Raw genomic sequence first — 72,089 nt, forward strand, 5'->3', positions numbered from 1 at the left:
TTTGTTCTTAACTGACTTGCCTAGTTAAATAAAGGTAACTAAAAATGTAAGAATGCTGTTCATTGTCTACAGCTCAGCATTTAACACCATAGTATCCTCCAAACTCACCATTAAGCTCTAGACCTAGGGTCTCGACCCCGCCCTGTGCAACTGGGTCCTGGACTTTCTGACAAGGCGCCCCCGGGTGGTGAAGGTAGGAAACAACATCTCCACCCCGCTTATCCTCAACACTAGGGCCCCACAAGGGTGTGTTCTCAGCCCTCTCCTGTACTCCCTGTCCACCAATGACTGCGTGGCCATACATGTTTACAACTCAATCATCAACTTTGCAGATGACACTACAGTGGTAGGCCTGATTATCAACAGTGATGAGATGGATCATGGATCATCAAGGACAACAACCACCCGAGCCACTGCCTGTTCACCTCGCTATCATCCAGAAGACGAGGTCAGTACAGGTGCATCAAAGCTAGGGCCGAGAGACTGAAAAACAGCTTCTATCTCAAGGCCATCACTAGTCACTTTAAATAAAGCCACTTTAATAATGTTTATTCTACATTACTCATCTCATATGTATATACTGTTCTATACCATCTACTGCATCTTGCCATCGCTCATACATATATTTATTTGTACATATTCTATTCATCCCTTTGCATTTCTGTGTATTTGTGTGTGTGTATAAGGTAGTTGTTGTGAATTTGTTAGATTACTGTTAGCTATTACTGCATAGACGGACATAGAAGCACAAGCAATTTGCTACACTCGCATTAACATCTGCTAACCATGTGTGTGTGACCAATACAATTTGATTTGATTTTATTGATTTTATTAAGTGAAACATTCCAAATTTAACATGACATACTAAAACTCCCCTTAGCCTTCAAGTAAAACAACTCCATATTGTGAAAAAAATCCAATCATCTTTTAAAACAGAACTGAAGTATTGCCACTGAGAAATGTCCGGAATCAACAGCTGGCCAGAAGACATCATGATTGATTTCTATTAGTTTTCATCTGTGAATTTGGATTTATTACAAAGACTCTCCAGTGTCCACTTTTAAGAAAATTTTGAGTGCAGTGGTGGTCACAGGTCAATAATTATGGCCAAATACTATTCTGGCTCTAGCATATGCCCTGGAAGCAGATTTGTCGAGTCAGTAGGAGTCTCCATTTTTAAATACATCTGTAAAATGGTATTGGAGAGCAAAATTTGCCTTAGGATCATATTGATTTTCAGCCCAAAATGAGCTTCCAAAGTGATTTGATGGGCGGAATGAGTCCATTCCATGTTGTGGTGTAATTTAAATGAGATTCCAGGAAACAGAAGTACAAGTGCAGAATGCTACCCAGAACATACTGCACTATAGGATTTTAAGTACTCAAAAGCTCTAGGTCAGAAGTTGTCAAAATGTAAATTTCATCGACTTTTCATCGACATCAACTTGGGACAAAATAAAAATTATGTTGCATGCTATATCTCAGATGGCTTACTAAATAACATAGATCAGGTATTCCCAAACTGGGAGTTTCTCGCAAGACAGGCCTATCTGGGTGATGTTTTTTCTCGCCTGAATGATCTGAATCTAGGAATACAGGGACTCTCCGAAACTATATTCAATGTGCGGGCCAAAATTGAGGCTATGATTAAGAAGTTGGAGCTCTTCTCTGTCTGCATTAAGGACAGAGGTCTTTACAACATTGTATGATTTTTTGTGTGCAAATGAACTCAAGGTTATGGACAATGTCAAATGTGATAAAGCGAAGCACCTGAGTGAGTTGGGTACGCAATTACGCAGGTACTTTCCCAAATCGGATGATACAAACAACTGTATTCGTTATCTCTTTCATGCCCTGCCTCCAGTCCACATACCAATATCTGAACAAGAGAGCCTCATTGAAATTGCCACAAGTGGTTCTGTGAAAATTGAATTTAATCAGAAGCCACTATCCTGCCTTGGCAAATCGCACTGTTAAGACAATGATGCCCTTTGCAACCACGTACCTACTGTATGTGGTAGTGGATTCTCGGCCCTCACTAGCATGCTAACTAAATACAGGCACAGACTGTGTGTAGAAAATGATTAAAGACTGAGACTCTCTCTAATACAACCCAACAGTGCAGAGTTATGTGCATCCTTTCAGGCACACCTTTCTCATTAACCTGTGGGAGTTATTCACAATTTTCGATGAACAGGTTTTATATGGTTAAATAAAGAGCTACATTTATTGATTATTATTCCACAACGCGTTAGTGGAGTGGGACTAACCTTCCACAGAGTTGTATTATCTTCCAGAGAACGCATAGACCTCTGAGTTTTTTAATTAACCAGGTAAATTGAGTGAAAACACATTCTCATTTACAGCAATGGCCTGGGGAGTAGTTACAGGGGAGAGGAATGAACCAATTGGAAGCTGGGGATAATTAGGTGCCGATGATGGTATGAGGGCCATACTGGAAATTTAGCCAGGACACCGGGGCTAACACCCCTACTCTTACGATAAGTGCCAAGGGATCTTTAATGACCACAGAGGGTCAGGACACCCATTTAACATCCCATCCAAAAGACATCAGCATACACAGGGAAATGTCCCCAATTAGACCAGAGAAAAGAGTGCCTCCTACTGGCCCTCCAGCAGCATCTGGTCTCCCATCCAAGGACTGGCCAGTACCAACCCTGCTTAGTTTCAGAGGAAAGCTAGCAGTGGGATGCAGGTTGGTATGCTACTGGCATGCTGAGCTGATCATCCCTTTTATAACAAATTTGTCCCTATAAATGTGTTCATTTGCAGGTAGAAATGTGTTCAACATCCACTGAAGTAGCTAGCAAGTTATTAGATAGCATCAGTAGTTGCCTTTTTAACCAAACAAACAAACTTGCTAGTTTACCTAACCAAACCATCAGTCCAAGCTTGTTATTATGAAAATCGAATTCAACAATGCCAATAATGTTTTGCAAACAGAACATGTAAGAATGAACTATAGAGGGCCTGCAGTTGCATCACAAATAACCTAGCAACCACACCAGGCACCATGTTGGAAGACCAGAGTCATGGTGGAAGTCCTCCAATCGTCCACATGGCTGGCTGTGTTTTGCTACCACTGGGAAGATTGCCCATTTTTTTGTTTTTCTAAGGACCCATAAAACAGAGGCAGTGGGATAACCTATTCAAGTAAGTAAATATATTTTGAAAATTATATATTTTTTTAAATTATTATTAGCTAAATAGCTATCTTCCTACAGGAACTTAGTGTTCAGGCTAACTCAAATGAGATGCTAAAGTCATGTAATTTAGCTAGCTAACTTAACATACTGTAGAGCTAAGTGAATTAAATATCCAGTTTGTTAACTTCTTATTAGCTAGTTAGCTAGCTATCTTGATGCATTTACTGGTGCAACTCGAAATACATTTGTAGCTGGGTACTGTAGCTAGCTAACAGCCATGGTAGAGGGTGAAATGATCAGCTAGCAGTTCCAGCTGTCAGATAACGGAGAGTAGGCTACTCTAGATAAGGCAGGTACATTTGTGGGAGGACATTGTGTACAGATTCTCCAGTTCCAGTCCCTAGCGAGAAAAACTGAGGACGGAGAGGTATAGCAGCATAATATTCAGTGCTGTCTAATTTGTCTAATTTGAGTATAATGAAGCCTGTTTCTTTGTGATGTTTTCTGTCCTCAGATACAGAGAGCTGTGAAACACTGCCTGCAGAAGAAGAGGTCCCAATAAATGTCATAAGAGAATAAGGGCACATCCTTGTAGGATACCATGGGTTATATGTGTACCTATGTTAGCATATTTTGTAAGCAAAAATACAGTTTTAAAGTCACACACAATGTATAAACCTATTATAACTGGAGCAGGCCAACCCTGTTGGGTGTAATAACAAACCTAATTCAATTTTTCAAACCTAATGAGTTGATAATTAAGTGTGCCATTGCTGGGCTGAAGTAGAAGTCTGTTCACCCAGTAGATCAGGGATGAGCAGAGCAAGATTGGCCACCTCTGGTAAGGACCTTAAAAAAAACTTTATTTGCCACATACGCAGAACACAACAAGTGTAGACTTTTCCGTGAAATGCTTACTTACAAGCCTTTAACCAACAGTGCAGTTCAAGAAGAAGAAAATATTTACCAAGCAGGCTAAAATAAAAAATAATACTAAAAAGTAACACAATAAGAATAACAATAACGAGGCTATATACAGGGGGCACCGGTACAGAGTCAGTGTGGAGGCTATATACAGGGGGCACCAGTACTGAGTCAGTGTGGAGGCTATATACAGGGGGCACCAGTACTGAGCCAGTGTGGAGGCTATATACAGGGGCACCGGTACCGAGTCAGTGTGGAGGCTATATACAGGGGGCACCGGTACCGAGTCAGTGTGGAGGCTATATACAGGGGGCACCAGTACTGAGTCAGTGTGGAGGCTATATACATGGGGCACCGGTACAGAGTCAGTGTGCGGGGGTACAGGCTAGTTGAGGTAATCTGTATATGTAGGTGGGTGCAAAGTGACTATGCATAGGTAACAAACAAACAGCGAGTAGCAGCAGTGTACGAGGGGGGTGGGGGTGTCAATGTAAATAGTCCGGTGGTGATTTTTATGAATTGTTCAGCAGTCTAATGGCTTGGGGGTAGAAGCTGTTGAGGAGCCTTTTGGTCCTAGACTTGGCGCCCCGGTACCGCTTGCTGTGCGGTACCAGAGAAAACAGTGGGGTTGGGTGACTGGAGTCTCTGACAATTTTCTGGGCTTTCCTCTGACATTTATTATATAGGTCCTGGATGGCAGGAAGCTTGGCCCCAGTGATGTACTGGGCCGTTCACACTACCCTCTGTAGCAGCTTACGGTCAGATGCCAAGCAGTTGCCATGCCAGGCGGTGATGCAACCGGTCAGGATGCTCTCGATGGTGCAGCTGTAGAACCTTTTGAGGATCTGGGGACCCATGCCAAATCTTTTCAGTCTCCTGAGGGGGAAAAGGTTTTGTCGTGCCCTCTTCACGAATGTCTTGGTGTGTTTGGAACATGATAGTTTGTTGGTGATGTGGACACCAAGGAACTTGAAATTCTCGACCCACTCCGTCTGCAGTATAATGGCATTTGCCTTATGGGCATTTGCAACTCACCCTTTGAAATTGTGCATATTGTTTTAACATATTGTTGAGCTATGTTCTCAATTTAAAAACTATACCAGTAAACAGTGAATATGACGCTAATCATTACACTAGACTTAGTACATGCCTTGTGCCGACATTAAATTGTTTAATGCAAATCCAACCATTGTATTCTAGGTAGTGAAATGTCTGGAAACAGGATGATGGGGTTAGCTTAAAACATACATACAACCATTACTACCAAGTTCATTGTCAGATATTTTTCTCCCAGGTCTGAATGGCACTTAGAGTTGCCACTGTGATAATGAAGATGGTTTGCCTAAGACTACCACAACAATGACATTGTCTATGCTAAAATGTGTTTAAATTGTAAAGTAAATCATAGTTAGGCTCTAAGAAATACATTTTATTCAATGGGGCAAGGCAAAGCAGAGATGACACACAAAACACTTTTAATTTCACCCATACAACAATATAGCCTATTACTGAAGTATAGTCTGTTTACAATAAACAACAGGATTTGACATGTTTTTCCAAATTACATTTTATATATTCATATGATTTAAGGGGGTACTTTTGTCATGACAACAAGGTGAAAGTGCCCTCTACTCAAATGGCACAACATAATCATTCAGATTGACCAAAGCACAGCATATGTCACCCATCTTGTATAACTGAGGGATGTCTCCTTTCATATCTGAAAAAGTAAAACATAGTGAATGAGAACTGATGCAGCATTGCTCATCTTCACAGTAGGAATCCAGTCGACATGGGTGTCTTGATAGAGGTCAGCCGGAGAACCTACATGTAGAGTACACCTGATGTTAGAATATCACTTCTTCAGCTCACCTATTCCATCAGGGCTCCTGACTGTTCGGTTGAGTTTACTTCATTCAGTGTCTTATAAAGATTACATCTACTGTTGGTCTGTAACAACCAATAGTCAACACAATCTGCTCATCACATTAGGCATAGTAAGCTTACATTAGTTTGCAAATGCAGCGATCGATGCATGCAATCCTTTGTTGTAAAGGTGCATTTTTATGATGAGAAATGATGATGCTTCCCCAAAGCTTGAAAATCACTGTCGCCGCCTATGTAAGGGACATGGTAATAGCTTGACTACAAGCTATCTAGCTAGCTAATGTTGGCTAACTTAGTCTTGTTGTTAACACCTGGTTAGCATAATAGCTAAGCTAAACTGGAAACCAGTGGGTTCAGGTCTTGACGTGAGAAAATGCTTCTTCACTTTTCTGACAGCTCTTGAGTCTTATCTAATTGGTGTTTCATGACCGTGGGTAATCTGTAAAAATAAAAATAAAGTAAAATCCTGTTGTCTTTCCTGCCTTGTTAGAGCAGCCAAATACTGCACAGAAATTGACCGTCTTGATGAATAAACTAGTTTTAGGCACTGTTTTAATGTACTTGGGGTAGCCACTCAGCTGTTGTTGTTGAAAGAATTGATGCAGTGATCTTCCAACATGGCCGCCAGGAGGCATCATACCTTGACTGGCAACCCTCTATAGCCATTGAATTATACCGTGCTGATATACTGTGCATTAATGGGAAATAATGGACACTCTAGAATGCCCTTCAAGCCTATCAGAAACAAATATTCAACAATGTCATGGTATAAATCAATACACCAGTAAAGAATCAGGAAACTAATGATAAGGCCCCACTTATTCTAATAATATAACATGTAAATCATAAAGTCTTTCATCCAATGACTTGAAAGATGTCACCTATCACACTATTTTGATATATGTCACTGTGAACCCCATTTCACCTCATGCAATTTTTGGAGGCCCCCACTCTGACGGATAGTAAATAATACATGTTTATTTCATATATCATCTATCAAGAAAACCGTCCTTGTTGAAATGTGAAACCAATTTGCTGTCATCCAGAGAACGGTGCTTCAACCCACTGAGGTATCATACAATGCAGTTCTCACACATTCTATTCTTGGAATACTGCCCATGTGAAGTCGGACAGCCTTAAAAAAAAACACCTGAATGACAACTTGATAAAATAGAACGACTGCCATTTAACATTTTGCTGAAGGCTAAGGGGGAAAACAATGCAATGACTCCCAGTGAGTGAACTGTGTAGAGCCATGTACTGTATAACATAGTGATATACTGCAGGAAACCTGTCATTCTGTTTGAGTGGTTTTATGATGTCTCAGGAGTGTTGGTGTCTGATACTAACTGGGCTATCTGGGTCAGGGTTGCGGGGACAACAGGTCTATGCGCTGTGGTCTGACTGTGAGCGGCACTGTTGGACACTCTCTTTCTTTCTCTCTGTGTGTGTGTGTGTGTGTGTGTGTGTGTGTGTGTGTGTGTGTGTGTGTGTGTGTGTGTGTGTGTGTGTGTGTGTGTGTGTGTGTGTCCAGCGTGCATGCGTGCGTGAGTAGCTGTATGGTCATACATGTGTGAGAGCTCTTGGCGGACCAGACGGTAACTCTGCTGAGGTGAGTCTGCTGTGGTTCGACTTCACAGAGATATATGAAACAGATTGTCTACTGTTACAAACAGTAAAGTGTCCATGGTCCGTCAGCGCTGTCCTACGCTATCTGTGATGTAGACAGTGTTCTATGACAGAATGTGTCTATATTTACCTATACTGGGCTGTGTTTGGGATTGATATTGTCTGCCTGTTTCTATGACTGTCTGCTCTGCTCTGCTCTCTGGTGCACTCTTCACAGTGTGTCTGTGATACAGAGGTCAGTTAGTGCTTGGAGATGGGGTGGGGTGATGTAACACTGCAGCCAATTGGAGGTATTTTTAGCAGAAGCAAAAGGACAACAAAGGAGAAAATACTCTATAATTACATTTCTCTCCTTGTGTCTGTGTTGATGTGACATACAGTCACCGGACAGTTTATTGGGTACACCACCCCGTTCACGAAAATGGATCGCTCCTACAGACAGTGAGTCATGTGGCCGTGGATTGATATGTAAAGCAGACAGACAGGCATCGAGGCATTCAGTTACTGTTCGATTTAACGATAGAATGGGAAAATCAAGTGACCCGAGCAACTTTGAACATGGTATGATAGTTGGTGCCAGGCATGCCGGATCCAGTACCTCAGAATCGTCCGCCCTCCTGGGCTTTTCATACACGACAGTGTCTATGGTTTCCCAAGAATGGTGCGACAAACAAAAAAACATCCAGTCAGAGGCGGTCCTGAGAAAAGTAAGCTCGTTGATGAGAGAGGTTGAAGGAGAATGGCAAGAATTGTGCAAGCTAACAGTTGGGCCACAAACAGATAAATAATGTCGCATTACAACAGCGGTGTGCAGAATGGCATCTCGGAACGCACAACTCATCAATCCTTGTCACAGATTGGCTATTGCAGCAGACGACCACACCGGGTTCCACTCCTATCAGCTAAAAACAAGAAGAAGCAGCTCCAGTGGGCATGTGATCACCAACACTGGACAACTGAGGAATGGAAAAACATTGCCTGGTCTGACGAATCCTGTTTCCTGTTGCATCATGGTTATGGCAGAGTCAGGATTTGGCAGAAGCTTTGTTACAGGTAAACGTCAAGGACATTTTATTACTTCTTCACAGAGAGAGCCCTGGTGTCCACTGTTCAGTAAAGGACACCTTTCTCCCCATTAAAACCACTCTATTTCTCCTCTTTTTGAAAAGCCATGCCTCTGGATTTCCATCTCCGGCCCGTAATGAACACATTGTGGAGCAGATTAAATAATAACGCAGAGAGGATATGCGCTTAGCAGAATGCTTTACATCATTACTTATCTAATAAGCTGTACGAGGCAACTGTCATTAACACTGGCGCTGATGCTAATATTCACCTCCCATCATGCCGAGCGGCGAGCGGTGAAGGTAATCTGCTGTACACTGCCAGTATGCAAATCTAAAACTGTTACTGTCGGGATGCAGCCTAATTCCACATTATTCTCCGGGTAGCTGGGCCAATCAGGTTGACTTTGAAATGGATTGTGGGTGATTAGCCGGGAATGCTGGGAGAATGCCGAGGTGCTCTCCGGTGAACCCGCAGCTGGTGCTTGGAGTCAGTCGAGCACCGATCCAGGTAATTAATTCTTTGACAAGCACCAGTGATTTGGAAAATCAGTAAGAATGGCAGACGCTGATCAAAAGAGAAACACAGGGAGAGATGTCTAAACACCAGGCTTTAGAGATGTCAGTCACAAGGGCTGCTCTAAGCTGGCCCAGACACAAGCCTTGACTACAACTGACAATGGGAAAGGACCAGACTGCAGAATAGCAGTGCATTGATACAAACAACAAACACAGATCACAACAAAGATTGTGTATGCACTCAATGCAGACACACACCACATTCATATTACATACACACAAGTCAAGACAGACTATATAGACACAAAAAATATATAATAGACAAGCCGTAGTCCACACAGACAGGCTGTGCTTGAAACCAACCTCATTTGCAGTACAGCACTTACATATACATAACAAGTATTGTCAACCAAACCATGAACAGATCCCACATATAGGCTGCCTGGAAAAACAGTGTAATTATATAAAAACAGTGTATACACATGTAATCATATAAAAACAGTGTAATCATATAAAAACATCCACACATACATAACAATACATGCACACATATTGCTCATCCTAAATACACAGGGGGTCGGGGGTGATGTTATATCCTTGATTCAATCATGTGTACAGTGTATTCTTTTTTTGATTGTATAGAGAAAAGAATGGAGCGGAAAACAGTAATGAAACATCATCCATACAGCTATTAGGGAAACACTGTCCAGAATACAAATTCCCCATGAAGCTAGGTGTTTGTTTTCATCCATCAGCATTCATTATGCGAGCAAATGTATCATTCGAGTGTACCTATCGATCACATATTAAATCTCCTTGTTGTATTCCTCTTCAGCGTGTCGCTCGGTGAGAAACAGAAGGGTGACTAAATGTCACGGCGACAATATGCACCATTGTCAAAGGTAGCTTTATTGATTGGGAGAGGGGGTATTTTCTGAAAACCCGTCGCCTGACATTTTTGAAAAGGTGTTCCTGTGTGTTACTGTCCCCCATTGTTGAACACAAAGAGCACAGACACTTAGCCAGAAGGATTCATACTCTATAGTCTCCATAAGCAGCAGATGTAGATTGTGACGTAGCTAAATGTATATCTTGTTCATTTTATTTATCAATCTGCATGTATTTTTTCATTTTTTACAGTCCATATTTTTCACTACAAGTGGACTAAACCCTGGGGTGCTGGTATCGCGTGTGTGCTGCCAGCTGCTAATCAATGGCTATACACGTCATATGGGATCTCTGGGATGGTAAATGTCCAATTAACTTACCAGAGATGTGCAGCGTTCTTCAGACAACTCAGAAATGTCTCCCTGTGGGACTTCCCTTCTCCTTCAGAGCCAAATGAAAGAGAACACAGAACACAGAACACAGAAAAGGATATAAAATCAAAGTGTACATGTCACATGCACAGAATACAACAAGTGTAAACCATCCAGCAAAATGGATCCATACAAACAATGCAGTTCAATATGTAAGGGAATACCCCCCTGATTTGTACAAAAATGAATGTCAAAATATTGGCATTGGACAAACCATGTACACGATGTCCAATACCACCCAAAGCGGCGTTGATTCGTGCAAAGTATATGGCAAATGCCATATGGCAATTGCCAATTGTAACACCTCAAAAATCCAACAGGGGGCGAGTGCGCTCCACCTGGGTTTTTCATATTGGAAATGCAACCCAAGTCAACATCCAAAAGAAAAATTTTGAAAAAATGATATTTTTTTCAAAAACTTTTTACCCCTTAAAAAAGTGCTTTCTGGGCCTTTTTTCGAATTTCTTTCGCTTTTTTTGTCAATTACACATGTGTAAGAACTGTATGAATATACTTTTGTCCAATTTTGATATCAAATTTTATTTTTTTTAATTACATGCGCGCGCATAAGGCATATGTTTTGTCCATTTGCAATATGATTTCATAGGAAGTCAAAAGTCAAAAGTCAAAAATGTCAAAATTTGGTAAAAAACTTCACACATCCTTAAAAAAGTGCTTTCTGGACCGTTTTTCAAAATTCTTTCAATTTTTATGTCAATTACACATGTATAAGAACTTTATCAACATACTTTAGTCATACTTTATTATCTTTTTTTTTTTTTTTTTACTAGTGCATAAGGCATATGTTTTCTCCATTTGGAATATGATTTCATAGGAAGTCAAAAGTCAAAGTCAAAAGTAACGATTTTCCTCCGTGCAACTGGTGATCTGAAATGTGCAACTGGTGATCTGAAATGTGCAACTGGTGATCTGAAATGTGCAACTGGTAACCCAAAAAAAAATAATTTGATTCTATGTTTCCTTACTTTTTCAAAGTCACTGTGCATTTGCAATATGTTTTAATGGGCAGGTACCATCACGAATTTGTCATGCTATAAAAATCCTGCAGGAATGTGAAATTGACTGGCCCGATGAACTCGGGATGGCTTTGCAGTGATTCTGGGTCATCTCAATCGCTCGTTTGGGTTGATTTCAGAATGTCGCTTTTGGTGATGTTTTTTCACTATAGAATCATATTGCAAATGCACGTGCAACTGCTCACCCAAAAAAAAAATGTTTAGATTTTTTTTGTTTATGTTTCCTTACTTTTTCAAAGTCACTGTGCATTTGCAATATGTTTTTTCACTATAGAATCATATTGCAAATGCACATGCAACTGGTCATCCCCCCAAAAAAAATTTAGATTTTTTTTGTTTATGTTTCCTTACTTTTTCAAAGTCACTGTGCATTTGCAATATGTTTTTTCACTATAGAATCATATTGCAAATGCACGTGCAACTGGTCATCCAGTTTTTATTTTTCCTTACTTTTTCAAAGTCACTGTGCATTTGCAATATGTTTTTTCACTATAGAATCATATTGCAAATGCACGTGCAACTGGTCACCCAAAAATAAAAATTTTGGATTTTTTTTGTTTATGTTTCCTTACTTTTTCAAAGTCACTGTGCATTTGCAATATGTTTTTTCACTATAGAATCATATTGCAAATGCACATGCAACTGGTCATCCCCCCCAAAAAAATTTAGATTTTTTTTGTTTATGTTTCCTTACTTTTTCAAAGTCACTGTGCATTTGCAATATGTTTTTTCACTATAGAATCATATTGCAAATGCACGTGCAACTGGTCATCCCCCAAATAAAATTTTAGATTTTTTTTGTTTATTTTTCCTTACTTTTTCAAAGTCACTGTGCATTTGCAATATGTTTTTTCACTATAGAATCATATTGCAAATGCACATGCAACTGGTCATCCCCCCCAAAAAAATTTAGATTTTTTTTGTTTATGTTTCCTTACTTTTTCAAAGTCACTGTGCATTTGCAATATGTTTTTTCACTATAGAATCATATTGCAAATGCACGTGCAACTGGTCATCCCCAAAAAAAAATTTTAGATTTTTTTTGTTTATTTTTCCTTACTTTTTCAAAGTCACTGTGCATTTGCAATATGTTTTTTCACTATAGAATCATATTGCAAATGCACATGCAACTGGTCATCCCCCCAAAAAAAATTTAGATTTTTTTTGTTTATGTTTCCTTACTTTTTCAAAGTCACTGTGCATTTGCAATATGTTTTTTCACTATAGAATCATATTGCAAATGCACATGCAACTGGTCATCCCCCCCCAAAAAATTTAGATTTTTTTTGTTTATGTTTCCTTACTTTTTCAAAGTCACTGTGCATTTGCAATATGTTTTTTCACTATAGAATCATATTGCAAATGCACGTGCAACTGGTCACCCAAAAAAAAAAATTTGGATTTTTTTTGTTTATGTTTCCTTACTTTTTCAAAGTCGCTGTGCATTTGCAATATGTTTTTTCACTATAGAATCATATTGCAAATGCACATGCAACTGGTCATCCCCCCAAAAAAATTTTAGATTTTTTTTGTTTATGTTTCCTTACTTTTTCAAAGTCACTGTGCATTTGCAATATGTTTTTTCACTATAGAATCATATTGCAAATGCACGTGCAACTGGTCATCCCCCCAAAAAAAATTTAGATTTTTTTTGTTTATTTTTCCTTACTTTTTCAAAGTCACTGTGCATTTGCAATATGTTTTTTCACTATAGAATCATATTGCAAATGCACGTGCAACTGGTCATCCCCCAAATAAAATTTTAGATTTTTTTTGTTTATTTTTCCTTACTTTTTCAAAGTCACTGTGCATTTGCAATATGTTTTTTCACTATAGAATCATATTGCAAATGCACATGCAACTGGTCATCCCCCCCAAAAAAATTTAGATTTTTTTTGTTTATGTTTCCTTACTTTTTCAAAGTCACTGTGCATTTGCAATATGTTTTTTCACTATAGAATCATATTGCAAATGCACGTGCAACTGGTCATCCCCAAAAAAAAAATTTTGATTTTTTTTGTTTATTTTTCCTTACTTTTTCAAAGTCACTGTGCATTTGCAATATGTTTTTTCACTATAGAATCATATTGCAAATGCACATGCAACTGGTCATCCCCCCCAAAAAAAATTAGATTTTTTTTGTTTATGTTTCCTTACATTTTCAAAGTCACTGTGCATTTGCAATATGTTTTTTCACTATAGAATCATATTGCAAATGCACATGCAACTGGTCATCCCCCCCAAAAAAAATTAGATTTTTTTTGTTTATGTTTCCTTACTTTTTCAAAGTCACTGTGCATTTGCAATATGTTTTTTCACTATAGAATCATATTGCAAATGCACGTGCAACTGGTCACCCAAAAAAAAAAATTTGGATTTTTTTTGTTTATGTTTCCTTACTTTTTCAAAGTCACTGTGCATTTGCAATATGTTTTTTCACTATAGAATCATATTGCAAATGCACGTGCAACTGGTCATCCCCCCAAAAAAAATTTAGATTTTTTTTGTTTATTTTTCCTTACTTTTTCAAAGTCACTGTGCATTTGCAATATGTTTTTTCACTATAGAATCATATTGCAAATGCACATGCAACTGGTCATCCCCCCCAAAAAATTTTAGATTTTTTTTGTTTATGTTTCCTTACTTTTTCAAAGTCACTGTGCATTTGCAATATGTTTTTTCACTATAGAATCATATTGCAAATGCACGTGCAACTGGTCACCCAAAAATAAAAATTTTGGATTTTTTTTGTTTATGTTTCCTTACTTTTTCAAAGTCACTGTGCATTTGCAATATGTTTCAATGGGCAGGTACCATCACGAATTTGTCATGCTCAAAATTTTTTAGATGTATTTTTTTTTGTTTCTTACTTTTTCAAAGTCACTGTGCATTTGCAATATGTTTTAAAGGGCAGGTACCATCACGAATTTGTCATGCTATAAAAATCTTGCAGGAATGTGAAATTGACTGGCCCGATGAACTCGGGATGGCTTTGCAGTGATTCTGGGTCATCTCAATCGCTCGTTTGGGTTGATTTCAGAATGTCGCTTTTGGTGATGTTTTTTCACTATAGGATCATATTGCAAATGTACAAGAGTCAAGTGGACAAGAGTCCATCAGTCAATTAGATATCATTCTGACCACCAAACTGATACAAACTGACACCAAACCCACTTTTTCCAACTCGTTTAGTAGCCAACTATTACATACTTCAGAGCTGGCCCAAAATTCACAACCCCTTCGGTTCAAACCATAAAAAAACCATAAAACACGTAGTTACGTTCTAGCTGCGGGTCCATTTCTTATGTTATGTGTTGGCCTAGCTGAGGCGACCCCGAATCCCAAGTTTCGGCTCGATAGGTCATTTGGTGTCCGAGAAAAACCCTAATTGGTGCTGAAAATCCACTATTTTCCATGACTTGCTACGGGGTCCTTGAATGAGCTATTGGACAGCAACGTTGGGGTCTGTCTATATGGGCCGAGACGTTTGCAATGCACCTAGTCTTGCGACTCTGGGACATTTCTAAATGTCGTCATTTTCGTGATGCAAAAATGAATTGAAGTTATTTCAAATGTACGAGGCTGTTTCTCGGTCCGAGAACCGTCTAGAGCCACGTAACTCACCACGCACCATCTACGGGAGGTCTAGAACAGGTTTCTAAAGTTTCGGAACTCTAGGTCCGACGGTTCTTTTTTAGCTCCAACAAAGCTAACTATTGGAGCCACTGTCTGTCTCTACGCACCCCAATACGTCCCTCCATTCAAGTTGTGTTTTAGTGTGATTTTTTTTTCCTTTGAATTTTTTTGGGAAAAATGACTGATTTACAGTTCATGGGGGTTGCCTAATCACACATATGAAGTTTTGGACAGATCAGACTTTTTTAACCCTTTGAAACAGCCCCTGAGACACCAATTATGGCACTTCCGGTTGGCACAGGAAGTTATAAATCAACACATATCCTCATTGGGGTATGCTGTTACAGAATCCTGAGTTTTAAGTCCTTACGTTAAGAATTGACTGATCTACACAGGGTTGAATGCACTATGTCTATCAAACTGCATGCAGTGTATGGGTAAACACTTTTAGGGGCATTTTAACCACTTCCGGTTGGTCCAGGAAGCTTAGAATCAACACAGGTAGACCTCATAGTGGCCTGATGGACTGGTACCGAAGACAGGTTCATACGGCATTCATAACCCACATAGGCCTCAGGTTGAAATTAGGGGTGCAGGCAATGTATTCCTATGGGGAGAGATGACACTGTAATCTGTGAGATCAAAAAACACTGTTTTACTGTTAAGGGTTAATGCCACACGGTCAAGGTTAGGCTTGTTCAGATCGGGAGGACCTTAGGAACATTCATGTGGTGCAATTTTTCTTCTCACTCTAACGGTTCTCTCACTGTCACCCAAAAGCAAATGACATTGTGGTGCAGGCTTCATTTTGGGCCTACTATTCTAATGCTCGCTGCGCCTAGACCGAGCGAGCTACGGTCAAGCGGGATATCTCGCTGAACTCGGTACGGCCTAGGGATTATGGTAATGCCATTTCCTGCTCTCTGTGTCTTTAAGCACCGCACTTTATCACTCCATCCTTCCTGTGTGTGTGTGAGGGAGCTTTTCTTTGACATCTGTTGGGATTAATGACTGATTTACAGTTCAGAAGGGTTACCTAGTCACACATATGAAGTTTTGGAGAGATGTGACTTTTTTAACCCTTCGAAACAGAGAGTGTGACCCAATTAAAGGCACTTCCGGTTGGCACAGGAAGCTATAAGTAAACACATGTCTTGATTTACACAGCCACTTACAGAATCCCGAGTTTTAAGTCTTTACGTTAAGAATTGACTGATCTACACAGGGTTGAATGCACTATGTCTATCAAACTGCAGGCAGTGTATGGGTAAACACTTTTAGGGGCATTTTAACCACTTCCGGTTGCTCCAGGAAGCTTAGATTCGACACAGGTAGATCTCATAGTGGCCTGATGGACTGGTACCGAAGACAGGTTCATACGGCATTCATAACCCATATAGGCTTCAGGTTGAATTTTGTGGTGCAGGCTATGTATTCCTATGGGGAGAGATGTCACTGTAATCTGTGAGATCAAAAAACCCTGTTTTACTGTGAAGGGTTAATGCCACACGGTCAAGGTTAGGCTTGTTCAGATCGGGAGGACCTTAGGAACATTCATGTGGTGGAATTGTGCTTCTCACCCTAACGGTTCTCTCACTGCCACCCAAAATCAAATGACATTGTGGTGCAGGCTTCATTTTGGGCCTTCTTTTTTTCAAGTTTGCTGCACTCAGAACGAGCTACGGTCAAGCGGGGCGTCTCCTTGAACTCGGCACAGTCTGGAGACTATGGTGATGCCATTTTTTGTGTTGATTTCAGAATGCCATTTTGGTGATGGTCCCTCTCCGTTTAAACATATTGCAAATGTACAAAAGTCAACTAGCAAGTCAGTGTCCATCAGTCAATTAGATGTCATTATGACACCAAATGGATATCAATTGACACCAAACCCACTTTTTCCTACTCATTTAGTAGCCAACTATCACATATGTCAGAGCAGTCCCATAATTCACAGCGCCTTCGGTTTAAAACATAATAAAAAGGTAAAACACATAGTTACGTTCTAGCTGCGGGTCCAGTTCGGACATTATGTGAAGGCCTATGTGAGGCGACCCCGAATCCCGAGTTTCGGCTCGATAGGTCATTTGGTGTCCGAGAAAAACCCTAATTGGTGCTGAAAATCCACTTTTTTCCATGCCTTGCTACGGGGTCCTTGAACGAGCTATCGGACAGACACGTCGGAGTCCGTCTCTATGGGCCGAGCCGGTTTCAATGCACCTAGCCTTGCGTCTCTGAGACTTTTCTAAACGTCGTCATTTTCGTAATGGTCAAAATGAATTGAAGGTATTGCAAATGTACGAGGCTGTTTCTCGGTCCGAGAACCGTCTAGAGCCACGTAACTCACCACGCACCATCAACCGGAGGTCTAGAACAGGTTTCTAAAGTTTCGGAACTCTAGGTCTGACGGTTCTTTTTTAGCTCCAACAAAGCTAACTATTGCAGCCACTGTCTGTCTCTACGCACCCCAATACGTCCCTCCATCCAAGGTGTGTTTTAGTGTGATTTTTTTTTCCTTTGATTTTTTTTGGGAAAAATGACTGATTTACAGTTCATGGGGGTTGCCTAATCACACATATGAAGTTTTGGAAAGATCAGACTTTTTTAACCCCTCGAAACAGCCCCTGAGACACCAGTTATGGCACTTCCGGTTGGCACAGGAAGCTATAAATCAACACATATCCCCATTGGGGTATGCTGTTACAGAATCCTGAGTTTTAAGTCCTTACGTTAAGAACTGACTGATTTACACAGGGTTGAATGCACTATGTCTGTCAAACTGCAGGCAGGGTATGGGTAAACACTTTTAGGGGCATTTTAACCACTTCCGGTTGGTCCAGGAAGCTCAGAATCAACACAGGTAGACCTCATAGTGGCCTGATGGACTGGTACCGAAGACAGGTTCATACGGCATTCATAACCCATATAGACTTCAGGTTGAAATTAGGGGTGCAGGCAATGTATTCCTATGGGGAGAGATGACACTGTAATCTGTGAGATCAAAAAACACTGTTTTACTCTTAAGGGTTAATGCCACACGGTCAAGGTTAGGCTTGTTCAGATCGGGAGGACCTTAGGAACATTCATGTGGTGGAATTTTTCTTCTCACCCTAACGGTTCTCTCACTGTCACTCAAAAGCAAATGACATTGTGGGGCAGGCTTCATTTTGGGCCTACTTTTCTAATGGTCGTTGCGCTTAGACCGAGCGAGCTACGGTCAAGCGGGATAGCTCGTTGAACTCAGCACAGTCTGGAGACTATGGTGATGCCATTTTTTGTGTTGATTTCAGAATGCCATTTTGGTGATGGTCCCTCTCCGTTTAAACATATTGCAAATGCACAAAAGTCAACTAGCAAGTCAGTGTCCATCAGTCAATTAGATGTCATTATGACACCAAACCCACTTTTTACTACTCATTTAGAAGCCAACTATCACATATGTCAGAGCAGTCCCATAATTCACAGCGCCTTTAGTTTAAAACATAATAAAAAGGTAAAACACATAGTTACGTTCTAGCTACGGGTCCAGTTCGGACATTATGTGAAGTCCTATGTGAGGCGACCCCGAATCCCGAGTTTCGGCTCGATAGGTCATTTGGTGTCCGAGAAAAACCCTAATTGGTGCTGAAAATCCACTTTTTTCCATGCCTTGCTACGGGGTCCTTGAACGAGCTATCGGACAGAAACGTTGGGGTCTGTCTCTATGGGCCGAGCCGGTTTCAATGCACCTAGCCTTGCGTCTCTGAGACTTTTCTAAACGTCGTCATTTTCGTAATGGTCAAAATGAATTGAAGGTATTGCAAATGTACGAGGCTGTTTCTCGGTCCGAGAACCGTCTAGAGCCACGTAACTCACCACGCACCATCGACCGGAGGTCTAGAACAGGTTTCTAAAGTTTCGGAACTCTAGGTCTGACGGTTCTTTTTTAGCTCGAACAAAGCTAACTATTGCAGCCACTGTCTGTCTCTACGCACCCCAATACGTCCCTCCATTCAAGTTGTGTTTTAGTGTGATTTTTTTTTCCTTTGAATTTTTTGGGGAAAAATGACTGATTTACAGTTCATGGGGGTTGCCTAATCACATATATGAAGTTTTGGACAGATCAGACTTTTTTAACCCTTTGAAACAGCCCCTGAGACACCAATTATGGCACTTCCGGTTGGCACAGGAAGCTATAAATCACCACATATCCTCATTGGGGTATGCTGTTACAGAATCCTGAGTTTTAAGTCTTTACGTTAACAACTGAGTTATTTACGAAGGGTTTAGTATGTGTGTGTTATTTCAGAAAATCATAGAAAATCACAGAAATCTCGCAGAGCTCCGCAGCACACTTTAAAAAGATTCGTATGAACACCCTGCAACTGGATCTGTAACCGTTGAAAAAAAAAAAACGCCTATTTGTGACCATTGCCAAGTTGTCATTGTTCCGTTTCTCTTAAATGACGATAGATAAATGGCTGGTTCTTTTTTTATTGACACCGGAGGCTCCTTGACTTTGACCTGAAGTGGAAAAATAATTTCTCTATTTCCATTTAGGACCTTTAATCCCAGAAAAACGGCCATAACTCAAAAACCGTCGAGGCCTAGACGCCATCTTGTTCGGGGCCAACTGCCCATTATGCCAAACCTACGCTCACCGAGTTTCGGCTTCGAAATATTTTCCGTTTTCGAGATAAGGCCCCGTCGTGATTCGTGATGTTTTGCCAAATTGCCATATGATTCCGTATGCCCTCTTGTGGGAAATTCCGGGATAGCGGAAAAACGCTCAAAAACTTGTTTATTTTATAAAACGGAAACCGAATGTCCGACAAAGTTCATTTGATGACTTCCCGGTAGGTCTGGCCCTACCGCACGGCCCGACGCCGACCGCGAATTTTACAAACGATTTCGGACGTCTAGTAAGGGACCGTACATTTGCAATATGGACTTTCTCACTGATCATACACGAAATGCCGAAATGTTCCCTTAAGGTATGAAAGGTACGGCAAAAACAAATGTGTCTTAAAAAAGAAAGCACAGAAACAACACTAAGTCAGATAAAATATTGTAACACATGAGAAATAAAACACTTAAGAATGTAAACTATATAGTATATAAGGCCAGTACCAGTACAAGTACCATATCAATGTGCAGGGATACAGTGGAAGATGAGCCCGGTATGAAAAGTGATAAAAAGTGACTGGGCAGCAGCATAAATAATCATAAATAGTAGCAGCATCGTAAATGGGGAGAGTGTGTTTACGTCTGATTGTGTGTGTATGTGTGAATGTGCAAGTGTGCGTGGCATCAATATGTGTGTGTGTGTGTGTGTGTGTGTGTGTGTGTGTGTGTGTGTGTGTGTGTGTGTGTGTGTGTGTGTGTGTGTGTGTGTGTGAGACTGACAGTGTAAGTGTGTGTGTGAGACTGACAGTGTAAGTCTGTGTGAGTGCATGTATAGAGACCCATGAATGTGCATAGAGTCAGTGCAGATAGAGTCAGTACAGATAAAGTCAGTACAGATAGTCAGTACAGATCGAGTGAGTGCATATACAGTGCATTGCGAAAGTATTCGGCCCCCTTGAACTTTGCGACCTTTTGCCACATTTCAGGCTTCAAACATAAAGATATAAAACTGTATTTTTTTGTGAAGAATCAAAAACAAGTGGGACACAATCATGAAGTGGAACGACATTTATTGGATATTTCAAACTTTTTTAACAAATCAAAAACTGAAAAATTGGGCATGCAGAATTATTCAGCCCCCTTAAGTTAATACTTTGTAGCGCCACCTTTTGCTGTGATTACAGCTGTAAGTTGCTTGGGGTATGTCTCTATCAGTTTTGCACATCGAGAGACTGAAATTTTTTCCCATTCCTCCTTGCAAAACAGCTCGAGCTCAGTGAGGTTGGATGGAGAGCATTTGTGAACAGCAGTTTTCAGTTCTTTCCATAGATTCTCGATTGGATTCAGGTCTGGACTTTGACTTGGCCATTCTAACACCTGGATATGTTTATTTTTGAACCATTCCATTGTAGATTTTGCTTTATGTTTTGGAACATTGTCTTGTTGGAAGACAAATCTCTGTCCCAGTCTCAGGTCTTTTGCAGACTCCATCAGGTTTTCTTCCAGAATGGTCCTGTATTTGGCTCCATCCATCTTCCCATCAATTTTAACCATCTTCCCTGTCCCTGCTGAAGAAAAGCAGGCCCAAACCATGATGCTGCCACCACCATGTTTGACAGTGGGGATGGTGTGTTCAGCGTGATGAGCTGTGTTGCTTTTACGCCAAACATGACGTCTTGCATTGTTGCCAAAAAGTTCAATTTTGATTTCATCTGACCAGAGCACCTTCTTCCACATGTTTGGTGTGTTTCCCAGGTGGCTTGTGGCAAACTTTAAACAACACTTTTTATGGATATCTTTAAGAAATGGCTTTCTTCTTGCCACTCTTCCATAAAAGCCAGATTTGTGCAATATACGACTGATTGTTGTCCTATGGACAGAGTCTCCCACCTCAGCTGTAGATCTCTGCAGTTCATCCAGAGTGATCATGGGCCTCTTGGCTGCATCTCTGATCAGTCTTCTCCTTGTATGAGCTGAAAGTTTAGAGGGACGGCCAGGTCTTGGTAGATTTGCAGTGGTCTGATACTCCTTCCATTTCAATATTATCGCTTGCACAGTGCTCCTTGGGATGTTTAAAGCTTGGGAAATCTTTTTGTATCCAAATCCGGCTTTAAACTTCTTCACAACAGTATCTCGGACCTGCCTGGTGTGTTCCTCGTTCTTCATGATGCTCTCTGCGCTTTTAACGGACCTCTGAGACTATCACAGTGCAGGTGCATTTATACGGAGACTTGATTACACACAGGTGGATTGTATTTATCATCATTAGTCATTTAGGTCAACATTGGATCATTCAGAGATCCTCACTGAACTTCTGGAGAGAGTTTGCTGCACTGAAAGTAAAGGGGCTGAATAATTTTGCACGCCCAATTTTTCAGTTTTTGATTTGTTAAAAAAGTTTGAAATATCCAATAAATGTCGTTCCACTTCATGATTGTGTCCCACTTGTTGTTGATTCTTCACAAAAAAATACAGTTTTATATCTTTATGTTTGAAGCCTGAAATGTGGAAAAAGGTCGCAAAGTTCAAGGGGGCCGAATACTTTCGCAAGGCACTGTATATGTACAGTAGTCCGTGGTGGGTATCCATTGATTAGCTATTCAGCAGGCTTTATTGCTTGGAGATTAAAGCTGTCTCAGAGTGGTTGGTCCAAAGTACTTCCTCAGACACCGCCTGGCATAGATGTCTTCGATGGCTGGGAGCTCGGCCCCAGTGATGTACTGGTCCGTCCGCACCACCCTCCGTATATGAATGCAAGCAGATCTCTAAAATTAGTGTTGTCACATTTAAGTTGTATTGCTGCCAAACATGTCAGGCTTAAGAGCAATCCTTAACCTCAGCCCAGCTGAGTTTCTGTGGAAAGCCAGATGCATAGTGGCGTGCTCAGTTTGTTCAGGTCAGGAGGTGTGGAGTTATTTTGGCATTGCTTTAAGCAGCTTCCTTGATTAACTGGCCCTCGTCTCCTTTTCTCTTTAGCAATTAGCACAGATTTGCATTTTTTCTTCTGTATGGCTCCGAGCGTCTTGTTTTAAAGCAGGCCAGATAAAACCGGCTTGTCGTACGACATTAGATTCCACATTATTCCAACAGAAAAAGCCGAGGTCTCCGAACAGCTTCTCAGCTCCTTTTGCTTCCTTGCATTGTTTATCTGTTGCTAGGACTGGAGAATCTAGGCACTCATTGTTTTGCACCAAGGGGATCCGGTTCGACCTGGCGCTCGGATTAAGCAGATCTCCTGATCTGTTTGATGACCTTACATTGGACGACTCTGACGGGAACAAGTTAGTAGAAATCTCCTCGTAGGTCCAAGACCCTATTCGTAATCCAATACCATATTCATTAACACAGCAGACAAATTGTTATTGTCATCAGAGAGAAAGAGAGAGAGAGAGAGAGAGAGAGAGAGAGAAAGAGAGAGAGAGAGAGAGAGAGAGAAAAGTTTGACAGCAAAGTCTCAGGAGTATGTGCTGTAAACGATGTGCTGTAAACTTTGAGTGAAGGCCTTGCACAGCAACAAAGTGATATACACATGAACAATTGATGGAGCATTTAATTCAGTGGCTCTGTTAGTGGGAGAATCAGGTAATCAAGGAGAATCAGATGTCCCTGATGCCATAAAGGATTCCAGTGTATTAAGCACCACCTGCGGTCTATGGTCTATTCTAGACCTGTACACCCAGGGGTGAATCCCCACGCTCCAAGACGCCCTGCCAAGACATACAGCACTCACACAGGCATGCAGGGTCAGTCTCTCTCTCTGTCTCTCTCTCGCTCTCTCTCTCTCTTCTTTCTCTTCTCTCCTCCTTCTGCAATGGAGCGTGGGTCACTTTACAGAGCTTAGACATTGCTGTAGATGACTTAATACTACTTCTTTACTTTCTCTGATGTGTGTTGGTACACAGTAGTACCAAAACCAACTCCTAATGATGATAACACCACAGTATTCTATCACACCTGTCTGTGCTTTATAGTGCCAAGAGACTTTCCACACAGAGGTTGTAAATAATTGCAGACATCTCTAGCTAGGTTTCCATCCAATTGGCAAATAGATTTTCAAATTTGGGTATGTTCAAAAATCTGCCGAAAAACTATTTGCGCATTTTCCCACCAGAGATGTGTTTCCATCAAATTGTTGCAGATAAAAGGCTGTGTGTGATGACATAGTGCACATACAAATAGCTCCAAAAAACAATGATGTCATAATTTTTTGAAAGCTTGCTCTTTTTTTGGGCTTACAGGAACAATTTGAGACAGAAAAGACTGTTTTGACATTTCTATCAGCATTTTCTTAATTTGTGTGACAGCAATCAACACCTTCCTATGTGGTGATCTCTTTTTCCCCGCGATCAGATGACATCTGCGTTCAGCAGTGTGGGAGTGGGATGACGCTACCGATGCTGCCATTAACCACCACTGCAGAGGTGCTAAACCATCTGATTCCCTTTCAACCAATGTAAATGAAGCCAGGAGCGTGGCTTCTTAGTAACATCCAGCCAGCTCTTTCATTCGCTGCCTGGAGTGGCGAGGTGGGGGAGGGGGGTTTGAAGGGTGGGGGTGGGAGCAGGGTGCTACTCTCCTCACATCGGAATGGTAATTCACCAGTAGGGTGACTGTCTCCACAACGGAGAAGGGGAGAGCCACACATCCCTGACAGGGACATCAGTTTCACAAAACATTTCCCTCCTCTGCACCTAAAACTGCAGCATAATCACACACAGGGGCGATGCACCATGAAATGAAATAGGGCCCAAGATCCAGAGGAGGGGACACAGTCCTGTGTCTACTGAAATGAGGACCATTTTTTACCAGGAGATGCCCCGTGTCTGGAGTATGAGAACCCAGGTCAGCAGCTGATCATACCGACCCATGTCACTGTTCAATGTAAAACAGAAACGTATGGTGTTTTCTGCAAATGCCGAGTGTGGGGATTCAATGTGAATGTCGGTTCTTCTGAGGGACACTGCCAAGACAGGCCATTGGCACACTGTAATCCTTGGAGGTAAGGTAAATAGGTCAAAGTTTCAGCACCATAGAAATACAACTCTACACTGTCTGCGTTCACACATGAGCTCCACATTTGTGTGGGCATGCTAGAGAGTTCTGTTCATGCAGAAGCAGCTGTTGCATATCTAATCCTCGCAGGTCTGTGTATTGTAAGACACATTTGGGCTTGTAGGAGAACAAATGTTGCCAAGCATGATAAGAACCACTGTAGATGATTATTCATTGCTCCCAGCTAAGGTTCGGCCAAAAATAAAAATCCCAAACGGATTACTTTTTTCCAAAAGCTTCACAGTATCTACCAGATGCATCAGTGTTCCTCCAAGCAATCAAGAAGTAATTCCCTTTATCGGTTAAGATAAATATTTAGGTTTGGTGCTGCAGGGATACATTCAGTGCATATTAACTGCACTGTTTAAGCACCTGTCAGGGATTTGGTTCTCATCAAAGATAGGGCATTCTGTCTCTCAGAGTGCAAGCATCAAGCTGTTAAGTTACCAGTGGTGAAAATAGCATGGCACTACCTCACTGGGAGAGATAAACATCTCAGTCTTCAGTGCCTGTCATCCACCACATGTACTATCAACCCAATCCAGAACAACAGACCATCGCGCTAATGTTGTTTACACTCTATGCAAATGATCAGTAAACATACATCTGAATACAGAAAGGGTAGACATTCCACACAGAGGACCTTTAATGCATATGCTAATGAGTGATCTCATGGCACGCGTGTAAAATTAAGAGAGGAGAGCAGCATGAAACCAGAATTACAGAGTAATATGGAAATGTGCAGATGTGTGGATATATTATTGCTGCTCGTTATGACCGGAGAAATGGCCCTTGTTAATATTCAAACATCTTGATAAAAAAAGGACACAAATGAAGGAGGTCCCCAAGGAGCGACAGGCCAAAACACACTGTGCAACTGAATCAATTTAAGGGGCATCACATGTATACACTAAAACAAACAAAGAGCATGCTGGACCACTTAAAGGGGTGCTGAACTTCCTGATTTGGCCTAGTTTTCATCTTGGTCATTAAGAAATGCAGACATGCATCAAGCCCATAGGGGGCAAAATGGGCAAAATGTAATAAAATTGTTGTTGTTGTTTCTCTGTAATTATACTAGCCACAATGTATTTTTCTGAAGTTGGCATTAGCTATCCTAAACACAGTTCATTCAGAAAGTATTCAGACGCCTTCATTTTTCCACATTTTGTTACATTACAACCTTACTCCAAAATGGATTATATAAATAAAAAAATACTCATCAATCTACACACAATACCCCATAATGACAAAGTGAAAACAGGTTTTTAGAAATGTTTGCAATTTTATGAAAAATACAAAACAGAAATACCTTATTTACACAAGTATTCCGACCCTTTGCTATGAGACTCAAAATTGAGCTCAGGTGCATCCTGTTTCCATTGATCTTCCTTGAGAGGTTTACACAACATGATTGGAGTCCACCTGTGGTAAATTCAATTGATTGGAAATGATTTGGAAAGGCACACATCTGTCTATGTAAGATCCCACAGTTGACAGTGCATGTAAAACCAAAAACCAAGCCATGAGGTTGAAGGAATTGTACATAGAGCTCAGAGGCAAGATTGTGTCGAGGCACAGATCTGGGGAAGGGTACTAAAACATTTCTGCCACATTGAAGGTCCCCAAGAACACGGTGGCCTCCATCATTCTTAAATGGAAGAAGTTTGGAACCACCAAGACTCATCCTGGAGCTGGCCGCCCGGCCAAACTGAGCAATCGGGAAGTAGGACCTTGGTCTGGGAGGTGTCCAGAGTTCACTCCAGAGTTCCTCTGTGGAGATAGAACATTCCAGAAGGACAACCATCTCTGCAGCACTCCACCAATAAGGCCATTATGGTAGAGTGGCCAGACAGAAACCACTTCACAATAAAAGGCACACGACAGCCCTCTTGGAGTTTGCCAAAGGTTACCTAAAGGACTTTCAGACCATGAGAAACAAGACTCTCTGGTCTGATAAAATCAATACTTAACTCTTTGGCCTGAAAGCCAAGCAACACATCTAGAGGAAACCAGGCACCGCTCATCACCTGCCCAATACCATTTTTCAGCAGCATGGACTGGGAGACTAGACAGGATCGAGGGAAAGATGAACGGAGCAAAGTACAGAGAGATCCTTGATGAAAACCTGCTCTAGAATGCTCAGGACATCAAACTGTGGCAAAGGTTCACCTTCCAACAGGACAATGACCCTAAGCACACAGCCAAGACAATGCAAGAGTGGCTTCGGGACTAGTCTCTGAATGTCCTTGAGTGGCCCAGCCAGAGCCCAGACTTGAACCTGATCGAACATCTCTGGAGAGACCTTAAAATAGCTGTGCAGCGACGCTCCGCAACCAACCTGACAGAGCTTGAGAGGATCTGCAGAGAAGAGTATGAGAAACTCTCCAAATACAGGTGTGCCAAGCTTGTAGAATTATATTCAGGAAGACTCAAGGCTGTAATCACTGCCAAAGGTGCTTCAATAAAGTACTGACTAAAGGGTCTGAATAATTATGTAAATATAGTATTTCATTTTTGTATTCTTACATTTGCAAACATTTCTAAAAACCTGCTTTTTGCTTTGCATTATGGGGTATTGTGTGTAGATTAATGAGGGGAAAATGTGGAAAAGGTGAAGGGGTCTGATTACTTTCCAAATGCACTATAGGTTCTGAATCTCCCAACTTATTAATTAGCTACCAAGAAGCAATTTCAGGCTATCAATCACGTTAGAGTAGCAACCTTGTCTAACTACAAGTAACTGCCAAAGTAAAGTAAACATTAACATACAGTGTCTTAATAGGTCATTGGGCCACCATAAACCAGAACAACTTCAATGCACCTTGACATAGTGGTCTGGAACAAAAATAATGCTGTCTCAGGCGCCACTCCAGAATCTCCCATAAGTGTTTAATTGGGTTGAGCTCCGGTGACTGAAACCACCGTGGCATTTGGCTTACATCGTTTTAATGCTCATAAAACCCTTCAGTGACCACTTGTGCCCTGTGGATGGGGTATTGTCATCCTATGGGGGCATAGCTATGGTAGCCAAAATAATGGCCTGCCCAGCATTTTTATACATGACCCATAGCATGATGGGATGTTGATTGCTTAATTAACTCAGGAACCATGTGTGGAAGCACCTGCTTTCAATATACTTTGTATCCCTCATTTACTCAAATGTTTCCATTATTTTGGCAGTTACCTGTATCTTAGCTGGCATGCCTGCGGCAAGGTTGGTAAACTTTATGAAAGTAAGCAATAATTAAATGTACTGAATAACACTCACATTCCTTACAATATTTTACCCAGACTTTACAGAGATGCAGAGAAACATGTTTAGTTTCTTTAAAAAAATAACCACTAGTCAGCAACATACATATACTGTAGCTCAAGAGGTATGCTTAGATATGCAGAAAAATATTCCCAAATTTGTACATAGAATTAAGCATAATGATTATGGCTCTAGATTGCAGGGAAAAGCTGTTTCATGTGTTTTGAAAAATGTTAAATTCTCCAATTTCCGAACGGGGGGACTAGTACCCCTCTAGACCACCACCAGCCATCCTCAAGTACGTTGTGCCCCCTCAGAGTTTGGGGGTACATGACAGTCCTGAATGCAGCAGCCATGACTGAAGACAAATGAGAGTTTTGAGAGTCTTATGGAGGTGGTTTAATGTGAGTGTCTCTTGTGTGTATTGGGACAATATTTTAATGTTGCACATATTTCAGTTGACTCATTAAATTCTATCAATATTTGTATATGGATTTCTACTATTTGAATTTGGTTTGAGGTTTTTAAGTCATTGGAATTTGGAGCTATTGACAATGAAAAATATTGTCCCATGTATATTGAGTGGTCCTAACTGATGGTCCTAACTAGCCCTAAAGGGATATAAAATGTCAAACCAAATTGACCACGGGCATTATGATTGTGTCCTGCGCTTCAAATTGATGATTACTTGGGTGCTGCCAGCTAGCTGTGGGCAGGATTGAAATAAACCCCAACCAAGGAATTTTTTTACGGTTCCCTTCATTCCATGAAATTCAATTTCTTTGTGTGATCTTCCAAATCTCAGTTTTGGATGAGACTGATTTTATCACCAAAATTATCCTATTTACACTTTGTAGTCAATTTTGACACTAGAATAAATGTTTAAGGCTCATGTCAATACCACATAGGCCGTTTTCAAAACTTGAAGTTGCTTTTTAGGTTCAGTCACTTGTGTATCTCAGGTCACGTCTGGTAATGCACTTAAAACAAAATGGCAAACGGTCATGAAACTCTCAACACCTGAGGGTCATTTATCAAATTGGTCTGCTGCAGCTGTCCCAACTTTCAAGGACCTCTTGTCTTTTTTGACATGCCCTTCAATTAGGCCGTGTTTCATGTTTTACCCTACAACAGAAGAGAAGACTTTGAATCAACATAGAAATGTTCTAGAAACGTTCCCATTTGAAACTACCATGTACCCTTTTTAACGTTCTATCTGCATCCTGATCCTGATATCCCCTTAGCTCGTCATTGTTTATGTTTTCAGTGGCATTAGGGTCATCATTGCACCTATGTTAATATGGTGAGAGATTATCGGTACCTTGTCTTTGTATGTTGTGTGCTGTATTGCACTATTGACTTTGTCTTGCAGCATATTGGATAAAATCAACCTTGTTTCCATACCCAGATGCTACAAGGGAGATACTGTAAATGGATTCTGCAGAGAGAGATTGGCAGTTAGCTCGTGTATTTAATCAGTGTATGAGGACAATTAGCAGGACACAAAACTGCTTTAAATGTGAGTTGGCGCACATTTTAGTGGCGTTTGTTAATTTTACTCTGACATCATCTTGGCTTCGCTTGGGGCCTTGGTTCTTGGAAATAAACTGAAACGGCTGCCAGAATCTGATATTTATTTATATCAATGGCTCTAAGAAGCCGCAGAGTATTTGTAACTCTGGCCACCTATTTAAAACGTCTAGCACAGGAGGAGGAATGTTATAAATGTGAATTACAATTGTTCCCGAGATATCATGACATAACTAAGCCAGTTTACATAATCAGAAACCATTAGAGCTAGATGGAACACTGAAACATGTTCTTTGGATTCATTGGATTTGGGTATTTCCTTAGTGTTGATGATGGAGATCTACACCAAACTTTCTAAGAGTATTTCTAAGGCATGATAATAAGCACTTTCTAAGGCATGATAATGAGCATTTTCTAAGGCATGATAATAAGCATTTTCTAAGGCATGATAATGAGCATTTTCTAAGGCATGATAATGAGCATTTTCTAAGGCATGATAATGAGCATTTTCCAAGGCATGATAATGAGCATTTCTAAGGCGTGATAATGAGCATTTCTAAGGCATGACATTTTTTATTTATAAATAATATGTTTCGGCTGGGATGGTCTATTTGCTGTCTGCTGCTGAGCTTTATCTCTAGGTCTATTGTCATGTGATTATGTGCTAGATGCCTCCCTTGACATAACACCACTGAAGCATAAAGCCAAAATAAAAGCAATTTAAATGTCAACATGCATGATGTCCATGCTAAGTGCACTCGCCTAATGGTTTCATTATATCATATTATATTTTTAATATATATTCCAAATGGCCATTTAAACCAATTGTGGGGCAGATAGGGCTCATAACAGACAAGTTAAGTCGACTTCTTTTCTACTTCTGGATGTTAAAAGTGAAGTTCAGAAAAAACACAATCTCCTTGAGTTCACTGCAAATCACATTATAATATTTCTGAGGACACAAGACTTGAAGGCCATCATCTTGCAAGTGCAAGTCATTCTGCCACTCACATTAATGATGCATTGATATGATAATCTGATCACAGTCAGAAAACGGAGTGCGGTGCATTGAGATAAACAAGCAAAATACCTACTGTAAACAAGTCCTAACATGTTCTAAGCCATCAGAACACAGAGTGCAGGAAGGGGTTAAAAAAAAGATTAGTCAGTTTCTCTCTCGCAAGCAACACACTCTCTAAACACACCCTCTACTCCCCATGACCTCTCTCCTTTAACTTCCAATCCAGCGCTTCTAGTCAACTTCAAATCGGTGTCTGTGCCAGTCTTTCTTAACCTCCAAGTCTGGCGAGTCTTGTTACAGCTGTATGGTGGGGACAGAGTAGGCACTGTGCTGGGGCTCCTGATTAACCCCAGGGCCAGGTCCAGGGCCAGTTTACACAGCCTAGACAGATCCACTTTCACCAGCCTCGGCCCCTGTAATGGGACCCCACTACATCAGCCCACATCAAAGAGATAGGGCCAGCAGGAATGTCATGTTCAGAACCAGAGGGAGAGAGAGAGTGACAGAGAGACAGAGAGAGTGAGAGAGAGCGAAAGATCGAGAGAGACAGAGAGACGGAGACAGACAGAGAGAGACAAAGAGAGGGGAGAGAGGGTCGGGCAGTGTGTTTGTGGAGAGAGAAAGGTTGTGTGAGTGTGTGTGTGTGTGTGTGTGTGTGTGTGTGTGTGTGTGTGTGTGTGTGTGTGTGTGTGTGTGTGTGTGTGTGTGTGTGTGTGTGTGTGTGTGTGTGTGTGTGGTGTGTTTCAGTATGGGAAGGGATCAGTCTCAGTTTCTAGACAACAGGACATCATCCCTATCTGGGCCAAACTCGCTAAAGTACTTCCCATTTTTCATTTGCAGCGTAGTGAAGAAGTTTTAATTTAATTTAGCTGCGAAGCAAAGGTGTTTGGGGTTGTTTGGCATCTGTCTGGACCAGCTATTCCTCTTTAGAGTGCTGCCCGGGCTTTCCAGTGCTACAGCTCCCTGCCTGGCTATACTTCACTATGCTCAATCTTCTCTCTTACCTCAGTGGCCAAACTGTATATATCACACCAGGCAGCCGCACCAAAATCAATAAACTAACTGATCACTGACATAACTCATCAACTGAACAGTTGAAATCAGAAGTTAACATACACTTAAGTTGGAGTCATTAAAACTAGTTTTTCAACCACTCCACAAATTTATTGTTAACAAGCTATAGTTTTGTCAAGTCGGTTAGGACATCTACTTTGTGCATGACACAAGTCATTTTTCCAAAAATTGTTTACAGACAGATTATTTCACTTATCACAATTCCAGTTGGTAGCCTCCACAAGTCTGGTTCATTCTTGGGAGCAATTTCCAAACGCCTGAAGGTACCACGTTCATCTGTACAAACAATAGTACGCAAGTATAAACACCATGGGACCACACAGCTGGCATACCGCTCAGGAAGGAGATGCATTCTGTCTCCTAGACATGAACGTACTTTGAGGCGAAAAGTGCAAATCACTCCCAGAACAACAGCGAAGGACCTTGTGAAGATGCTGGAGGAAACGGGTACAAAAGTATCTATATCCACAGTAAAATGAGTCCTATATCGACATAACCTGAAAGGTCGCTCAGCAAGGAAGAAGCCACTGCTCCAAAACCGCCATGAAAAAGCCAGACTACAGTTTGCAACTGCACATGGGGACAAAGATCGTACTTTTTTGAAAAATGTCCTCTGGTCTGATGAAACGAGAATAGAACTGTTTGGCTATAATGACCATCGTTATGTTCGGAGGAAAAAGGGGGACGCTTGCAAGCCGAAGAACACCATCCCAACCGTGAAGCACGGAGGTGGCAGCATCATGTTGTGGGGGTGTTTTGCTGCAGGTGGGACTAGTGCACTTCACAAAATAGATGTTATCATGAGGGAGGAAAATTTGTGGGCAAAAATGAAAAAACGCGGGCGAGCTAGGAAGCCTACAAACCTGACTCAGTTGCACCAGCTGTCAGGAGGAATGGGTCAAAATTCACCCAACTTATTGTGGGAAGCTTGTGGAAGGCTACCCGAAACGTTTGACCCAAGTTAAACCATTTAAAAGCAATGCCACTGAATACTAATTGAGTGTATGTAAACTTCTGACCCACTGGGAATGTGATGAAAGAAATAAAAGCTGAAATAAATCATTCTCTCCACTATTATTCTGACATTTCACATTCTTAAAATAAAGTGGTGATCCTAACTGACCTAAGACGGGGAATTTTTACAAGGATTAAATGTCAGGAATTGTGAAATTGAGTTTAAATGTATTTGGGTAAGGTGTATTTAAACTTCAGACTTCAACTGTATGTAATAGCATTTTGCTTCGACGTCATACTAGGCCTATATTAAGTCAGACTTCAGAAAGTAACATCATCCAGTGTGGTGAGAGATGGCAAGAGAAGAGGGGAAAGGATCATCATGTGATTGTGATGGCGTCGAGATGTGGGGTGGAGAAAGCAGGTGCTCGTTCTGTCAACCTCCCGTGTCTGTACCGTCTCCCTCTCTCTCCTAATCTTCACAGAGAACTCAGGATGACCCTTGTCCCCATAGAGGGGATCTAGTCTCAGAGCCGGGTCTTATATATGACCTAAGATCAGATCTTTGATCAGAACTTTGTTTTAGTGGAGATCGAGGCATGCCAGCTAGCTACTACCTGTGTCTTTGTTCCCTTCCACTTTTTACAAGTGAAGATATCTTAAGGTCAAAAAACTATTGAAGTGTGCAAAACACAACACAACAACAAAATGGTGCATCAGGTTTGAGTGTGCATGGCGAGCGGAATGAAATTGTCACATCCATCCCATAACAAACACGTCTTTCCCGTGACGTCATATCATTGATTAATCTTTAATCTGTGCCTGGAGTCGCTGAAGAAACTCTTCAAAGTCACATGTCCACGCTAAAAAAACAAGAGAGAAACATCAACTGTATTCTGTCTCAATTTTGGCCTTTCAGAGAACACCCAACTCAATTGAACCTTTACATCCAGCCTTCCAATACCATGAAATGCTAGACCACTTTATGGGGGATGTGAATAATATGAGTGAGAGTTCCCCGTGTGAGTTCTCTGTGTGAGATCTCTGTGTGAGTTCTCTGTGTGAGATCTCTGTGTGAGTTCTCTGTGTGAGATCGCTGTGTGAGATCGCTGTGTGAGATCTCTGTGTGAGATCTCTGTGTGAGATCTCTGTGTGAGATCTCTGTGTGAGTTCTCTGTGTGAGTTCTCTGTGTGAGATCGCTGTGTGAGATCGCTGTGTGAGATCGCTGTGTGAGTTCTCTGTGTGAGATTGCATTAATTTTGGAAAAGGGCCACACACCCAAAATATGGAGTTGTAGAAAGCCTTTAAGTCCCAGTGAATCCCTAGCAGACCTGGGTTCAAATACTATTTGAAATAATTTAAAACACTTTAGCAGGGTTTGATTGAACTTTCCTGTTCGAATTAAACCAATAGACTAGACCCAAATATGCAAAACCCACCCATCTGGCACTCCGGACTGGCTAAAGTAAACGCTGAAAGTAGTTGAATGATTTTTGTATGAGGGCCATATCTTTTATTCTATAAATAGTATTTGAACCCAGGTTTGATCTCCGGTGGGGATATGGAGAAGACTGTGTGGCTGTGAAGAAGTGCAGTCCCAGTGCCGTGGGCGTGGAGACAATGGGTGGCGGCTGGGGACAGACAGGCAACCTGAACCTGACAGAGGAAGCCGTTAAAGCCACACAAAACAAACTGCTGAGCTCTGGCATTTCCCCTCCTCCTGAAAGACTATCTCCACTGTTGTTAAAGGTGAAGACGACTAATCTCCTCCAAAGTCACTTTGCTTGTGCGAACCACCCTCCCACTCTCTCTTGTTCCTTCCTCTTTCACTCTCCTCTGTGGTCATTCAGGGTTCAGAGGTCAATGCCAAAAAATGTCCTGTTCCGTCTGCTATGTTCCTCAGAGGGCTGACACAGGGCCAGTTGTGTTTTGGTTAGTAAGGCCGGAGATACTCAAGGGGACGTGACAGACATTTGAAATCAAACATTACAGCACATTGGTTCAAGGCTTTTTATACTTGCCCCTAGCTGAATCGATGATAAAAACGTAAAGGCAAGTTATTATTACAGGAATTGGGCTACATAGAGTACTATATAGGTTGAGAACATTTAACAGAACAAGGCTAAGTCAATATCTCAACACCAACTGACACACTAATAAAAAAGCTTACATTGGAAGTGCTGATCTGCACGTACAAACATGTTGCATTTTGTGTTACCACAATACATAGAATTTCTGAAGACATCTACACTGGGTTGAAGCACACAAACATTTGTATCTTGCACATATAGTGTCTTCGGAAAGTACTCAGTATTTTCCACATTTTGTTACATTACAGCCTTATTCTAAAATGGATTAAATTAACAAAACAGTTCAGCAATCTACACACAACACCCCATAATGACAAAGCAAAAGCAGGTTTTTAAACATTTTTGCAAAATAAAAAACAGAAACACCATAAGTATTCAGACCCTTTGCAACGAGACTTGAAATTGAGCTCAGTTGCATCCTGTTTCCATTGATCATCCTTGAGGTGTTTCTACAACTTGATTGGATTCCACCTGTGGTAAATTCAATTGATTGGACATGATTTGGAAAGGCACACACCTGTCTATTTCAGGTCCCACAGCTGACAGTGCATGTCAGAGCAAAAACCAAGCCATGAGGTTAAAGGAATAGTCCTTAGAGCTCCAAGACAGGATTGTGTAGAGATCTGGAGAAGGGTACCAAAACATTTCTGCAGCATTGAAGTTCCCCAAGAACCCAGTGGCCTCCGTCATTCTTAAATGGAAGTAGTTTGGAACTACCTAGTCTCTTCCTAGAGGTGGCCGCCTGGCCAAACTGAGCAATCAGGGGAGAAGAGCCTTCGTCAAGGAGGTGACCGAGAACCCAATAGTCACTCTGACAGAGCTCTAGAATTCCTCTGTGGAGAAGGGAGAACCTTCCAGAAGGACAACCATCTCTGTAGCACTGCACCAATCAGGCCATTATGGTAGAGTGGCCAGACGGAAGCCACTCCTTAGTAAAAGGCACATGACAGCCCGCTTGGAGTATGGCAAAAGGCACCTAAAGACTGTCATACCATGATAAACAAGATTCTCTGGTCTGAACTATTTGACTTGAATGCCAAGCATCACGTCTGGACGAAACCCGGCATCAGCCTTACGGTGATGCTTGTTGATGGTAGCATCATGCTGTGGGGATGTTTTTCAGTAGCAGGGACTGGGAGACTAGTCAGGATCGAGGAAAAGATGAACAGAGCAAAGTACAGAGAGATCCTTGATGAAAACGTTCTCCAGGGCGCTCAGGATCTCTTACTGGGATGAAGGTTCACCTTCCAACAGGACAACTACCCCAAGCACACAGCCAAGACAACGCAGGAGTGGCTTCGGGACAAGTCTCTGAATGTCCTTTAGTGGCCCAGCCAGAGCCCAGACTTGAACCAAATCGAACATCTCTGTTGAGACCTTAAAATAGTAACGCTCCCCATCCAACCTGACAGAGCTTGAGAGGATCTGCAGAGAAGAATATGAGAAACTCCCCAAATACAGGTGTGTCAAGCTTGTTGTGTCATATCCAAGAAGACTCAATGCTGTAATCACTGCCAAAGGTGCTTCAACAAAGTACTGAGAAAAGGGTCTGAATATTTATGGAGTATTGTGTGTAGATTGATGAGGGAACAAAAAACTATTTTAATCCATTTTAGAATAAGGCTGCAATGTAACAAAATGTGGAAAAAGTGAAGCGGTCTGAATACTTTCCAGGAGGCACTGTATATATTCTGCCAACTATACAAATGTTCTGTTTTGAATTCAATTATTTTTCCTCTTCTTTTCAGACAACCCTCATGCTCCTCTCTCTCTTCTTTTCAGACAACCCTCATGCTCCTCTCTCTCTTCTTTTCAGACAACCCTCATGCTCCTCTCTCTCTTCTTTTCAGACAACCCTCATGCTCCTCTCTCTCTTCTTTTCAGACAACCCTCATGCTCCTCTCTCTCTTCTTTTCAGACAACCCTCATGCTCCTCTCTCTCTTCTTTTCAGACAACCCTCATGCTCCTCTCTCTCTTCTTTTCAGACAACCCTCATGCTCCTCTCTCTCTTCTTTTCAGACAACCCTCATGCTCCTCTCTCTCTTCTTTTCAGACAACCCTCATGCTCCTCTCTCTCTTCTTTTCAGACAACCCTCATGCTCCTCTCTCTCTTCTTTTCAGACAACCCTCATGCTCCTCTCTCTCTTCTTTTCAGACAACCCTCATGCTCCTCTCTCTCTTCTTTTCAGACAACCCTCATGCTCCTCTCTCTCTTCTTTTCAGACAACCCTCATGCTCCTCTCTCTCTTCTTTTCAGAAAACCCTCATGCTCCTCTCTCTCTTCTTTTCAGACAACCCTCATGCTTCTCTCTCTCTTCTTTTCAGACAACCCTCATGCTCCTCTCTCTCTTCTTTTCAGACAACCCTCATGCTCCTCTCTCTCTTCTTTTCCAGTGCCATTATAAAAGGAAGGGCTGGAAAAAAATATATTGAGGCCTCCCATTATCCCATCAAACCTTCCTGGACTGTGTGCATACTGCCTCATTACTTGGGCCAAAAAGCCACCTTAACTTCCATTACAAGCCCGTCTGGTAATTCATTACATTTTAAGCTATTGAACAAAAAACAATTAGGTTTTAAAAAGAGAGCTTGTTTGGTAACATGAAGACTTTTCTTCTATGAGGCAGATCCTGGAAGAGTGGACAGTAATGAAATGCGACAGTTATCGAAATGACAGGACGATGCTAATGTTTTTTGTGTTTGGGTGTGTTTGGGTGTGTTTGTCTGTGGTTGTCAGTGTTTGGGTGTGTTTGTCTGTGGTTGTCTGTGTTTGGGTGTGTTTGCCTGTGTTTGTCTGTGTTTGGGTGTGTTTGGGTGTGTTTGGGTGTGTTTGGGTGTGTTTGTCTGTGTTTGCCTGTGTTTGCCTGTGTTTGGGTGTGTTTGCCTGTGTTTGGGTGTGTTTGCCTGTGTTTACCTGTGTTTGGGTGTGTTTGGGTGTGTTTGCCTGTGTTTGGGTGTGTTTGGGTGTGTTTGCCTGTGTTTGTCTGTGTTTGGGTGTGTTTGGGTGTCTGAGGGAGAATTTGTTAGAAACACTGCTTTTGTTTTGTCATCACAACATCCGTGGTACAGAGAGACGCACACTGATAAGAATTCATACGACACATTTGCTCTGTATTTGTTCTAGACATTATCGCTCGCATGTGTGCGGTGACGGACAGACACAGGCCAGACATGTGGTCTACATTATTATGGCCACTAAAGGGTCAACCCACCGGTCAAATAACACATTAGTCTATGTACACACAGGACAGGTTAGAACGCATGCAGAAGCTCTTCCAAAAGGTCATCTGTGGATATTAATGCAACACTTTACCGGAGGCTGCAAGAGAAAGAGGCTCTCTTATGAACGAGGAACAGGGAAGATTGAACCATGAACAGGGACCAGGACACAGTAAACAGGGAAGATTGAACCATGAACAGGGACCAGGACACAGTAAACAGGGAAGATTGAACCATGACCAGGGACCAGGACACAGTAAACAGGGAACAGGGACCAGGACACAGTGAACAGGGAACAGGGACCAGGACACAGTGAACAGGACACAGTGTAATAACCGCACTAACCGTCCTATTTGTACTAACCACACTAACCGTAATATTTGTACTAACCTCACTAACCGTACTATTTGTACTAACCTCACTAACCGTCCTATTTGTACTAACCACACTAACCGTACTATTTGTACTAATCTCACTAACCGTACTATTTGTACTAACCACACTAACCGTACTATTTGTACTAACCTCACTAACCGTACTATTTGTACTAACCACACTAACCGTACTATTTGTACTAACCTCACTAACCGTACTATTTGTACTAACCTCACTAACCGTCCTATTTGTACTAACCACACTAACCTCACTATTTGTACTAACCTCAATAACCGTACTATTTGTACTAACCACACTAACCGTACTATTTGTACTATTTGTACTAACCGCACTAACCGTACTATTTGTACTAACCTCACTAACCGTCCTATTTGTACTATTTGTACTAACCGCACTAACCGTCCTATTTGTACTATTTGTACTAACCGTACTAACCGCACTAACCGTACTATTTGTACTAACCTCACTAACCGTCCTATTTGTACTATTTGTACTAACCGCACTAACCGTACTATTTGTACTAACCTCACTAACCGTCCTATTTGTACTATTTGTACTAACCGCACTAACCGTCCTATTTGTACTATTTGTACTAACCGTACTATTTGTACTATTTGTACTAACCGCACTAACCGTACTGTTTGTACTATTTGTACTAACCGTACTATTTGTACTATTTGTACTAACCATACTATTTGTACTATTTGTACTAACCGTACTATTTGTACTATTTGTACTAACCTCACTAACCGTCCTATTTGTTCTATTTGTACTAACCGTACTATTTGTACTATTTGTACTAACCGTACTATTTGTACTATTTGTACTAACCGCACTATTTGTACTAAACGCACTAACCGTACTTTTTGTACTATCCGTTCTAACCACACTATTTGTACTAACCACACTATTTGTACTAACCGCACTAACCACACTATTTGTACTAACCACACTATTTGTTCTAACCACACTATTTGTACTAACCACACCATTTGTACTAACCACACTATTTGTACTAACCACTCTATTTGTTCTAACCACACTATTTGTACTAACCACACTATTTGTTCTAACCACACTATTTGTACTAACCACACTATTTGTTCTAACCACACTATTTGTACTAACCACACTATTTGTACTAACCACACTATTTGTACTAACCACACTATTTGTACTAACCACACTATTTGTACTAACCACACTATTTGTACTAACCACACTATTTGTACTAACCGCACTATTTGTACTAACCGCACTAACCACACTATTTGTACTAACCACACTATTTGTACTAACCACACTATTTGTACTAACCACACTATTTGTACTAACCACACTATTTGTACTAACCGCACTAACCACACTATTTGTACTAACCACACTATTTGTACTAACCACACTATTTGTACTAACCACACTATTTGTACTAACCACACTATTTGTACTAACCGCACTAACCATACTATTTGTACTAACCTCACTATTTGTACTAACCGCACTAACCTCACTATTTGTACTAACCGCACTAACCACACTATTTGTACTAAACCACACTATTTGTACTAACCGCACTAGTTGTACTAACCGCACTAACCACAATATTTGTACTAAACCACACTATTTGTACTAACCTCACTATTTGTACTAACCGCACTAACCACACTATTTGTACTAAACCACACTATTTGTACTAACCGCACTATTTGTACTAACCACACTATTTGTACTAACCACACTAACCTCACTATTTGTACTAACCACACTATTTGTACTAAACGCACTAACCTCACTATTTGTACTAAACGCACTAACCGTACTTTTTGTACTATCCGTTCTAACCACACTATTTGTACTAACCACACTATTTGTACTAACCGCACTAACCACACTATTTGTACTAACCACACTATTTGTTCTAACCACACTATTTGTACTAACCACACCATTTGTACTAACCACACTATTTGTACTAACCACTCTATTTGTTCTAACCACACTATTTGTACTAACCACACTATTTGTTCTAACCACACTATTTGTACTAACCACACTATTTGTTCTAACCACACTATTTGTACTAACCACACTATTTGTACTAACCACACTATTTGTACTAACCACACTATTTGTACTAACCACACTATTTGTACTAACCACACTATTTGTACTAACCACACTATTTGTACTAACCGCACTATTTGTACTAACCGCACTAACCACACTATTTGTACTAACCACACTATTTGTACTAACCACACTATTTGTACTAACCACACTATTTGTACTAACCACACTATTTGTACTAACCGCACTAACCACACTATTTGTACTAACCACACTATTTGTACTAACCACACTATTTGTACTAACCACACTATTTGTACTAACCACACTATTTGTACTAACCGCACTAACCATACTATTTGTACTAACCTCACTATTTGTACTAACCGCACTAACCTCACTATTTGTACTAACCGCACTAACCACACTATTTGTACTAAACCACACTATTTGTACTAACCGCACTAGTTGTACTAACCGCACTAACCACAATATTTGTACTAAACCACACTATTTGTACTAACCTCACTATTTGTACTAACCGCACTAACCACACTATTTGTACTAAACCACACTATTTGTACTAACCGCACTATTTGTACTAACCACACTATTTGTACTAACCACACTAACCTCACTATTTGTACTAACCACACTATTTGTACTAACCTCACTATTTGTACTAACCACACTATTTGTACTAACCTCACTATTTGTACTAACCGCACTAACCACACAATTTGTACCAACCTCACTATTTGTACTAACCGCACTAACCGTACTATTTGTACTAACCTCACTATTTGTACTAACCGCACTAACCACACTATTTGTACTAACCACACTATTTGTACTAACTGCACTATTTGTACTAACCACACTATTTGTACTAACCACACTAACCTCACTATTTGTACTAACCGCACTAACCTCACCATTTGTACTAACCACACTATTTGTACTAACCTCACTATTTGTACTAACCACACTATTTGTACTTACCACACTATTTGTACTAACCGCACTAACCTCACTATTTGTACTAACAACACTAACCTCACTATTTGTACTAACCACACTAACCTCACTATTTGTACTAACCACACTAACCTCACTATTTGTACTAACCACACTAACCTCACTATTTGTACTAACCTCACTATTTGTACTAACCTCACTATTTCTACTAACCGCACTAACCTCACTATTTGTACTAACAACACTAACCTCACTATTTGTACTAACCACACTAACCTCACTATTTGTACTAACCACACTAACCTCACTATTTGTACTAACCACACTATTTGTACTAACCGTACTATTTGAACTAACCACACTAACCTCACTATTTGTACTAACCACACTAACCTCACTATTTGTACTAACCACACTAACCTCACTATTTGTACTAACCGCACTAACCGCAATATTTGTACTAACCGCACTATTTGTACTAACCTCACTAACCGTACTATTTGTACTAACCACACTAACCTCACTATTTGTACTAACCGCACTAACCTCACCATTTGTACTAACCACACTATTTGTACTAACCTCACTATTTGTACTAACCACACTATTTGTACTAACCACACTATTTGTACTAACCGCACTAACCTCACTATTTGTACTAACAACACTAACCTCACTATTTGTACTAACCACACTAACCTCACTATTTTGTACTAACCACACTAACCTCACTATTTGTACTAACCTCACTATTTGTACTAACCTCACTATTTGTACTAACCGCACTAACCTCACTATTTGTACTAACAACACTAACCTCACTATTTGTACTAACCACACTAACCTCACTATTTGTACTAACCACACTATTTGTATTAACCGTACTATTTGTACTAACCACACTAACCTCACTATTTGTACTAACCACACTATTTGTACTAACCTCACTATTTGTACTAACCGCACTAACCTCACTATTTGTACTAACAACACTATTTGTACTAACCGTACTATTTGTACTAACTGCACTATTTGTACTAACCTCACTATTTGTACTTACCACACTATTTGTACTAACCACACTATTTGTACTGACCGCACTAACCTCACTATTTGTACTAACCACACTAACCTCACTATTTGTACTAACCACACTAACCTCACTATTTGTACTAACCTCACTATTTCTACTAACCTCACTATTTCTACTAACCGCACTAACCTCACTATTTGTACTAACCACACTAACCTCACTATTTGTACTAACCACACTATTTGTACTAACCGTACTATTTGTACTAACCACACTAACCTCACTATTTGTACTAACCACACTAACCTCACTATTTGTACTAACCACACTAACCTCACTATTTGTACTAACCGTACTATTTGTACTAACTGCACTATTTGTACTAACCTCACTATTTGTACTTACCACACTATTTGTACTAACCACACTATTTGTACTGACCGCACTAACCTCACTATTTGTACTAACAACACTAACCTCACTATTTGTACTAACCACACTAACCTCACTATTTGTACTAACCACACTAACCTCACTATTTGTACTAACCACACTATTTGTACTAACCGTACTATTTGTACTAACCACACTAACCTCACTATTTGTACTAACCACACTAACCTCACTATTTGTACTAACCACACTAACCTCACTATTTGTACTAACCGCACTAACCGTAATATTTGTACTAACCGCACTATTTGTACTAACCTCACTAACCGTACTATTTGTACTAACCACACTAACCTCACTATTTGTACTAACCGCACTAACCTCACCATTTGTACTAACCACACTATTTGTACTAACCTCACTATTTGTACTAACCACACTATTTGTACTAACCACACTATTTGTACTAACCGCACTAACCTCACTATTTGTACTAACAACACTAACCTCACTATTTGTACTAACCACACTAACCTCACTATTTTGTACTAACCACACTAACCTCACTATTTGTACTAACCTCACTATTTGTACTAACCTCACTATTTGTACTAACCGCACTAACCTCACTATTTGTACTAACAACACTAACCTCACTATTTGTACTAACCACACTAACCTCACTATTTGTACTAACCACACTATTTGTATTAACCGTACTATTTGTACTAACCACACTAACCTCACTATTTGTACTAACCACACTATTTGTACTAACCTCACTATTTGTACTAACCGCACTAACCTCACTATTTGTACTAACAACACTATTTGTACTAACCGTACTATTTGTACTAACTGCACTATTTGTACTAACCTCACTATTTGTACTTACCACACTATTTGTACTAACCACACTATTTGTACTAACCGCACTAACCTCACTATTTGTACTAACCACACTAACCTCACTATTTGTACTAACCACACTAACCTCACTATTTGTACTAACCTCACTATTTGTACTAACCTCACTATTTGTACTAACCGCACTAACCTCACTATTTGTACTAACAACACTAACCTCACTATTTGTACTAACCACACTAACCTCACTATTTGTACTAACCACACTAACCTCACTATTTTTACTAACCACACTATTTGTACTAACCGTACTATTTGTAATAACCACACTAACCTCACTATTTGTACTAACCACACTAACCTCACTATTTGTACTAACCACACTAACCTCACTATTTGTACTAACCGCACTAACCGTAATATTTGTACTAACCGCACTATTTGTACTAACCTCACTAACCATACTATTTGTACTAACCACACTAACCTCACTATTTGTACTAACCGCACTAACCTCACCATTTGAACTAACCACACTATTTGTACTAAACTCACTATTTGTACTAACCACACTATTTGTACTAACCACACTATTTGTACTAACCGCACTAACCTCACTATTTGTACTAACAACACTAACCTCACTATTTGTACTAACCACACTAACCTCACTATTTTGTACTAACCACACTAACCTCACTATTTGTACTAACCTCACTATTTGTACTAACCTCACTATTTGTACTAACCGCACTAACCTCACTATTTGTACTAACAACACTAACCTCACTATTTGTACTAACCACACTAACCTCACTCTTTGTACTAACCACACTAACCTCACTATTTTGACTAACCACACTATTTGTATTAACCGTACTATTTGTACTAACCACACTAACCTCACTATTTGTACTAACCACACTAACCTCACTATTTGTACTAACCACACTAACCTCACTATTTGTACTAACCACACTATTTGTACTAACCTCACTATTTGTACTAACCGCACTAACCTCACTATTTGTACTAACAACACTATTTGTACTAACCATACTATTTGTACTAACTGCACTATTTGTACTAACCTCACTATTTGTACTAACCACACTATTTGTACTAACCACACTATTTGTACTAACCGCACTAACCTCACTATTTGTACTAACAACACTATTTGTACTAACCATACTATTTGTACTAACCGCACTATTTGTACTAACCACACTAACCTCACTATTTGTACTAACCACACTAACCTCACTATTTGTACTAACCGCACTAACCGTACTATTTGTACTAACCGCACTATTTGTACTAACCTCACTAACCGTACTATTTGTACTAACCACACTAACCTCACTATTTGTACTAACCGCACTAACCTCACTATTTGTACTAACCTCACTATTTGTACTAACCACACTATTTGTACTAACCACACTATTTGTAATTAACCGCACTAACCTCACTATTTGTACTAACAACACTAACCTCACTATTTGTACTAACCACACTAACCTCACTATTTGTACTAACCACACTAACCTCACTATTTGTACTAACCACACTAACCTCACTATTTGTAATAACCTCACTATTTGTACTAACCTCACTATTTGTACTAACCGCACTAACCTCACTATTTGTACTAACAACACTAACCTCACTATTTGTACTAACCACACTAACCTCACTATTTGTACTAACCACACTAACCTCACTATTTGTACTAACCACACTATTTGTACTAACCGTACTATTTGTACTAACCACACTAACCTCACTATTTGTACTAACCACACTAACCTCACTATTTGTACTAACCACACTAACCTCACTATTTGTACTAACCACACTATTTGTACTAACCTCACTATTTGTACTAACCGCACTAACCTCACTATTTGTACTAACAACACTATTTGTACTAACCGTACTATTTGTACTAACTGCACTATTTGTACTAACCTCACTATTTGTACTAACCACACTATTTGTACTAACCACACTATTTGTACTAACCGCACTAACCTCACTATTTGTACAAACAACACTATTTGTACTAACCATACTATTTGTACTAACCGCACTATTTGTACTAACCACACTATTTGTACTAACCGCACTAACCACACTATTTGTACTAACCACACTATTTGTACTAACCACACTATTTGTACTAACCACACTATTTGTACTAACCACACTATTTGTACTAACCACACTATTTGTACTAACCACACTAACCTCACTATTTGTACTAACCACACTAACCTCACTATTTGTACTAACCACACTATTTGTACTAACCTCACTATTTGTACTAACCGCACTAACCTCACTATTTGTACTAACAACACTATTTGTACTAACCGTACTATTTGTACTAACTGCACTATTTGTACTAACCTCACTATTTGTACTAACCACACTATTTGTACTAACCACACTATTTGTACTAACCGCACTAACCTCACTATTTGTACAAACAACACTATTTGTACTAACCATACTATTTGTACTAACCGCACTATTTGTACTAACCACACTAACCTCACTATTTGTACTAACCACACTAACCTCACTATTTGTATTAACCGCACTAACCGTACTATTTGTACTAACCGCACTATTTGTACTAACCTCACTAACCGTACTATTTGTACTAACCACACTAACCTCAATATTTGTACTAACCACACTAACCGCACTATTTGTACTAACCGCACTATTTGTACTAACAACACTAACCTCACTATTTGTACTAACCTCACTAACCGTACTATTTGTACTAACCACACTAACCTCACTATTTGTACTAACCACACTAACCGCACTATTTGTACTAACCGCACTAACCTCACTATTTGTGACGTAAATTGAGTATGTAGTTTTTTTATTGGTAATTGTATGAATATCCGAAAAGTTCCCGGATGTCGTGCTACATTCACCAAAATATGAAGTATACAAGCAGTGGACACTATTTCCATGCTTTAGGGCCCATCTTCAGAAAATGGGCGTGGCTTCACAATGTTTTTAGATTGGAAGAAAATGCCTGACCCTGAGCCTGCCTGCCAACCTGTACCTTTGCCCCGCCTCTGGATTGTTAGACCTCTGCCTACCCTGACCCTGAGCCTGCCTACCGTCCGGTACCGTTTCCTCACCTCTGGATTGTTAGACCTCTGCCTACCCTGACCCTGAGCCTGCCTACCGTCCGGTACCGTTGCCTCACCTCTGGATTGTTTGACCTCTGCCTACCCTGACCCTGAGCCTGCCTACCGTCCGGTACCGTTGCCTCACCTCTGGATTGTTAGACCTCTGCCTACCCTGACCCTGAGCCTGCCTACCGTCCGGTACCGTTGCCTCACCTCTGGATTGTTAGACCTCTGCCTACCCTGACCCTGAGCCTGCCTACCGTCCGGTACCGTTGCCTCACCTCTGGATTGTTTGACCTCTGCCTACCCTGACCCTGAGCCTGCCTGGCAACGTTGCCTCACCTCTGGTTTACTGACCCCTGCCTGCCTTGACCTGTCTATTGCCTGCCACTGTCAGAATACTAAACCATTGTCAGTTCGACGTGTCTGCATCTGGGTCTTAACTTGATTATTGATAGTAACTATGCTGCTGGCAATAATTTAATTACACTTTTTTGCAGATGTTTACTGACAACAGCCATTATTCAACGGGTGTTGAGCTTTTGTAAATTCGTCAGTTCTTCTGCGCTCTTGCACACTCAGGCGAGAGTGCTCTGAAATCAGAGTAGATAGCCATTTACGAAGGCAACCTATTGACTTGATTATTCACGTCATTCTTAGCTTAGCTAAGGGGTATAGTTGTTGTGCATTCTTAATGGATATTGTTAATGAAGTCATAAAATGTCTAGCTAGTAATTAGTTATGCTAACAAGCTAGCAAGATGTTGCATTGTAACAGCATCAACTAGACAGGCAAATGTCTAGTAAGCTCAACTGGAAGGATACCGTTCAATTACAGTATACTAAAATGAACTAATTGTATAGAGTATGTAGTGTATACTCATTAAGTATGTAGAATACGGTATGTTAGTATGGGTATTCAAACACAGCTCTTGTCTGACCTGTCTAAACTGCAGTGGCTATAAATGACAGCAAAGCATATGTCTCAGTAATAATACATGTATGTGAGACAGTGAGACTTGCTTTTCCAGTGACTAAAAGGTATAATGTGTTTTTGGTATCGAGAGTACCCTTAATATCAAAATGGGGGAAGCTTTACTGCTTGAGAGCGCAGACAAAAGCCAAAAGAAGAGCCTACATAGGCCTAAACACCTTCAAATAATTACTATGCATTAAAAGTTAAGCTGCCTCCCTTGAGTTTGTCGGATATATCCCATTTCACAAAGAAACAATTTGTGCGAGAGCAAAAACATGACCTGCTCATGTTAAGTATGCAAATCATATGTGTACAATAAAAAGGGGTTATCACCTAGCACTTTAGAGGCTGTTGATTATGTTTTTACTGATTTATCTAGTCCAAAGGGGAAAAACCGATACAGATTTAACCCCTCAGGTGTTTGATTCAGCTGTGATTTCTGCTGCTCCACCAACATGGCGCCCTGGGTATGCGCAAAATCAAATCACATTTTTTTATTTGTCACTATGCACCCGAATACAACAGAGTGTAGACTTTACCATAAATGCAGTTTAAAAAATTAGAGTAAAACAAGAGGAATAAAATACACAAGAATAGAGCTATATACAGAGAGTAGAACCAGATCAATGTGAAGCTATATACAGAGAGTAGAACCAGATCAATGTGGAGCTATGTTGAGAGAGTAGATCCAGATCAATGTGGAGCTATATACAGAGAGTAGATCCAGATCAATGTTGAGCTATATTCAGAGAGTAGAACCAGATCAATGTGGAGCTATATTCAGAGAGTAGAACCAGATCAATGTGGAGCTATATACAGAGAGTAGAACCAGATCAATGTGGAGCTATATACAGAGAGTAGAACCAGATCAATGTGGAGCTATATACAGAGAGTAGATCCAGATCAATGTGGAGCTATATACAGGGAGTAGATCCAGATCAATGTGGAGCTATATACAGAGAGTAGAACCAGATCAATGTGGAGCAATATACAGAGAGTAGAACCAGATCAATGTGGAGCTATATACAGAGAGTAGAAGCAGTGTGTGTGTGTGGGGGGGCCACACCACACTACAGCCTTTAATCACCTTCATCAAGTTAATCTTACAGCCACCATACATGAGGACAATTGATCACTGAGACTGGTCAGGGCAGGCTTTGATATCACTGTTGGACCTCAGCTTTGAAGTCCCCAAACATATTTTTTTATCATTATCTTTCAACAAAGGTTATATGGATGTAAAACAATTGATTCACGTCTGACTCATTGATCAGGTATGATAATATAACCAAATCCCCAGCCTTATCAGCAAGGATGAGGACTGGTGCTTTCTATTGCTGGGTTTTGTAAGTCTGTGTTTAAAATGAATTACGTGATTGTTTTTGGGCTCATTTCTATTCCTGGTGAGTTTGGTTTAGAATTCATTATTTTCCATAAAATGTAAAAGGCTTCTTCACTAGGTAATTTGAAATCCTCCCTGTCTACTATCTCTCTGAACTCTAGCTAACCATATTAATCCATCGCTTCAATACTCCGATAGAACCTCAGGCCTGCCGTCTAAATAATGGCCTCATTAGTAAAGGATGCACAGGTATGGCATAAATATCAACTCTGAGACTGTATCTGTATGCATGTCCAACACACCCTTTATTTATGTGATCAAAATTCAGCTAAATTGTATTGGGGGCTTTAGAACTGAGAGGGGAAATTTAGGAACAGCCAATGCATTTCAATGAGGAAACAGCAATTGCCTTAAAAATGTAACTTACTTTTGGTTCTGTTTTATCTACATAGAATAATTACACCTTCTGATATTTAGAAGTTTATCATAGTGTAGACAGTCCCAAAATCGGAGATCAGAGCAAATGTCCCACGCAATTTTACTTGGCCTTACAGGTCAAAATCCTGTGAAGATCCCAACAGCACAACACAGAGCAAAACAAAAGGAATCCGATATCGAGCCTCTCTAGTCCCCAGCGTCCAAGTCATTTGGCCAGACTGCAAAACTGCTGAATTGGAGCTTTGCCTCATTTTTCTCCCTGTGATGATGTACTTACCATTACACCTTTGGCCTCAAGAGAGCATCTGAGCCAGCGCCGGGCTAGCGCACGGACCATATGACATAGACCTGTGAGGTTACCTTGAACAACTAGCAACCTGATGGACGGGATTACTTTTTCATGTAGTGCTGTGACAGGAAGACAGAGTGCATGACATGTGACAAAAACAAATCACCATTGCGTTTAAATAATCTACCCTGTGCTCATGCTAACATATAACACAACTGTTTATTCCCCCCAAACATATGAATGTCGATGGAGAGAACAGTAGCACTGGTAATGAGGAAAATGCATCTGGAGCGCTAGGATGTAACGTAACATTAGCTACTCTCCCATCGTCCATCAACTCTTTACCTCAATGGTATCCGTCTGCTTAAATATCTATTTACTTAAGTTGTTATTATTCATACTACCTTGTTTAGACACGACTGAGAGTGTGTTATAAAGCAGTTGAATAATTGTAATTATGAAGATTTAAAATGGATTAAGAGGGACCTTGCACATTTTTTTGAACACGCACACACAGAGTGATAACCTGGAAAGGTTGCATAAAACAACACAGCACTTTCCCCGACTCACTTCATTTTCAAGAAGAATGCTGGCAAGGGATAAAGAGCTCTCAAGTCAATGCACAAACTATACAGTCAGAGGCAAAAGTATGTTGGCAACTTCTCCCCTCAGCCTTGGGTTTCTTGCAGCTGGTCCAGTGTGTAATCACATGAAGGCCTGTTTGATGATGTATTATGTCAAGTTTAGCAGTGACACCCCTGGAGAAGGTTCAGTGGAGAGATTGGACAGAGGTGTAGCCCCCTGTAATTAAAAAGTATGTTATCTCTGGCCAGCGTGTTAGGCTAAAGCATTGGCTCCGGTCCAACTCTGATTTAATTCCACCCAGGCATGTCTGTGGACAGGGTCACTGGGTCACAAACCGCCTCTGCACCATGCTATTCAGCTCCACTCAGACAGTGCAGGCTCTCTCACATTGGGTTGCAGCAGGGGCTTTCCCCTCCCCCCATTCCTCTATGCTGCATTGGTTTGGTGCCAAGCCAGGAATGCTCCCCCCCCCCCCCCCGCCCCAACACACACACACACACACACACACACACACACACATACCCCCCCCCAAAATCAATGACAGACACTGTACGCAAGCAATATTTAACTCATTTGGCCTATTAGCTGTGGCGATGAGGTAACGGGAGGTTCACTAGCAGTTCAGTCATGTATTCCTTTGCAAAGAGGTGTAGAGCACCGTGCTATCCCTGTGTTAGAAATAACATTCAAAGCAAGCCCAAATCAGGTCCAATCAGTTGGCAAGGAGCTGCTCAACACATATGACAACATCCTCGTGTAATGATTGAGTGGGGCAAAAGTTCCTTTTCTCGTTTCCTGATGCATGTCAATGAGTCTCTTGGAGGACTCTATTATGTATTAGTAATAGCATGGTTATAACTGGGAGGTTATAACTGGCATGTTATAACTGGGACGGCAGGGTAGCCTAGTGGTTAGAGCGTTGGACTAGTAACCGGAAGGTTGCAAGTTTAAACCCCCGAGCTGACAAGGTACAAATCTGTCGTTCTGCCCCTGAACAGGCAGTTGACCCACTGTTCCTAGGCCGTCATTGAAAATAACAATTTGTTCTTAACTGACTTGCCTAGTAAAATAAAGGTAAAATAAAAAAAAATTAAAATAACTTTGAGGTTATAACAGGTATGTTATAACTGGGAGGCTATAAAAGGGAGGTTACTGGGAGTTTATGGTATAACTGTGAGGTTATAACTGTGAGGTTATGTTGGGACTGGAAGGTTATAACTGGGAGGTTATAACTGCGAGGTTATACCTGGGAGGATGAGCAACGTTGGAGTGTCATTGACTAAAATACAGTAGAATAGAATACAGTATATACATATGAGATGAGTAAAGCAGTATGTAAACATTATTAAAGTGACTCGTGTTCCATTATTAAAGTGACCAGTGATTCCATTTCTATGTCTATAGGGCAGCAGCCTCTAAGGTGCAGGGTTGAGTAACCAGGTGGTAGCCTGCTAGTGATGGCTATTTAACAGTCTGATGGCCTTGAGATAGATGCTGTTTTTCAGTCTCTCGGTCCCCGCCTTTGTGCACCTGTACTGACCTCGCATTCTGGATGATAGCGGGGGAAAAGGCCGTGGCTCGGTGGTTGATGTCGTGTTGGATAAACCGCACCACCCCCTGGAGAGCCCTGCAGTTGCGAGTGGTGCAGTTGCCGTATCAGGTGGTGATACAGCCCGACCGGAAGCTCTCAATTGTGCATCATTAAAAGTTTCTGAGGGTCTATGGGTCAAAGCCAAATTTCTTCAGCCTCCTGAGGTTGAAGAGGTGCTGTTGCGCCTTCTTCACCACACTGTCTGTGTGGATGAACCATTGAAGATTGTCAGTGATAATGTGTATGCCGAGGAACTTGAAGTTTTTTCCACCTTCTCCACTGCTGTGCCGTCGACGTAGATAGGGGTGTGCTCCCTCTGCTTTTTCCTGAAGTCCACGATCAGCTCCATCATTTTGTTGATGTTGAGGGAGAGGGAATTTTCCAGGCACAACTCCGACAGGGACCTCACCTCCTCCCTATAGGCTGTCTCGTCATTGTTGGTAATCAGGACTACTACTGTTGTGTCATCTGCAAACTTGATGATCGAGTTGGAGGCGTGCGTGGTCACGCAGTCATGGGTGAACAGGGAGTACAGGAGCGGGCTGAACACGTACCCTTGTGGGGCCCCTGTGTTGAGAATCAGCAAAATGGAGGTGATGTTTCCTACCTTCACCACCTGGGGGCGGCCCGTCAGGAAGTCCAGTACCCAATTGCACAGGGCGGGGTCGAGACCCAGGGTCTTGAGCTTAATGACGAGTTTGGAGGGTGCTATGGTGTTGAAGGCTGAGCTATAGTCAATGAACAGCATTCTGACATAGGTATTCCTCTTGTCCCGATGGGATAGGGCAGTGTGTAGTGCGATAGTGATTGCATCATCTGCGATCTATTGGGGCTGTAAGCAAATTGAAGTGGGTCTAGGGTGTCAGGTAAGGTAGAGGTGATATGATTCTTAACTAGCCTCTCAAAGCACTTTATGATGACCGAAGTGATGGCTATTGGACGATAGTTGCTTAGTTCAGTTACTTTTGATTTCTTGGGTACAGGAACAATGTTATGTTATAACTGGGAGGTTATACCTGTGGGGTTATGTTATAACTGGAAGGTTATAACAGGGAGGTTATAACATGGGTTGCCATGGCGCCGACAGAGATGGCCGCCTCGCTTCGTGTTCCTAGGAAACTATGCAGTTTTTTGTTTTTTTTACGTGTTATTTCTTACATTAGTACCCCAGGTCATCTTAGGTTTCATTACATACAGTCGAGAAGAACTACTTAATATAAGATCAGCGTCAACTCACCATCAGTACAACCAAGAATATGATTTTCGCGAAGCGGATCCTGTGTTCTGCCTTTCAACCAGGACAACGGAATGGATCCCAGCCGGCGACCCAAAAAAACAACTCCGTAAAAGAGGGAAACGAGGCGGTCTTCTGGTCAGACTCCGGAGACGGGCACATCGTGCACCACTCCCTAGAATTCTTCTCGCCAATGTCCAGTCTCTTGACAACAAGGTTGATGAAATCCGAGCAAGGGTAGCATTCCAGAGGGACATCAGAGACTGTAACGTTCTTTGCTTCACGGAAACATGGCTCACTGGAGAGACGCTATCGGAGGCGGTGCAGCCAGCGGGTTTCTCCACGCATCGCGCCGACAGAAACAAACATCTTTCTGGTAAGAAGAGGGGCGTGGGCGTAGGCCTTATGGCTAACGAGACGTGGTGTGATCACAGAAACATACAGGAACTCAAATCCTTCTGTTCACCTGATTTAGAATTCCTCACAATCAAATGTCGACCGCATTATGTACCAAGAGAATTCTCTTCGATTATAATCGCAGCCGTATATATTCCCCCCCAAGCAGACACATTGATGGCTCTGAACGAACTTTATTTGACTCTTTACAAACTGGAATCCATACATCCTGAGGCTGCATTCATTGTAGCTGGGGATTTTAACAAAGCTAATCTGAAAACAAGACTCCCTAAATTGTATCAACATATCGATTGCGCAACCAGGGCTGAAAAACCTTGGATCATTGTTATTCTAACTTCCGCTACGCATATAAGGCCCGGGCCTCCTTTCGGAAAAGCTGACCACGACTCCATTTTGCTGATCCCTGCCTACAGACAGAAACTAAAACAAGAAGCTCCCACGCTGAGGTCTGTCCAACGCTGGTCCGACCAAGCTGATTCCACACTCCAAGACTGCTTCCATCACGTGGACTGGGATATGTTTCGTATTGCGTCAGATAACAACATTGACGAATACGCTGATTCGGTGTGCGAGTTCATTAGAACGTGCGTTGAAGATGTCGTTCCCATAGCAACGATTAAAACATTCCCTAACCAGAAACCGTGGATTGATGGCAGCATTCGCGTGAAACTGAAAGCGCGAACCACTGCTTTTAATCAGGGCAAGGTGACTGGTAACATGACCGAATACAAACAGTGCAGCTATTCCCTCAGCAAGGCTATCAAACAAGCTAAGCGTCAGTATAGAGACAAAGTAGAATCTCAATTCAACGGCTCAGACACAAGAGGCATGTGGCAGGGTCTACAGTCAATCACGGACTACAAGAAGAAAACCAGCCCAGTCACGGACCAGGATGTCTTGCTCCCAGGCAGACTAAATAACTTTTTTGCCCGCTTTGAGGACAATACAGTGCCACTGACACGGCCTGCAACGAAAACATGCGGACTCACCTTCACTGCAGCCGAGGTGAGTAAAACATTTAAACGTGTTAACCCTCGCAAGGCTGCAGGCCCAGACGGCATCCCCAGCCGCGCCCTCAGAGCATGCGCAGACCAGCTGGCCGGTGTGTTTACGGACATATTCAATCAATCCCCATACCAGTCTGCTGTTCCCACATGCTTCAAGAGGGCCACCATTGTTCCTGTTCCCAAGAAAGCTAAGGTAACTGAGCTAAACGACTACCGCCCCGTAGCACTCACTTCCGTCATCATGAAGTGCTTTGAGAGACTAGTCAAGGACCATATCACCTCCACCCTACCTGACACCCTAGACCCACTCCAATTTGCTTACCGCCCAAATAGGTCCACAGACGATGCAATCTCAACCACACTGCACACTGCCCTAACCCATCTGGACAAGAGGAATACCTATGTGAGAATGCTGTTCATTGACTACAGCTCGGCATTCAACACCATAGTACCCTCCAAGCTCGTCATCAAGCTCGAGACCCTGGGTCTCGACCCCGCCCTGTGCAACTGGGTACTGGACTTCCTGACGGGCCGCCCCCAGGTGGTGAGGGTAGGCAACAACATCTCCCCCCCGCTTATCCTCAACACTGGGGCCCCACAAGGGTGCGTTCTGAGCCCTCTCCTGTACTCCCTGTTCACCCACGACTGCGTGGCCACGCACGCCTCCAACTCAATCATCAAGTTTGCGGACGACACAACAGTGGTAGGCTTGATTACCAACAACGACGAGACAGCCTACAGGGAGGACGTGAGGGCCCTCGGAGTGTGGTGTCAGGAAAATAACCTCACACTCAACGTCAACAAAACTAAGGAGATGATTATGGACTTCAGGAAACAGCAGAGGGAACACCCCCATATCCACATCGATGGAACAGTAGTGGAGAGGGTAGTAAGTTTTAAGTTCCTCGGCATACACATCACAGACAAACTGAATTGGTCCACTCACACAGACAGCGTTGTGAAGAAGGCGCAGCAGCGCCTCTTCAACCTCAGGAGGCTGAAGAAATTTGGCTTGTCACCAAAAGCACTCACAAACTTCTACAGATGCACAATCGAGAGCATCCTAGCGGGCTGTATCACCGCCTGGTACGGCAACTGCTCCGCCCACAACCGTAAGGCTCTCCAGAGGGTAGTGAGGTCTGCACAACGCATCACCGGGGGCAAACTACCTGCCCTCCAGGACACCTACACCACCCGATGTTACAGGAAGGCCATAAAGATCATCAAGGACAACAACCACCCGAGCCACTGCCTGTTCACCCCGCTATCATCCAGAAGGCGAGGTCAGTACAGGTGCATCAAAGCTGGGTCCGAGAGACTGAAAAACAGCTTCTATCTCAAGGCCATCAGACTGTTAAACAGCCACCATTAACATTGAGTGGCTGCTGCCAACACACTGACTCAACTCCAGCCACTTTAATAATGGGAATTGATGGGAAATGATGTAAAATATATCACTAGCCACTTTAAACAATGCTACCTAATATAATGTTTACATACCCTACATTATTCATCTCATATGTATACGTATATACTGTACTCTATATCATCTACTGCATCCTTATGTAATACATGTATCACTAGCCACTTTAACTATGCCACTTTGTTTACATACTCATCTCATATGTATATACTGTACTCGATACCATCTACTGTATCTTGCCTATGCTGCTCTGTACCATCACTCATCCATATATCTTTATGTACATATTCTTTATCCCCTTACACTGTGTATAAGACAGTAGTTTTGGAATTGTTAGTTAGATTACTTGTTGGTTATTACTGCATTGTCGGAACTAGAAGCACAAGCATTTCGCTACACTCGCATTAACATCTGCTAACCATGTGTATGTGACAAATACAATTTGATTTGATTTGATTTGATTTTGAGAGGTTATGTTTTACCTCAGAGTTTATAACTGGGAGGTTATGTTATAACTGGGAGGTTATAATAGGGAGGTTATGTTATAACTGGGAGGTTAGAACTGGGAGGTTATGTTATAACTGGGAGTTTATAACTGTGAGGTTATGTTATAACTGGGAGTTTATAACTGGGAGGTTATGTTATAACTGGGAGTTTATAACTGGGAGGTTATGTTATAACTGGGAGTTTATAACTGGGAGGTTATAATAGGGAGGTTATAACTGGGAGTTTATAACTGGGAGGTTATGTTATAACTGGGAGTTTATAACTGGGAGGTTATGCTATAACTGGGAGTTTATTTCTTGGAGGTTATAATAGGGAGGTTATAACTGGATGTTTATAACTGGGAGGTTATGTTATAACTGGGAGGTTATAACTGGGAGGTTTTGTTATAACTGGGAGGTTATAACTGGGAGGTTATGTCATAACTGGGAGGTTATAACTGGGAGGTTATGTTATAACTGGGAGGTTAAAACTGGGAGGTTATAATAGGGAGGTTATAATAGGGAGGTTATAACTGAGAGGTTGTTTTAACTGGGCGGTTATTTTATAACTGGGAGGTTAGTTTGTGTTAAAATAGTAGTATACACTATCAATGCTTTCTCAGACTCCAATGTTTCCTGCTACCATGTTTACTAGTACTTTCCAAATCTAAACATATTTAAAAAAAAATGTTTGCATTAGCCACTTGTTAGTCAAAGTGAATAACATAACAAAATACCAAAATGAGTGATCACGACCTAACAGTTGTCAACTTCAATAGATCCCCCATTTTATAACGATTCTCTTTAATATTCATACGGCATGCGTGCTGCCATTGCATGACTGATTTAATCTATTTCCAAGATGGAGATGAGCTCCTCTCCAGCTGACTGAGTCTGGATCACAGTGAGGGGTTTTAAAGCGGAGCACCTTGCTTTACTGAAACTGATTTTCCCTGGTTCTCCCTCCTGTTGCTTCCAATGCCATGCTTCATAAGTCATTGCTGAACACAGTCCAGATCTAGGATGTCCCTGTCTACAAGGAAGCAGGAGGCTAGAAGTTAGGACACCTGAAAATCCCTAATGTACTGGATAAAAATGTACAACATGTGCTAAGGTTATGGAGGTCACAGCGGAGGTCGGTTAAAGCCATGGCGTTTCAATTTTGGACTGGAGTGTCATGAGGCTGAGCTGACAATGGTTTGCGAGAGAAAGAGTGGTAGATCCACAATACCACAGCTCCTTCTAAAACCCCACAAGGAAAGAGTGAGAGACCATCAGGAATGGATTGTAGTCTGGCACTTTTTGCCTAAATCGATCGTTTCAGTATCACTCGTTTGATCATTCTTTCAATGTCAGCTTTTAGGCCCACACACTCCCTAATGTCCTTAACTTCACATGGTGCTATCCTCAAAATAACCTTTACACTAAATGTACTTTCAGCTCAAAACATTCTCTCTAGGTTGGGTTTGTAGCTACTCCTTTGCAAATCTACTTGTAAATGATCCACTGTGCCTGCTACAACAGTGCATAAGCAGCCCAGACTTCTGATACGAAGCAGAAGTTGTTGTAAAACTGAAGAGACTGCTTTATACCAAAGCTAAATTAGAAGAAGATGACCTCACAATGAACTTTTGGTGGTTTAATTCGCTGTGTTTATAGTGTTGGTTGAGGCTTTGTTTTGTTTGATTCAATATGCTAAAAGCAACCCTCTCAGATCGCACACTTAGAACTAGCACATCACACCACTCGATTTGGTATCCTCCCATCTCCGTAAAGTTGCTATTGCTTTTCAAAAATCAAAAGAAAACTGAGATTAGATTTTGGGTGTACCAAACGGGATTGTGACAAGTCCTTTGGCTATGGCTTCATGGACATTACAAGACAAATCTTACACAGAACAAATAAGTAATGATGAAGAAACAGCCTTTTCCTTTGTGTATGTCTTCACTTTACGTAAAATAGCTTCAGATTTCACCCACAACCTTCTCTCAACGGGGATGGTAGTGAACTGAAATTCCCCCAACCAAATTCCACAATGATATTTTCTGCATTACTGATTTGTTTAACATAAGCAAAGGCCTCATCTTCAATGCCAAGGTAGAATAAATTGTTCTGCGATGTACATCTGACTCTAGTTATTCCAATTCAATATTCATATCCTGCTCTCTTACTCTCCGTATCTGATGCTCCTTAGTAAAGGGCCATGCATCTCTTCTGATTTGATCTTATTGTAGTTGGAAACATTTCGCTATACATTGGTTGATGTCTTTCATCCAACAGTAACAGAGACATTCTCAGACAGACATACAGTATGTAGAAGAAAACGCATCTGGGTTGATCGGAGTGTACAGTACTGCAGGAACATGTATGGCTGCAATCAAGTCACTTGGATAAAGCACAAGGTTCTGATCAAAGATCTGTTCGTTTCCATTTGTGATCGGGGCGACTGACTGCATACTACCATATGCCATGTGATCCAATGAGAAGCTATCCTGTTGATATTGGCAGGGGAAACTGTGCTCTGTGACGGATTGCTGTTTCAAATACGTCTCTTAGTGGAGTTATATTACATTTCCTATATTAGTCCAGTTAGAAACTCCATTTCAAACCTCATGGGGTTAAAGTTCATTAGGACATGACACATGTCAAAGAGGGTAGACAACATCTAGCATTGTGTTCCACAGCCAATGGAGCACAGCCATTTCCTCCACCCCCTGCCAGGTAGTACGTTGTTTTAACAGTTTCCCAGAGTGCTCATTTGGCCTGGGAGCAAGAGTGGTCTCTAAACATTCATTGATGTAAATGTCCATTGAGGGACTGCATATTCAAGAGCAAAGAGTTTTGAAAAACTAAAATGGACCATAATTAAGAAGAATCAAAGGTTGCAATTATGAGAGCACTCTGGATGACAAGTGCCTTGACAGACATGTCAAATAAGAGGTCAGAGTTCACGTAAAACTAATTTTCTACTGAATCTTTACTCAATGACCTCTCACTTTAAGATTGAAATAACTCTCAGAGTAATCAGAAAGAGGGCTATTTATTAAAATTATATCATGTGCTTAGAGAAAGGGGGTGAAAGGGTGAAGCCGGTTATCGGAAAACGCTTTTCCACCTTTACATTTTAATGAACTAAGAGGTCCAATGTCTTCAATGTCTCTTATTAGGCAATATTGGCCATTAGCATTTTAAATGACCGGGTATCTTCATTCTAATCAGGGCGGGATTCATTTCTTGTGCCGGGGATTATTGATTGAGTGGCAATGTCAAAGTCTGCATGAAGAAGCAGCGGCATACTGCATCTGACAGGCCTTGGCCCTGGTTGAAAGCAGATCAGCAGTCAGAGCGGCAGAGCAGTCAGAGAGAGGGCGCTGAGGGAAAGGGAATAATCTGTTTTGCACACTTTCAAATAATTACAGTAACATTTAAGATAATTACAGTGGAGGCTCAGCAGCTTTATCATGAGACGGCCACGTTCCGTAATGTAATTTAATTTATGCTTCCTGTGAAAATAATCACTCATTCCGATTACACAGTGGCGAAAATGACAGTTGTAATTGTGTTTTGTTCATTTGCACAAGATGTATGGATTTAAATGTGTGGCCCTCCGTATTTCTCTCTGCATAAAAATCAATACAATGTGTTTGAGGGATGAGCTGGAATTACTCTTACGTATATTAATTGAATACCAACAATCCTTACAAAATGTGTTCACAAGAGGAAATTGTGACTAGGGTGAAATACATGCATCAAAACCGTTTTACTAATGACTTTCCATTTATTATGACGTATCATCTTTTTGTGCCAGACTCCATACGTTTAAGAACAGGTCATATTTGACAAAAATCTATTTAAAACGCCTGTCTTGATTTAGGAGGGATTTATGCTGGGGAATTCCTGCTGCTAATTTACACTACAAAAGTTATCAAGTTAGGGTTACATTTGCTATGTAACGGGGTAATAAAACCAAAGATGCTATCCTTCCTAAGATTTATCTCTATTTCTAGAAAATCTTAACTGAAATCAGAAAAAAAAATATCCAAATCCTTCTTGATATGAAGCAAACTTGACTTGAGTTGGCTTTTTACTGTATCACACACACACACACACATCAGATTGCCCTTGTTGGAGAGGGGTATTGGTTGCCTGCCCTCGTGAATGTCTCCAGACGGTGTGGCCAAAGCTGACGGGCAGTGAAGCAAAACTAAGGGAGGGAGTGTCTTTAAGACCATTGTAAAGCCTTCTCTCTCTCTCTCTCTCTCTCTCTCTCTCTCTCTCTCTCTCTCTCTCTGTCTCTCTCTCTCTCAGTCTCTCTCTTTTCTATTACCATCGATCTCTCGCTCCCCTACTCAACTCTTTCCCTTTCCCTCCCTCCTTCCCTCTCTATATCCCCCTATCTATCACCTCCACTCTCTCTCCCCTCCCAAACAGTTACGTACAATCCTCCAGCAGAGGGCCAGACCAAAGGTACCCCTAGTCCCCTCAACCCACCAGCCAGTCTCCCCACACACCTATGGGGGGCGATAGTGTCCTGCCCTTCCATTACACCAGGGTTGCCTGGGTTAGCACAACGCCCTCAGGACAGACTGACTGTTGATTGGTCATTCCTGTCTGAGATGGTTGGACCGCAGGTATTTGAATTGCAACTGAGGTTGAAAATGTACATAATGTGCATGACTTATTTGTGTAAACACAGCCCACTCTAGGGTTATCTTTTAATATAAAACACTACAATTTATAAATGAAACACTAAAATGACACAGTAGGATCTGCATCATGCTAGACACCAATGGAGCAGAAGCCGTACACCCTAGGCATCAGCTCTGCTGCTCCAAAAACCAGACCGCCTCCATTTTAATCAATTCACTTAATCAGATAGGCCTTATTGCCTTATTCCTTCAGGCTGTTCCATTGCAAATGCATTAGTAACCTGTGAATATGACTGCTGTGAGCTTGAATCCCAGCCGCCTGACAGAGTGGCAGCACCGAGAGTTGTGAACAGGTGATAAATCCTTGTCACATTTTATTAGAGGTGAGCATTCAAACAGTTACCTCATATTGGGCCGTAATACCTGAGGAGACACTGTGGGCTGTGCCAGTTGGTTTGCTAGCCACATTTTTGTACGGGTTGTTACATTTTTCGTTAGGGCAAATCAAGACTGAAATTTACACTACAAGTTTACACTACAAATACACTACAAGTTTGCATTTCCTGCCTTGCAGGAAAATCCTCAGCAACAAAAGTGTGATCAAATTAAGACCGTAAATCTGTAATGGATGGGCAGATGAAAACCATCAGCCACTGCAAAATGAAGGCTCCCATGACTATGACTGGGTGATCACGAGCTGGTTCGGTTCCTAGCCAAATTCATACTTGATCTTAATTTGATCACCCTGTTGCAGGAGAACCTTCCTGCAATGCAGGACATGTAAAACTTGTAGTGTTTAAAAAGGCTTCTGAAGTTCGTAATTTCACCATTTAAATTGATTTGATTTTACGATAAATGTATCAACCGGGGCCTGGAACCAAAATGATTTTCTAATAATTTAGTTCTGAACAGAAACATATATTTCTAGTTCCATTATACTGTTCCGACCAGCAAAATAAAGTTCTGAACTAGTTCGAACCCCCCCAAAAAGTATGGGTTTATATCGTTCCTTTATTTTCCTTTTTAAACCTCTGAAATATATTTTTTAACATTTAGCTCAACATTAAATTACTTCATCAATCATGCAGTGCGGATCAAGCAGCTTGCTATGGAGCGGGCAAGCTATAATTCAGTGGGTTGTTTACATGCAGATGAAAAGACAATTGTAGGGCGTGAGCTGCAACAGAAATTTTGCAGATGGGGAGAGAGCAAGAGAGAGTGGAGGAGGAGACTTGGCTTGAAGCGCTGAGCATCTTGTGATGACATGCTATATCTGAATTAGGCTCACAGAATTATACCTACGGAGGAGCGACTTTTATGGAGGAACTCTGAACTTCAGAGTTTGCTTAACGTTGGACCAGAGAAGCTAGCTGACTAACAAGCTTGTGTGTGCAGAGCGGCACGAGATTTAAAAACATATCTTACCTTATATAGTTGATACATCTAATGTGATAACTAAAGTATCTCTAACTAGCATAAAAAAAAGATAATTCATCCTCCCTAATAAAAAATCTCTCCCTATCTTCAGAATCACACCTGTAACATCCGTAGCTTACAGCTATGCTTCAGAGGGGGAGGGGCAGGTAGCCTACACGCACACAGACTGGCAAAGATTTTCATCTGGAAGGCAGACACTGGAGGAAGTCTTTGCCAGTCTGTGTGGGTTTTTGTATGTTTATGTTTTTTTTTCTAGTATAGGTGTTTTTATGTCTATGGTTGCCTAGATTGGTTCTCAATCAGAGGCAGCTGTTTATCGTTGTCTCTGATTGGGGACATTATTTAGGTAGCCATATTCATTGGGTATTTTGTGGGTTATTGTCTATGTGCAGTTGCATGTCAGCACTCGTTGTTTATAGTGTCACGTTTGTTTTGTTAGTTTGTATAGTTTGTTAAGTGTTCATTGTTCATTAAAATAAGAATGTATTCTAATCACGCTGCGCTTTGGTCTCCTCTATACGATGAGCGTGACAGAATAACCCACCAAAAAAGGACCAAGCAGCCTGCCAAAGAGGAGTGGACATCTTGGACCCGGGAGAAAGAGGAGTGGAGGACATCCTGGACCTGGGAGGAGGTAATGGCAGAGGACAAGACCCTGCCATGGAAGCAGGTGGAGAAAGCACAGGAGGAACGGCGACGATATGAGGGTACACGACTAGCACGGAAGCCCGAGAGGTGCAGCCCCAAGATTTTTTTTGGGGGGGGCACACGAGGAGATTATGTAACTTGTAACTTGTCAGGCACCATGTTATGCAGAGATGCGCACGGTTATTCTAGCCCGGTGCGCTCTATTGGACATCCAGCCAGGACGTATTGAGCCAGCTCTATGTTCTGGATCTCCAATGCGTCTCCACGGTCCAGTGTATCCTGTGCCTTTCCCCGCACTCGCCCTGAGGTGTGTGTCACCAGCCCAGTACCACCAGTGCCAACACCACGCACCAGGCTTCCTGTGCTCCTCCAGATTCCAATACACCCTGTTCCTCCTCCCCGCACTCGCCCTGAGGTGCGTGTCCCCAGCCCGGTACCACCAGTTCCGGCACCACGCACCAGGCCTACAGTGCGCCTCCGGCGACAGTACCCAGTCCAGAGCTTCCGGCGACAGTTCACAGACCGGAACCTCCAACGACGGGCCACAGTCCGGAACCTCCAACGACGGGCCACAGTCCGGAACCTCCAGCGACGGTCCCTAGTCCAGGGTCTCTAGCGACGGTCCCAAGTCCGGGGTCTCCAGCGACAATCCCCAGTCCGGGGCCTCAGGTGATGATCCATGCAGCGAAGGTCCCCAGTCCGGGGTCGCCAGCGATGATCCGCAGTAACGAGCCTCAGGCGAGGATCCGCGGGTCAGTGCTACAAGGGCGGAGGGCTCAATGTAAAGAAGGGGAGCGGCGTCCAGAGCCAGAGCCGCCACCAAAGTTAGATGCCCACCCAGACTGTCACGCCCTGACCTTAGTTATCTTTGTTTTCTTAAATATTTTGGTTAGGTCAGGGTGTGACGAGGGTGGTATATGTGTTTTTGTCCTGTTAATTAAGGGTTTTTGTATGCTTATGGGTTTTTGTCTGGTCTGGGTGTTTTTATGTCTATGATTGCCTAGATTGAGAACCAATCAGAGGCAGCTGTTTATTGTTGTCTCTGATTGGGGATCATATTTAGGTAGCCATATTCATTGTGTATTTTGTGGGTTATTGTCTGTGTAGTTGCATGTCAGCACTCGTTATTGTTAGCTTCATGGTCGTTTTGTTAGTTTGTTTAAGTGTTCTTCGTTAAATAAAAGAAGAATGTATTCAAATCCCGCTGCGCCTTGGTCTCCTGCTTACGACGAACGTGACAGATTAGCGCTTTGTTGAGTTTTTTGTGGGACTGGAAAAGAATGCCCGGAACATAAAATAACATTATTAACCGGTTCCCATGCTATTAAAATAAGGGTTTTGTTCCAGAACCGTATAAATCACTTATTCTGTTCCTTGAAAAATGTTGTTATTTTCTGATTTTTTTTTTGTTCTGTTTCCTGAACTGGTTCCAATCCCTGCTATCAACCCCTACACAAATGTTCATGAATTATAATCCACATAATAATTCACATTTCCTGTTGCTGCAGGATTTATTTTCTCAAAATACGATTCAAAATCTGTATGTCTGCAGAAATGTGTACTGTTACTGTGATTCCATGGTGTATAGATATTAATTGTGCTGGAATGGAAATGAATGGAAAAAGCATGCTCTGTAACCTAGGTAACACAGCTAGGCTTTTTTCACTGAAGCAAAAGTCTCAAGCAAAGTCAAAGACAGGCCTGGATAGACCAATAAAGAGCGACACTGATCATTCCCTCCCTTTTTGGAAGGAAAGATAACATTAAAATGCAGTGAAAACAAACACAGTACACGCCTCCCAAAGGTTAGGACATCACTGTGATCACAAGCCAGCAATGAAACCCGTGCCCATAAAGATGGCAGCTGTTAACACCAATCTATTTGACTATATAAATATTATATTTTCCACCAAGAAATGTTAACTGTTGACCTCCGCGGGTCAACCGTTGACTGGACAACAGAAATCATCACTTGGCTCATTATTTATTTACCTTGTGTGGTCACTTTTGAGACAATTAATCTTTGCCATTAAAGATTTATAAGTAGGATGACCAGAGCATTCAGACAGTAAATGGGGGCTGTCGTCAAGGTATTAGGGGAGTGATCTTAGCAACCCAATTACCATGTCATGGCAACCCCCCTCAAAAATTAATAGGTCCCCAATGCTAGGTCGTCGCAAAGCATGAACCTGAATAGCTCCCTTGAATATTTACATTATTCAGCATTACAGAACAGAAAGGAAGGCCTTTATCATGGCAGTGCATGGAAAGTAGCTGACACTTCCCGGTTACACCTCTTCTCCTCCTCCCATCGCTAAATGATGAGCAATGCCTTCCCATTGGCTCCCAGGACATACAGCTTCACATCTGAGCGCACACACTGTATGTAAATGCTCATATCATCTCAGCACATCTCAGCCGCTGTCTGAAAGAGGAGCAGGGTTCCTTCCTCCCCCTTTCTCTCCTTTCTCCGTTCCCTCTCTTCTTCCACCTTTCTGTGCCCGTGTCTTTGTCCTTTATGGGCGAGCGTTTGGGTGGTCCGTCTGACCGCCCTGACCCTGGCGCTTGGGATGACGTAAATTCGCTAATGTTTAGCGTCTCCTTCCTCAGTGACAAGCTTTCTTGCTCCAGCTGATGTAGGTTCGTGAGAGGGGAGGTGGTGTAAGGGGGGGGGGGGGGTAAGGTAAGCAAGTTCTCATTTACAACTGCGACCTGGCCAAAATAAAGCAAAGCAGTGCGACACAAACAACAACACAGAGTTACACATGGAATAAACAAGTGTACAGTCAATAACACAACAGAAAAAAAGAAAGTCTATATACAGTGTGTGCAAATGGCGTGAGGAGGTAGGCAATAATAGGCCATAGTAGCGAAGTAATTACAATTTAGCAGATTAACACTGGAGTGATACATGAGCAGATGATGATGTGCAAGTAGAGATACTGGTGTGCAAAAGAGCAGAAAAGTAAATAAAACAATATGGGGATGAGGTAGGTAGATTGGGCGGGTTTTTTACAGATGGACTATAGCTACAGCTACAGCGATCGTTTAGTTGCTCAGATAGCTGATGTTTTAAGCAAATGAGGGAAATATAAGTCTCCAGCTTCAACGATTTTTGCAATTCGTTCCAGTCACTGGCAGCAGAGAACTGGAAGGAAAGGCAGCCAAAGTAGGTGTTGGCTTTGGGGATGACCAGTGAGATATACCTGCTGGAGCGCGTGCTACGGGTGGGTGTTGTTATCGTGACCAGTGAGCTGAGATAAGGCAGAGCTTTACCTAGCATAGACTTATAGATGACCTGGAGCCAGTGGGTCTGGCAACGAATATGTAGTGAGGGCCAGCCGACTAGAGCATACAGGTTGGATTTCACAGCGGAGAAGGTACGGTGCGATTCGAAATGGTCAGTGATCTGTTTATGAACTTGGGTTTCGAAGACTTTAGAGAGGCAGGGCAGGATGGATATAGGTCTATAACAGTTTGGGTCTAGAGTGTCACTCCTTTTGAAGAGGGGGATGACCGCGGTTGCTTTCAAATCTTTAGGGATCTCGGACGATACGAAAGAGAAGTTGAACAGACTGGTAATAGGGGTTGCAACAATGGCTGTGGATAGTTTTAGAAAGAGAGGGTCCAGATTGTCTAGCCCAGCTGATTTGTACAGGTCCAGGTTTTGCAGCTCTTTCAGAACATCTACAATCTGGATTTGGGTGAAGGAGAAGTTGGGGAGGCTCGGGCAAGTAGCTTTGCGGGGGGACGGGACGGAGCTGTTGGCCGGGGCTGAGGTAGCCAGGAGGAAATCATGGCCAGCCGTAGACAAATGCCTATTGAAATGTTGAAATGGCTAAATCATAAAAATGAATGATAACAAATGTTAACTTATTGGTCTTAATTTAACGTTAGTTACAGTATAAGGTTTCAGTGTGGTTAGGTTAGGCTTAGGTTTAAAATCAGATTTTAAGAAGATAAATTGTAGAAATATGCAGGATGTATGACTTTGTGGCTGTGGTAATTAGGGACGACCGCTCTGTTGTCATTTACAGTCTGAATCATGCTTCCAGGTTGAGGCTTGCTATCAGCAGAAGTCATGATATAATGTTTTACTTTACATTACATTATACCATTTCAAGAGCTAATACTCCACTCACATGAGAAGTGGAGAAGCCCTTTGCACCATACAACGGTCTACCCGTGGGGTAACTCCCTGTCAGAGATACTGCGATTAGAGTGTTAGGCAGGAGGCCCTGGGCCTGTGGTAGGTCAGGGGTGAGGGCTCCCTTTCAAGCACACTCACTACCTATATCTGTATCTCTCCAGGTGATACAGAGACAGACTGCTCCAAGGACCTCCAGAGCATTCTGACCAACTACCTGTGATCTCTCCAGAGCACAGAGAAGTAAGCTCCACTCAGGGTAGTATAGTATATGCACTGTGTAAACCTCCTTCACTATGGCAGTCTGCTTGTGTGATGCTAGTAAATTATCCAGGGCCAATGGTTGGATTGGATGTACTGTACTCACTAATGTGCCCTCCTCCCTTTAAAAGTCTCCCAGACTTTTATCAAAACAAACATCCGTTCCCCTTTCCTTTAGGTGAGTCTGTTGGGCTATGGAACTCTAGAGCAGCACATCAACAAATCTGCCACCCTGTTGTCAGCTATCCACAGACTTTCAATGAGCACATTTTGGGGATGACCAAAGGCAATAAAGTTTTGTATAAACAACTCATTTTCATTTTTTTATTGTAAGATTGCAAGAAAATAACTTTCATAGTGTAACGGATGTCGTCTGGGGAAGGAGAGGAGGACCAAGGTGCAGCGTGGTAAGTGTTCATATTTTACATATTTTAATGAACACTGAAAACAAAACAATAAACAACCAACGAACAGTCCTGTAAGGTACAACACTAAACAGAAAATAACCACCCACAAAACACAATGGAAAACAGGCTACCTAAATATGGTTCTCAATCAGGGACAACGATTGACAGCTGCCTCTGATTGAGAACCATACCAGGCCAAACACAGAAATAGAAAATCATAGACAAACTAACATAGACAACCCACCCAACTCACAACCTGACCATACTAAAACAAAAGACAAAACAAAGGGACTAAGGTCAGAACGTGACACATAGCATGTTTGTCATGTTGTTCATTCACACATCTTCTGAGATAACTAAAACATCCAGACAAATACACTTAGAGAGTATGATTTTAAATGTCTGAAATTAATGCAGGTCTCGTGTCCAGAGTGACTACGTGTATTAATGTATGTCATACAGGTGTTTTAATTAAAATATACTGTATATCCCAGACAATATTGAAGAATGGGACAAAGTGGATATAAGGTGGTGTTTGAGTCCATAGCAGTTGGTATGAATTTGAGTGGTGATATAGTATACATGCTGACAGAATGTCTGTGAGACTGAGAGAGATTGTTGCTGTACTCTCAGGTAAGGCCCATGCTTCCTGAACCACTGAAGAAGACCCTAGTATTCAGTCAGGAAGCTTGAAGAAGTGTGTCACTATCCAAACCCATATCACAGCATTCAGTGACCCGATAGGGCGATGACAAATGCATTATGTACCTTTCATCACCAAAGCCATGTTCACTGCACATGTTGCTGAGCAATTCAACCCTTTTGTTAGTGTCATTGATATGGAAATTCACACAAATATTCAATTTCATAAGCATTGACTGTAATACCTCTAGGGTCCTGTGGTGAAAGACTGCTGTGCAAGGTATTGGGCAACAGTTTTCTTCCCGGGGCCCGTATTCACAAAGCGTCTTCAGAGTAGGAATAGTGATCTATAAAAAGCAAAATCAGTACTCCTACTCTGAGATGCTTTGTGAATATGGACCCTGGTCTGTCTGCACGCTGCTTTCTAGAGATCTAACTCCCTCTTCATCTGAAATGCAACAACACAAAAAACATGAAGAAGAATTAACCTAGTCAGTCAGTAACTTAGTAACTAATGAAACACTAATGTAAATGTGCACAAGCCTATTCAGTGAAATTATTGGAAAAAATAACAACCTATTTGCTGTGAAATCAAGAGGGGCATTTAATCCGTACCATGGACAGCCACATCACATTTAGCTTACGTTGTTTGGACTAAATCGTCTTTGCTACCTTCTAGTTGTCACTGTATTACCCTAAGTATAAGTGTTAAGATGTTGAAATGGTGCTGGAATAGGGGAGGCAGCTCCTGTTTTCTTTGCGACATGTGGTAACTCTCCGTGGTTCTAAATCAATAGTGTTGAGTAGTCTGAAAATAAAACATTACCTTGTTTGACAATGCTGTAGGTCAGGTAACTGTTTGTTACATATGTTTTGTGGATTTCACCGGACAGATGTTGCTCTCCAGTTTTGTATTGAAACAAATGTGTTTGGTTGAATGTATTCTCCCACTGTGTCTTCTTAGTGGCTCGGCCTTAGGCCTATATATCACTGTGGCAATGCATATGAACTAACAGACGATAGAGAAAATTTATCACAACACGTAGGTTGAAATAAGGCTTTTTTTCTGGCTTGGCCTCCCCGGTGATATTCAAATCAAATCAAAGTTTGTTTGTCCCGCACTCCGAATACAACAGGTGTAGACCATACAGTGAAATACTTACTGACAGGCTCTAACCAACAGAGTGCAATTTTTAAGATAAAATATAGGTGTTAGGTGAACAATAGAGAAGTAAAGAAATAAAAACAACAGTAAAAAGACAGTGAAATTTTGATTCTGGCTGTGCGCTCTGGACTTCAGACTGGGGTGAATGTTCACCTTCAAAATGGGACAATGACCCTAAACACATAGCCAAGACAAAGCAGGAGTGGCTTAAGGACAAATCTCTGAATGTCCTTGATTGCCCAGCCAGAGTCCGGACTTGAACCCAATCGAACATCTCTGGAGAGACCTGAAAATAGCTGTGCAGCGATGCTCCCCATCCAATCTGACAGAGCTTGAGAGGATCTGCAGAGAATAATGGGAAAAACTCACCAAATGCCAGTGTGTCAAGCTTGTAGTGTCATACCCAAGAAGACTCGAGGCTGTAATCACTGCGAAAGATGCTTCAACAAGGTACAGAGTAAAGAGTCTGAATACTTATGTAAATGTAATATTTCAGTTTTTTATTTATAATACAAGGCTTTTTAGAATAAAAATGATTTAGAATAAGGCTTTTTAACATAACAAAAAAGTAAAGGGGTCTGAAAACTTTCCCAATCTACTGTAGGTTCTAATACAGCATTATTTTCTAGATTGGCTTCCCTGGGGATTTTTATCAACTTTAATAACAATCAGATGAATAGCTTAGCAAGTACAGCTATTTGTTTTTCCATCGCATCTTAAGCTGCCCGATACAGCATGCCAGTTGCTAGTAAAATAGGGTGAATAAGTCAGGAGGCAGCTATCAATGCCAAGTGCATGCCTTTTACCAACAAAAACAATATACACGTACAAAATAGATAATTACCTTAAAGCAGATCATTTTAGTTTTATTGTAGGACTTCAGGCCAAGGTGTAATAGCTACAGTACTTGCTCGTAGGACGGGTGTCTTCACCAGATGTTGTATCCAGTCAGCTCCAGAGAGTTCACCTGAACCAACGTCACAGGCAAAATCACAGGCTGTCATGAACTTGAGGGGGTGTCGCTTACTAAGGAAGAGCTTCACAAAGGAAGAGCTTCACAGATTAGTTTTTTGTATTGCCATCTAAAAGGGGTGTTGTATATTCTATTTATATTGGAAAATTGAACTTGCAACATGGGCTTTAATACAGTGGCTTGTACAGCCTCAGAAACACGGACCAAGAACTGATTTCCACTAGAGAGGACAAAAATGAATTGCTGGGTCACAGCAGGCTAGGCTAGTATAGGCTATTAGTATAGGCTATTAGTATAGGCTAACGCCTCATTCCCCATTCACTTTGTAAGCCATTAAAATTGTATCAAGCTTGGCTCTCATTCACATACAATGGAATGAAAAGGTTGCAGTTCATGGGTTAATGCTGCAACATTACCCTGAACTCATGTGCTTGACTATATTCTTACCTTTATAATGTAAGAGCCAACACAGCTGGAAGATCTTAAGGGAAACTTGGCATAGCTACGCACGATGGTGCTCAATTACAGTTGCGAATTCTGTTTGCTGTTTTGCAAAAATAACAGAGAGAATGAGATTTGATTATTTTCCTCACATTTAATTCAACCAATCTTTTACAGTAAATACTGTATACCGCTGGGAAACACGATATGTCAGGCTAAGGCCGTGATTGTATTCCCAAATTAAAAGGACATTTTCCAATATGCCCCTCTCAGCTACACAATGCATCTGTCTGTCCTCGCCCCCCTTTTCCAGGTGCCTTGTTCTGCATGTTTGACCTCACAAACAACAAACAGACAACGGTTACAATTGAGATCTTAGAACGTAGAACAGCAGAGGTCAAGGAGAGACTCCTTGTTCTTTCATATGATGAGGGAGTGAAAGTAGAACCACAGAAGAGAGCTACTGTAACTACCAGAAGCCCTGGAGTGGAGGTTGAAGTGCGTTCTTTGTAGGAGCCCTTCTCTGTCAACATAGAACTGCTCTGCAAGTGCCTGCCTGCCTCTCTCCCCTCTTGCCTCACTAACCCCTGAATCTCTCTCCCTATCTCTCCCTTCCTCTCTCTCTCTGCCTCTCTCTCCCTACCTGCCTCTTTCTT

This window comes from Oncorhynchus clarkii, chromosome 19, assembly GCF_045791955.1.
Source record: "Oncorhynchus clarkii lewisi isolate Uvic-CL-2024 chromosome 19, UVic_Ocla_1.0, whole genome shotgun sequence".
Taxonomy (NCBI): domain Eukaryota; kingdom Metazoa; phylum Chordata; class Actinopteri; order Salmoniformes; family Salmonidae; genus Oncorhynchus; species Oncorhynchus clarkii.